The sequence below is a fragment of the Cervus canadensis genome, chromosome 9, assembly GCF_019320065.1.
Source record: "Cervus canadensis isolate Bull #8, Minnesota chromosome 9, ASM1932006v1, whole genome shotgun sequence".
NCBI classification, from domain to species: domain Eukaryota; kingdom Metazoa; phylum Chordata; class Mammalia; order Artiodactyla; family Cervidae; genus Cervus; species Cervus canadensis.
The window spans coordinates 80,528,223-80,598,250 of NC_057394.1; the positions used below are offsets into that span (position 1 = coordinate 80,528,223).

The window sequence follows — 70,028 nt, forward strand, 5'->3', positions numbered from 1 at the left end:
TAAAATTTTCTGGGAGAAAATATATGATCCGATGAACTGTAGCCTGGTGGCATGTTCCAAGTTCAGACCATGGTAATTCCCTGGTGGCTCAGTTGTAAAGAATCCACCTGCCAATGCAGGAGATGAGGGTTTGATCCCTGGGTCAGGAAGATCCCCTGGAGTAGGAAATGGCAACCTACTACTCCAGTATTCTTGCCTGGGAAATTCCAGGGACAGAGGATCCTGGCGGGCTACAGTCTGTGGAGTCGCAAAGAGTTGGACACGACTGACACACACACCATCTCTGCCTACGGGTCCTGCAGGGCAGGTTTTGTAATGAGAATCTCAATGGCCCATGGCTCTCCTTATGTGCTAGAGCCTTAGCCAGAGCAGAAGAAGGCCCACTTCTACTCTCGCTGTTTTGATTAGTAATTAAATCTTCATGTGCTACAGAATATGAAGTTTCAGAGATCTTGTTTGATCTATTCAAGCCATTGGTTCAGTTCGAATAGCTTTCTTTCTTATTTCCAATTCCATTGTTTTAATCCAATCTTCATTAAATGAAGAATGGGTTACATCCTGTTTGTAAGTGTTACATGGTCCATGCTCACCAGATGTTGGATAAATGTCACTGCTTCCCATTTTTTCAAAGTTTAAGCAGACTCTCTCCCATTTTTCTTGCGAAAATATGCAAAGTCATCTATGAAAACTTAGAATACAAATAGGTTACAATTCATGAGTATCCAAAGCATCAGTCAAAATTATTTCAATAAGATTCATTTTTATTTCTATTTTGAAAAAGGGATTACGTTTTATCATATGTTTTTATAAAAATTGTCCCACGTACAACTCCAGCCCTCAGTGTTTCTCGGGGCCAAGGTTGAGATTCTGCATCACAGCCTGGCTCATGGAAGTTTCCAGCTTCCTGTCTGGCTCATGGGAGTTTCCAGCTTCCTGTCTGCCCGGTAGAGGGGTCCCTAACCCCTGCTGTGAACACCATCCTGGCCAGCACACCTGGAGCCCGAGCTCAGACCACAGAGGAGCACGGAAATGGGCACCAGGCCTCCTCTCTGCAAGAATCGATTGCGTTTCTGCCAAGAGGAAGGACCTGACAAGTTAATGGATTTGTCCTTCTCTCATGTAGAAGCTTCCACAGTTCAAGCCCTGCCTGTGCTCTGGGGAAGCGCCCTTCCTTGGTGTCTGTGCAGCTCCTGTGAATCTGCAGTTTGGGGCTCCGGGCAGGTGAGTAGGGGGTCCTCCGTGGGGCCCGAGGAGCGTCTGGAGCCAGGGGAGCCCCGGGCCGGAGCGGTGACTGGTCATGAGCGAGAGGAGCCTGTGTTCTCTGAGGAGCTGCTTTTCTGGGTGTTCGGGCCATGGCAGGCACTCTCCCGCCCACAGCTCGGAATAGCGCTGTATCGGCTGGCTCCAGAGAAGAGCTGGGCGGAAGGGGCTTTCCAGGCCTTGGCATCCTTGTCTGCTGTGCAATTCCCAGAGATTGAGGCCTGGTCGTGGCGATGAGAGCACCAGATCCCAGCCACTAGACCAGTGGTCAGTGATGAGGGCCCTGGCCCTTTGGGCTTTGCAGAAAAAAATTCTCACAAAGATGAAAAGCAGTGAAACAAAGTATTTATTAAGAGGAAAAGAGTACGGTACATGTGGATGGCATGTGGGCAGACTCAGAGAAAGAGATAGTCGAGTCCCGCCCTCATGATGATTTGAATTACTTTTATGGCGTATTTCTTCCGGGTTTCCTTTGGCCACTTGTTTTGATTTGCCTGGTTCACCATCCATATTTGGTATATCTCAGGGTCCTCCTATGTGGGTGCATGCATCTCAGCCAAGATGGATCTTACCGCAAAGGCATCTAGGTAGAACACCCCTTGACATGACTCCCCTTTGGCCTCCAAGGAGCCTTTTCTGAGCACATGCGGTCTGGGAGGTCTCCTGACTTCAGAAATGAGAAATATGCGGTCTGGACAGGGCCCAGCCTCTTCCCTTAATTGTCCTGCTTGTCTCCTCTTGGGGTTTCAGTCCATAGGGAATGACTCTCCAATCACTTTACCCCGGGGAGGGGGGCAGGAGTCTGCCTCTGAGATACTCCACCGCTCTAGATTCCAAGCTTCCCTGTGACCTGGGGGACAGCAGGCAGTAGGCTGCACTGGCCTGACACGTGCTCTCCAGTGTGTGGGGGATGCAGAGATTACCCACAAACACTCTCCACCTTCAGGAAGGTGTGGTTAAAGGAAATTACATTCACTCTATTTGACTCCCGTGTCTGGTGGCCAGGCAGGCTCACAGAATTAAAACCATCTGTAATTAGGTTTCCCAGGTAGCTCAGCAGTGAAGAATCCACTTTCTGATGCAGGAGCCTGAGGAGACCTGGGTTCGATCCCTGAGTCGGGAAGATCCCCTGAAGGAGGAAATGGCAGCCCACTCCAGTATTCTTGCCTGGAGAATCCCATGGACAGAGGAGCCTGGAGGGCTTACAGTCCACGGGGTCACAAAGAGTCAGGCACACATGTAATTGGGTTCATTATTTATTTATTGCTTAGCTATTTACAGCCTTCCATAGCTCGTCTGCAGACACTGCTGGACTCTAGGGAGAAAGACAAGCGTAGAGTTATCAGTGTACCCCACAACCCTCCACCTGCCTGTGGAGCTTCTCCTGGGAAGTCCTGGGCTTGGTCGTGTTTGCGTTCACAGCTCCTCAGACACAGCGATGCTTCCTAGGAAATGTTGGCAGAGTACAGGGCCAGCAGCAAACACTGGCTTCTGGAAGAGCTACCCTATCAAACTCATTCCTACATTAGCAATGGTGGCTGCCACCATCACCGAGAGCTCACATTGCCCTCAGTCCTCACCAAAGCCTCAGCAGGCAGGCACGATTATACTCTGTCTTTCAGAGGAAGAAATGGCGGTTCAGGGAAGACCCGTAACTGGAGTCAGGCACAGCTGGTCAGTGTAGGAGCAGAATGGGAGTCCAGACTTCAAGATTCTGGATCCAGGGAAGATTGACTGGTTGTGGTGGTTGACGCTGTCCTGCCTTCACTGGAAGCCGCAGCCCAGGATAAGGTATTGCCCACAAGCTCCCCAGGTCCTGCCCTCCCCTGGCACCTCTGTGGGTTCTGACGACAGACCCCCTACTCCTAGGGGTCCTGCACTTGCTTAGCTTAGTCAGAGCCCCATCGATTGGGGGAACTGAGTTCTGTCCTTGTCCAGACTCCACCCTGCTCCAGACTCGTGCTCTGGACCCTGGCTGCTGTCCAGGGTGCTGCCTTCCTCTCTGCGCCAGCAACCCTGAGGGACCCCTGAGAGCACCCAGGTAGAACCCTTCTTTCCTCCCTTCACTGCCCCAGCTCTGCCCCCCCACCCCAAGTGGTCTTGAAATGGCAAAGACTGTGTGACAGACACACGGCCACCAGAGCTGGGTTCCCCAAAGAGAGGCCTGGAGCTTGGGCTCAGGAAGATGGAGATGCAGGTGCAAAATTCTCGGCTGTGGTTCCTCTGATGCTGTTTTAACTTTAGGTTTCCTTGGGGGGCCTGAGGCTGGGTTCGCATCTGGCCCCTGCAGCCTCCACTTGCTGGCACTCTGAGCCAAGAAGCTCAGAAGTCAAGAAGGGGCTTCTGGCCTGAGCCAAGAAGCCACCTAAATCCAGACAAGAGCAGCTGGCCTCAAGCCCTTCATGCACACAGGCGTCTTTGCACGCCCCAGACAGGAGGCTGTGTGCAGATTTGCAAGGTAAGAAGCGTGTCTATTCAGGCAGGAAGCTTCCGGTCTGCACGCTGATGTCATCCAGGTGACAATCTGTTAACCCTCGAATTGCCAGTTCTCCCTGGGGCCAGCATCTAACTTCCAGACTGGTGGGCAGACAGTGGGGAGACGGTTATACCTGTCTCTGTGGAGATGCCCACGCCTCGGGAAGGGATGTCCTTGGTCAGACAAGAGGCCCTTGCTCAGACCTCATGCCATCTGGCAATAAGCAGATCCACTCGCAGATTGAGGCTGAATCATATCCAGTTCAGGACAAATCTCCAAGCAGACTTTTAAAAGTTAAAAACTACTTTTATTAAATTACAATAAAACCCAGAGCCTAAATTAAGTTTTTTAAAAAGTCTTAATCTTTTTAATTTAATGAAAATATTTTTATTCTCTATATAGTTGGCAGATTAATCTGTTCCATTCTGAGGAATGGAAATGTTAACACCAGCAGCTGGAGTCCACCACTCTGACAGTGTGTGTGTGTGCACGCACGCGCACGTAGGCTTAGTTGCAAACTCGTGTCTGACTCTGTGACCCCATGAACTGTAATCCTCCCAGGCTCCTCTGTCCATGGGATTTCCCAGGCAAGAATACTGGAGTGGGTTGCCATTTCCTTCTCCAGGGGATCTTCCTGACCCAGGGATTGAACCTGCGTCTCCTACATTGGCAGGCGGGTTCTTTACCGCTGAGCCACCAGGGAAGCCCATCTGACAGTTTAGGGTGGGTGATTAGAACAGGTTGGTAGGTTACTGGAATAGCTGGATAGTCTGTTTCCTCCCCACGGATTCACTCACCACCCTTCTTCACTCCTCAGAGCCCAGGGCTGTGTCCACATGGACTGGCCCCTTGTCGTTCCACTACAGAGGCAGGAGGGCCAGCAGCCCCTCCTCCGGCTGCAGCCCTGAGGGTCTGAGAGCCCCTCCTCTGGTTTGATCAGGCCGAGGGTGGTGGTGGCTGCCCCCTCCCCTGGTCCTCAGTCCCAGAGGGTGCTTCGTCCTCCCTTGTTGCCTGACCTTGACCCTGTCTCCGCCTTCATAGAAAGTCCCTTGATCGCACGCTCCTGAAGACCCTGGCTGATTGAGCCATGTGTTTCCTGCTGGACCCCTGAATGACGCACGCAGTGAGCTGCTGGTGAATTATCTCAGTTATCTGCCAGCTGAGCCCACAGTGAGCCCCCTAGATCTATTCGGTCAGCAGATGTTTACTGAATGTCATGTCTGCCGGCTACCCTGTGAGGTTCCTCCAGGCAACTTAAGGATTCGTGTGGATATCAACTCAGTCTTGGACTGGGTGGTAGGCAAAGAGGGCTTCCTGGAGGAGGAAACATTGTCAGGAATCTGACAGAGAACAAAGGTACGTGCATTCTAAGTCAAAGAAACAGAAGGTGCAAAGGCCCACAGACCACAGGGAACATGGTGAGGACAAGGGAGGACAGTTTCTTCCATGTAGTTGTCAGCCAGGCAGCAAGTTGGTGGGGCCTGAGGGACCGCATCTGGAGGGCATTGTGAACCACGGGAGGGGATGTGACTTTGTACTAAAGGTATTGGCAGCGGCGGAGGGCTGTAAGCCCAGGTGGGTGGGAGGGGATTTGAACCCATGGGATCTTTCTACGGGCAGATGGGAAGGAGCGGGGAGGTGAGTTAGGAGCCCTTGAAGACCCTGGGGTCTGGATCCCAGACAGTGGCCATGGGCAGAGGGACGCACAGGTGTGGGGAAGGAGTGCGCCTGCCCACCCAGGCCTCGCTCAGATGTGGTGCCGATATTCCCGAGGCCCTCCTCCCCTGAGCTTCCCTGGGCCTCTGCTTCCAAGTCTGTCCCCCTCTTTACCAGTCTCCTGCCCGGCCCCCAGAGCTCCCCCTGAACCACGTCCCAGCACTGGCTCCTCCGAACTCCTGAAGCCACAACGGGGACAGCTGTGGCTTTCTGAGCAAGCCTGGAGAACGCTCTTATACATGTCACTGTGTGCCAGGATCGGGCCAGGGTCCGTAATGTGCTATCTTGTCCAGGTCTCATCGTCATGCTAGAAAATTATTATTATTCCCATTTTTGCCAACCAGAAACAGCAGGTCCAGCTTCCTGAACCAGGTGGCGTGGTGGCAGAGTGATGGCAGACAGGAGACAAGCATGTGTAAGTTCCCAAATCTCAACAGGATGCAAGATGTGCTGTATTAAATTTAACTCTGCTATTAAGAGACCGTATTGTAATGCTTGCAAATTTGGCATGCCTCGAGCAGAGACACCTTGTCTTGAATCTCAGGCAAGACACATTTGACATCTGCAGAGCCTCATAAAGGCGACTCCTTTTGTCAGAACAGGACACGTGGAGGTGAGACCATGAGCCTCATTCCTACCTCTTGTGTGGCCCTCGCCACCCAACCCCCCACTCCTTTATCCCATCAGCCATTACTGTTTGTTTCAAAACCAGTAGAAAACTGACACTTTACCACTTTGTTTTGTAATTTAGTGCCTGGCTGTTGGTTTCGCTGCTTTTTACCTCTCTGTCTAGCTCAAGACAAATGAAAATGTGGTTTGAAAAGGAACTTAACTGTTTTGGGCTTTTTTGGTTTGTTTTCTGTTTTTAAATTATTTATTTATTATTGGCTGCGCTGGGTCTCAGTTGTGGCACTCAGGTTTTTTGACCTTAGTTGCAACACGTGAGATCTTCAGTTGCAGCATACAAACTCTTAGTTGTGGCATACAGGATCTAGTTCCCTGAACCAGGAAGTGACCCTGGGCCCCCTGTATTGGGAGCTTGGAGTCTTAGCCACTAAACCACCAGGGAAGTCTCAAGTGTTTTTGAATTCTAGGAAAAAAAAAAGTAGACATTGACCATAAACCTGTGAGTTCTCTGTGGGCAGCAGCAGGGTACCCAGCTCTTAGCATAGGGTGCTTGGCAAATGCTTATTCAATGACATTAAACTGAAGGACTTTTCAAGGTCACCCAGCACACCCAGTCTGCACTCCATCCTCCAGGACTGCCTGAGACCCCTCGCTGAAGTCTCCCCGGACCCTGCAGCCAGTACTGCAGGGCCGTGGCCCTCCAACCCCCTATGAAAAGTTTACCATATTCCTGAGCTATCTTCCTGACCCAGTTTACCCCTAATTTGCTGCAGGGCCTCGCACCTTTGGACTCGCACATTTTTCTCTTCAGAGGTGAACTTTGTTATGGGCTAACTTTGTCCCCACAAAACTTTAGAGGTTGAAATCCTCACCCCCAGTACCACAGAGTGGGACCTTAATTGGAAATAGAGTCATTCATTAGACGTTCATTAGATGAGACATTCATTAGATGAGACACACTGGAGCGGGTGTGGCTGGTGTCTTTATGTGGTGGTTTAGTTGCTCAGTCGTGTCCGACTCTCTGCAACTCTATGGATTGTAGTCTGCCAGGCTTCTCTGTCCATGGGATTCTCCAGGTAAGAATACTAGACTGGGTTGCCATGCCCTCCTTCAGGGAATCTTCCTGACCCAGGGATCAAACCCACGTCTTTTATGTCTCTTGCATTGGGAGCCAGGTTCTTTACCATTAGCACCACCTGGGAAGCCCAAGGCAAGGTCATCAACACCATCCTCAGCCTTTCTCCCTGCTCAAGAGAATGAGGTGGGGCTAAAACTCCAAGCTTCTCATCACGGCTTGCTCTTTCCAATGACCAGCCCTCATCCAGGAGCCATCCAGGAGCCCACCCAGAGTTGTCTCATTAGAACAAAGGACACTCCTATTCCCCCAGGAAATTACAAGGGTTTTGGGAGCCCTGTGTCAGGAGCTGGTGCCTGAGACCAATGTTAGAACAAGAAATGCCCCTAGTGGGATTTTTTTTTAAGATTTCTTTTTTTCTTGATGTGGACAATCTTTAAAGTCTTTTTCAAGTGTGTTACAATATTACTTCTGTTTTATGTTTTTTTACATTTGGGTTTATATGTGAGGCAGTGGTATCTCAGTTCCTGGATCAGGAATCGAACCCACACCTCTTGCATTAGAAGGTGAAATCTTTTTTTTTCAATTTGTTTTTTTTTTCATTTATTTTTATTAGTTGGAGGCTAATTACTTTACAATATTGTAGTGGTTTTTGTCATACATTGACATGAATCAGCCATGGATTTATATGTATTCCCCATCCTGATCCCCCCTCCCACCTCCCTCTCCAATCGATTCCCCTGAATCTTAACCACTGGACCACCAGGGAAGTCGCTCCCCTAGTGTTCTTTTCAGGAATTATCAGGGCTTAAGGAACTCTGCTGAAACTCCAATACTTTGGCCATCTGATGCGAAGAGTTGACTCATCTGAAAAGACCCTGATGCTGGGAAAGATTGAGGGCAGGAGGAGGAGGGGACGACAGAGGATGAGATGGTTGGATGGCATCACCAACTCAAGGGACATGGGTTTGGGTGAATTCCGAGAGTTGGTGATGGACAGGGAGGCCTGGCGTGCTGTGGTTCATGGGATCAAAAAGAGTCAGACATGACTGAGCAACTGAACCGAAGGAACTCTGGGACAGGAACTGAGACAGAGACCTTCTATGATACTATTATCTTTCTAATAGAAACATATACTTTCTATTATCTCACACCCTCACTCAAAAGTAGCTATTAATGGGGAGGGGGAGGGATACATTAGGAGTCTGGCCTAGCAGATGCAAACTATTATGCATAGAATTGATAAACAATAAGATCCTACTTACATTGCAGGGAACAATATTCAGTATTCTGTAGTAAACCATAATGGAAAAGAATATGAAAAAGAATGTACATATATATATAACTGAATCACTTTACTGTATACCAGAAGCTAACACAACATTGTAAATCAACTAAAAAGAATAGCTGTGAGTAAGAGAAGCAAACTGCTTATTTGCCAAAGAAAATATGCAGGTGGTCTAAGTCTGAATGTCCCCCCACCCCCACCTCCTGTATTTCTGCGGCTTCAAGCATCCCTGTGATGATTAGAGCACAGATCTCAGGCTGGACCACAGGCCACAGGATAAAAGTTACTGCAGAGGGAGTGAGTGATGAATGATCAAGTCTCCTGTCTGATTATTATGTAAAGTGAGGTTTAGAGAAGAAAGTTTGTAAAGAGATAAGAGATCAAACCAGTCAATCCTAAAGGAAATCAACCCTGAATATTCATTGGAAGGACTGATGCTGAAGCTGAAACTCCAATACTTTGGCCACCTGATGTGAAGAGCCAATTCTTTGGAAAAGACCCTGATGCTGGGAAAGACTGAGGGCAGGAGGAGAAGGGGGCAACAGAGGATGAGATTGTTGGATGGCATCAGTGAGTCAATGGACATGAATTTGAGCAAACTCCAGGAGATAGTGAAGGACAGGGAAACCTGGCGTGCTGCAGTCCATGGGGTTGCAAAGAGTCGGACACGGCTGAGCGACTGAACAACAAAAAAGCAGAGAAACCCACAAAGAAAATTGACTATGTCCTGAAATGTTTAACCCAGCTGACACAGAGCTGGACGCCTGCAGAACTTCATCAGTGAGGAGGAGCCAGAGGCCGAGGTGCGCCTGGCGGCCTGTATCTGCCCAGCCAGACCCAGAGCCTGCTCCCCTGCAGGAAGAGAGACTGCTCTGACTGGAGGGGGTGGAAGGATACAAATCTTTTCCTAATAGAATACCAAAACACTGCATGTACTTTATAAGAAATGGAAACCCACAGCCTTAAGTATCTTCTTAATTATGTTTTTAAGGATACCCATTCATTAGTGAGTATAATATGATAAGCAAAAATTCTAGTCTCTTTGAAAAGTAAAGTTAGTAATCCATTATTTTTTTTTTGACCTGAAATTGGTGGCAGCTCTTCTGTTGAAAAGTGACATTTCATAAGATCCTGAGTATGAAAGCGTCACAGATGGTAAACAAATTTTCTCCCTGCTCCAACACATGACTATTCTAAAAGGAATTGTGGAGTTTAATACTGTATTTAAAGCCAATAATGAAGATGTAGTGTCAGTTCTGTCTCTACCATTATTTGATTTTTTTCCCTCCCTCTCAAATATACTCCTCTTTGTGAGTTTTTTGTTTTGTTTTGACACTTGTCAAACTTGCAGATGCAGATATAAAAATAGACAGGCAGTGTTCCTAGAACAAGGAATACAATGCTGTTCAAAGCATAGTCGTAACTGACAGGGTAGCTAGAAGCCCTGAGTGTCAGTAGACTGTGGTGGGTCCGAGCTTTGAGACTGGATGGTTACTAGCCACTGCCACCCTCAGTAAAGTCTCACCTGGGGATGGGGAAAAACAGCAGGCATCACCTGTTACACTGTGTTATCTGCGACACACAATAAACCCACTTGTGATGAGAAAAACAGGATGTCATTCCAGAAGACAGCTCAGCAGGGCCTCACTCAGGCCCCCCAGGAAAGGACTTGGTTTCCCTTTCAGATTCAAAAACTGGATTTTGTTCAGTCTTAGGGACAATCCCCACCAACCAAGCTTGGGTGCTCCTTGCAGCTGTGGCCTCCATGAGGCCCAGGAGCCCAGACTCCATACGATGTGTTTTGTTGCTCATCATGTGTCTGCCAGTCAGGATGCAGCTGCAGAAAACAGAAGCCACTCTGGCTCTTTTCTGCAGATTGCATGCAAAGATTCAGATTCTCATGACAGAGGACCCCGCCCGAGTTTGCCCAGTTACTGCCTTTCCCAGGGCATCTGTACGTCTTGTGTGCTTGGTCACTTAGTCGTGTCCGACTCTTTGCGACCCCATGAACTGTAGCCCGCCAGGCTCACTGTCCATATCATTCTCCAGGCAAGAATACTGGAGTGGGTAGCCATTGTCTTCTCCAGGGGATCTTCCCGACCCAGGGATCAAATCTGTGCCTCTGTATCTCCTGCACTGACAGGTGGATTCTTTACCACTGCACCACCTGGAAAGCCCCTCCTGGGGCCAGACAGGAGGAGAGAGTGGGGACAGGACCCTGCTGAGCCACCCACAATTAGCTGTGTTTGTCCTTGTACACCAAACCCCTTCCCGTGGGTTTGCTCTGTCCCAGGAGGGCCCTGGCTCTGTGGCATAAATAGGTTCCTGCAGCCCAAGCTATAAACGGCCACACATGCCCGGACTTGCCTGAAACTCCTGATAAACACAGGTGGTGTCAGGCAGACCCCCCTCACGCCCAGCCAAGGAGCCATGAGATGGGAGTTTGGTGGTGATCTCCCTGGGACCTAACTTGCTCTCTGAATTGTTGTGAGATGGAAAGAGAGACTTTTAGGAGGAGGCAGTACCTTCCAGGCCTAGCAGACCTTCTTCATGTCCTGCGTGGGGGTGGGAGGCAAGCTTCATCCCAGCCCGTGACCACCCAAGAACTTGCCAGAGCCCGTGGGAAGATGTGTGGGGAACACAGAACAAGGGGCTTAGGTCCCAGAGACCCTGCCTTGGGCTGTGCACGTCCTAAGATCTCTTCTGGGATGGGGGAAACAACACAAATCGGTACTAAATTCTGTGCAAAATTATGCTGCTGGTTTGGTGCATCAAGTGGGAAAGTTGCCATTGAAATTCACCAGGCCAAAGCCTTGCCTCACATACTCTTGTTTCCTGGTTGGGCTTGTTTTCTTCTTCTTGTTTTGTTTGTTTGTTTCACTTGTTTATTGGTTGTAATTCTCGATTATCTCCAAACTCTCTGAAACTTTAATAAAATGTTGCTGTTCCAGTGAGCCATCTATTCAGGCGTGCTCAGTTCCTCAGTCGTGTCAGACTCTCTGTGACCCCACGGACTTTAGCCCACCAGGCTCCTCTGTCCATGGGATTCTCCAGGCAAGAATCCTGGAGTGGGTTGCCATTTCCTCCTCCAGGGGATCTTCCCGACCCAGGGATCGAACCCGGGTCTCCTGCATTGCAGGCGCATGCTTTGCCACTGAGTCACCAGAGGGAGGTTGTTAAATGCAGGAATCTGAGCGACTGTCATATTTTAAGGTGACATGGATGGGAAAACGGGGCACTTAGTCTCAGCAGAGGAGTCAGGGGCAAGATGATGCTGACATCCATGCCTTCTGCCCAGGAAAACGTTGGGACCCAGAGGTGGGCACTGAGCTCACAGCAGTTGCGGGCAGGCAGAAATTTATTTAGTTTGGCTTCAAAAAGAAAAGGTGAACCCAGAAAACTCACATTCAGAACTTAAAAAAAAAAACCTACCCAATCATATAATCAGTGACATGAGCATACAGGCAGCCTTTGTCAAAGAGCTAGAAAACATGTGTCTGAAAATTTTGTTCCAGTCTTAAAAATTCAACCCTCCAGAATTTTTTGAAATAAATTATGTCAGCCACACTGGAGCTGGGAAAATAAAAAACAAATCAAAATACAGTAGGCATGAAAAGCACAGAAAATAGTCTAAAACCTAAGACCAGCCCAGAGCGCACCTTCTCTGGAGCAGAGCAGGTGAAAGGAGCAGGTCTGGGAGCTGATCCGGCCTCGTCTGTTGCAGGAAGACCAGGGCTTGCTCTCCAGGTGATGCCTGCGTCCTGTCTGCGCCTGTGCGCAGGGCTCCCCAGATGTTCGAAGGCGTTTGCAGATGATGGGAAATAGAGAATTTATGCTAAAGAAACCCAAGGGCTTATTGTCACCATCTGTTGGCATCAAAAGGGTGTTGTTTTTGTTGTCACTCGGTCGTCCAACTGTTTGCGACCCCATGGACTGCAGCACGCCAGGCTTGCCTGTCCTTCACCAGCTCCCGGAGCTTACTCACACTCATGTTCATTGAGTCGGTGATGCCATCCAACCATCTCATCCTCTGTCGACCCCTTCTCCTCCTGCCTTCAATCTTTCCCAGCATCAGGGTCTTTTCCAATGAGTCAGTTCTTCACATCAGGTGGCCAAAGTATTGGCGCTTCAACTTCAGCATCAGTCCTTCCAATGAATATTCAGGGTTGATTTCCTTTAGGGATTGACTGGTTGGATCTCCTTGCTGTCCAAGGGACTCTCAAGTGTCTTCTCCAACACCACAGCTCAAAAGCATTAATTCTTTGGCAGTCAGCCTTTTTTATGGTGAGGACACTGTTTATGTTCTCTTTTTAGTATAATTTTATTCATTCATTTATTTGGTTGCACCTGGTCTTAGTTGTGGCATTCAGGATCTTTAGCGGCATTATGTGGGACCTAGTTCCCTCACCCGGGATGGAACCCAGGCCCCCTGTATCGGGAACACAGTCTTAGCCACTGGACCACCAGGGAAGTCCCAGGACACTATTATAAACACTACGTATCCTGTGTCCTGAAAACCAGGAGCCTGCTGGCTGGGGACCAGGGGCCTGGAGCACAGCCTTCGCCAGAGCATGGTCTTGGGTTGGTCCACGTGCCGTGTCAATGCCATTTGCAGGATTAATCTGTCGCGGCATCCTCCTGAAAGCTGCGCACCCAAGCAGAATACATGCAGAACAGAAATTTCTTTTTTCTCTTAGATTATGAAAATGGTCTTATCCAGCCTCCAGGCAAGTTATTTGAATTGTAAAGTATCAGGAGACTGTGATGAGCCCCAGATATGATGGAATCAACTGCTAAGAGGTTTTGCTTAAACACTGAACTTGAATGGAGTTTGTTTGAAAAAACACACAAACTCTGACCTAAATTATCTCCAGAAATATATTTAAATTAAGCAGCAACCACGAGAGTTATTCTCCTTGGAAAAATCTAGGTTACAGCTAATAAGAAAGGCTGTCTCAATATAGGGCTGCATTAATCAAATTGATATGACGTTTCACCATTGACTTTATTTGTTCTTTTCATTATGATTAATGGGAAGAAGCATTATGACAGTCATCAAGGTATATGGCAAAATTAGAACATTGTTATAAAGGAGATTTCTAATGAAATATAAATAAAAAGGTCACTTTTTACCTAACTGATCATGTACACACTGGTAGGCAGAATGCCAGGCCAGCCTCTGATTCCAGGCTGCTCCCAAACCTCTGACCCCAAGGGAACCCCTGGCTCCATCCGAGCCCTGTGTCTCAGGCGCCCTTCTTATTCCCATGAGCTGGTTCATCTGACAGTCAGTAGATGTCTATTAAGTCCCTACTGTGTGCCAGGCATTCTTTTAGGTGCTAGGGAACTTGGCGGCAGTTGGACACAGCCCCTGCTCTCACTCAGCTTTAGGTCTAGTGGGGGTAGAAATAGAGAAATAAGGTGTCTTGAAAACTGATCCCGGGAGCTCAGTCAGGTCAGAGGATCTGAGACGGTTTCTGGACACTGAGGACCCAAGGATGAGCCGAACGTCTCCAGGCAGAGGGAACAGCATGAGCAAATGGCATGCGCGCGTGTGTGTGTGTGCGCGCGCGCGTGCATGCGTGTGTTAGTCGCTCAGTTGTGTCTGACTCTTTGCGAGCCCATGGAGTGTAGCCCGTAAGGCTCCTCTGTCCATGGAATTCTCCAGGCAAGAATACTGGAGTGGGTTGCTATTTCCTTCTCCAGGGGATCTTCTTGAACCAGGGATCAAATCCAGGTCCCCCACATACCGGCAGATCCTTTACCATCTGAGCCATGAGGAAAGCCCGAGCAAACGGCCTACTACCCAGCAAACATCTGCCCCACGAATGTGTGGATTCAAACCTCTTGTGGAGTCTCTGGGTAACGGGTCAGTTAATAAGTTCTATTGAAACCCTTTTAAAGAACCATCCAGAAAGCGGTGACCTTTCCAAACAAAATGGATTGAACTGAATTGAGATAAACCCTTAAGTTAAATAAACATGTTTTCACAGAAGCAGAGCTGGTAGCTTCCAAAACTTCTGTGTGCCTCTCTCCTGAGTCTGCGGCTGCGTTGTGACTTGGCAGGGACAGGAGCTGAGCTGGGGCAGTCCCGGGGAAGGTGCAGGAAGACTTGTTCCCCAGAGGGGAGCAGACTCAGGGTCTGGAGACTGTAGACGGTCCACTCCAGTGCGTGGACCCTCCCTAACCTCGTTATCACGAACCCTTTCAAACCATTACATTCAATTACAGGAATGAGGCCGGGAGGTTAATACAAGCACACGGATTGCTGAACAGTTAATGAAATCACAATAAAAGAATTCAATGGCCACAATCAATTATGAATGTTAAATCTGATTAGATGATGGAGAATAATATCACTGTGTTCTTCCCTTCCCGGTTGATGTATGACTCTCTCCCTTCAAGTAGCATTTATTGAGTGCTTATTATTTGCCGCACACGAGAGGCTGAACACTGGGGACAGAAAGATAAATAGGGACACAGTCCTGGACTTCGACGGATAAGGCAGAAATTATTGCGAAGAGCTGGGGGAGAAAAGAATACCTTTTGGCCGTGTGCCCCGTTTCCTTCCCTTTTTAAATTTTAATTGAAGAATGGTTTACTTACAGTGTTGTGTTAATTTCTGCTGTGCAGGAAAGTGGATTGGTCATGCATGTATACAATTTTTAATATTCTTTGCCATTAGGGTTTACCTCGGGATATTGAATATATTTCCCTGCGCCCCCTCCTACACTGTGGGTGGGAATGTAAGCTGGTGCAGCCTCCGTGCAGAATAGTATGGAGGTGCCTTCCCTTCTGATGGCACTTTCCCTGTGTCCTCTGTTCTGTCTGTTCCTGTTTCTATGCCAAGAAACCTTCCCTCGTCGTCATACAATTTTATGACCTTCCAGGTCCTTAAGGGAATCTCAGAGCCCTTTTGTTTTCAGCCTGCCTGGATCCTAAGTCTTTCGGCAGTGCCTTTGGGTCATCTGTTGACAAGTCCCCTTGCTCCTCAGTTCATAAAGACCTGCTTGTTCTAGCCACAGCATCAGGCATTGAAGATCTCTGTGCATGTGTGCATGCTAAGTTGCTTCAGTTGTGTCTGACTCTGTGAGCCCAGAGACTGTAGCCCTCCAGGCTCCTCTGTCCGTGGGATTTCCCAGGCAAGAAAACTGAAGCAGGTTGCCATTCCCTGCTTCAGGGGATCTTCCTGACCCAGGGATCGAACCAGCGTCTCCTGCATTGCAGGCAGATTCTTTACCACCTGAGCCACCAGGGAAGCCTTACTGAAAGATATGGCCCTGAGCAGAAAGGCGGAGGTCCCAGCACTGCTGGGAGCTCCCTGGCCACATGGTGTTTAATGTCTCTGTGAAAGGACATCCATGAAATCATGTCACAAATACAAATGTCTAACCACGAGACCCAGGCACAGAGGAGAGATGCACCTCCCAGGAGAGCATTGAGTGAACGTGGAATCTGACCAGCCAGGAGGTGCTGGAAAGGCTGCCTGGGGGAGCGGGGGTTGGTGGAGGCCTGAGGATGAGCTGACTTAGTGGGAAGGAGTGGGTGTTTTTGGGAGGTGGTGTGTGCAGAAGGCTCAAGATGGCGGAGATCTGGGGGTTTCCAAGAGAAAGGAAGGAAGTCACAGGATGGAGCTCAGAGAGTGAGGTGGATGGTGGAGTAAGCGAAACCCCGAATGCAGCCCTGTGAACACATGGTGGGTCTGGGGCTTTGCGCTCTGAGCCACGTGAGCCACTGATGAGGGTTTTCCTGGAAAGGGGCACAGATTGGTGGGCTGATCACCCCTGAACTGGAAAACTCTCTGGCTACAGCGAGGGAAGGCATTGCGGGCGTGTGAGTATCAGGCCGGCAAGGGACTTGCTAGAAGTGTTTCAGGCCGCATGCGATGCTACAGAACTCGAGCAGGTGGTGGAGGAGCCGGGGTAACAGGCATACACTGTCCCCCACTCCCAGGGCCACAAGATACTCTTTTCTCTTTTTCTAAATTCACCCCGGATTTAGCTCCAGAAGACCATTCACCATTGGAAGCAAGTGACAGCTGAGAGCTGGGATTTTGTCTGATTGTCATGGCTTCCACCCTGTTTGTGCGCTTGGGCTCACGCCAGTGCTTACGCGGGCAAGGTGAGAGGCAGCTCTCACAGTCTTCTCACCGCTTCCAACCCACTTCCATCTAGAGGGGCTTAGATTGAACTCTGTGGCCTGACTCTAAAATGAATTTGGATCTGCATGACCAAAATACCAGCCATCTGTCCTTGTCTAAAAGGCAACCATAGCAAGGGGTACTGCTACCTGGAGACATATATGGAGATGCTATTTGATGGGAACAGGCTTCCCAGGTGGCACTAGTGGTGAAGAACCTGCCTGCCAATGCAGGAGACATAAGAGACGCAGGTTCAATCCCTAGGTCGGGAAGACCCCGGAGGAGGGCACGGCAACCCACTCCAGTATTCTTGCCTGGAGAATCCCATGGACAGAGGAGCTTGGCAGGCTGCAGTCCATGGGGTCACACAGAGTTGCACATGACTTAGCACACACACATGCATTTGATGGGAACAGGTTTCAGCTTTGCAAGATGAAAAGATCCTGAAGATGGATGGTGGTAATGGTTGCAAAACCACATGGATGGTCATAATGCCACTGAAGTGCACACTTGAGTAGTGTTTAAGTGATACATTGTATATATATTTTTTACCGCAGTGAAAAAGAGAATCACTAGCATTTAACAAAGATAGCTCTTGCTTTATAGAAAAGCTTTCTGCTTTAAGTACTAACATGAGCCCAAAAAACTTGAACAAGGCAGTCACATAAACCTAAAAGGCAAGAGAAACAAACAGAATCAGTAACCTCCACTAAGAAAATCTTCAGTACAGCCTTGCACAATTTGTTTCTGTGTGTGAACATTTTCAATTTGCAGCAGCCGTGACTCTGAAAAGGGGGAGCAAAGTGAATCTCAGCTTAAAGAAAACTAGGACACAGGCTCATTTATAGAAACAGGTGCAACGGGTCTTATTTGGAATGTTTTCTCAACTATCTTCATGATAAATAAAAGCAGACACCATGTCACATGAACCAGGAAACTTTGCTCACAGCTGCTGGCAAATTGCTGAATTCCATGAAAATCAAATTCACCTCTGATGCCCGAGCACCCGGACTTCCCAGCCCCGTGGACACATCTGGCTCCAGCATCTGCATCCGCGCTCAGTCAGATTGAGGCAGAGTACCATAGTGCACCAGTCTCCGCGGGGCCCAAGGCCATTGTCATGCCCTTTTCACCTTCTGGAGCTCTGACTCTGAACCTTGGCCATGCCCAGAATCATCTGGAAGATTTTTAAAATCCCAGTGCTCAGCCCACACCCTAGTCCAAAAAAAATTAGAATCTGTGGGGCAGAGTCCCACAGTTGAAACCACTGGTTTATGTCCCAGTGAAAGTGAGAGTTAGTTGCTCAGTCATGTCTGACTCTGTGTCCCCATGGGCTGCAGCACATCAGGCTCCTCTGTCCATGAGGTTTCCAAGGCAAGAATACTGGAGTGGGTTGCCATTCCCATCTCCAGGGATCAAACCTGTTTCTCCTGCATTGCAGGTGGATTCTTTACCATCTGAGTCACCAGGGGAGCCCTTTATTTCCCTATAAATGTGACATTTATGGTCCCCAAAGCGACCATAATTTTGAAAATTCAGTATAGTTTTTGAAATAAGAATTCTTCTTTCTGACCAAAATGTTTAAAAATCTCTTACATGTTAAACATCTAAAAGCTGAGACCACTGTTCTAAATTAACTCTATAATCCTTTACATGGGATCTTGAAGAGCAATAACAATTATATACATTTTCCCTCAAAAATATATTATCTATTTCTGTCCTCTTTTATGCTCCTTCCTTTAGAAATCTCACCAGTAATCCTTTGAGAATTTCACATCCACTTCCAACCTGCCTCACATCTTAAAATAATCAGTTGAATTATGAACTAATAATGGGCTTCCAGTGAATAAATATTTATTAAGACCTACTATTCAGGACACTGTGGTGGACAAGACAACTTGCCAGTCCTCCTGGGATATCAGCTTCTAGAGGAGGCAGGCAGACGCCTTGGGGCCAAAAGCTTCCAGCTAGAGAACTCACATCTGGGTCCTCTTAGTGTGCTGTCTTGTCCGGAGCAGCCTGCCTCCAGTGAGTGGTCCATGAAGAGTGGACATGGTCTCCTTGCCTCCATTTGGGGGAATCCAGGCCGTTCCAGAGCACCCCATGGGATCGGCAGAGGCTTCTATTACCATCAACCTTCTGTCCCACCCTGCCTGCCTGTCTGCTTTCCAGCGATTGATCCCAATAACCTTCCTGCATGCAAACCCTCATCTTAGACAGTTTCTCAGGGGGCTCTCCCCAAGGCTGCGATGGACACTAGGGTGGCAATTGTGGAGGTGGGCCAGGAGGAGAGGTTGAAGATGTTGGAGGTAGAGGTATGAGACTTGGTGATGGATTAAACGTGAGTGGGAAGAAAAGGCAGGGAGTCAAGGATCCTCTTGGGTTTGGAGCCAGAGGAACTGGGCAGGTGATGCTGACAATCTTCTGAGACTCTTTGAGAGAAACACTTGCTGTCAAAATTTTGCTGTGTGCCAAAAATAAGGGCTTCCAACTACAGTTTGTAAATTATTAAACACTTCCCTCATAATACCTGTTAGTTTTTTGTGTTCTAAGCAGTTTAGATACATTAGGTATTTTAATTCATTTAATTCTCACAGCATCGGCGGAGTGTGGGTTTTATTTTCCTCTTCCTGAAATCCCTCAGATCCTTGTGTGGCACCCTTCTCTCCCTCTGGCTCTGATCAACAGGCTGCACTGACCTTCTCTCCCTTCTTTGCAGCAAATATTCTGTGACCTCAGGCCCTTTGCACATGCTGCTCTCCGCCTGGAATGCCCTTCCTCCCCCTCCCCCACCCTTCTGGCTATGACCTTCTTCAGGTATTACTTCCTTAGTGCAGCTTCTCTTGTCCTCTGAGATTATGAAGCTGGATTGTCCTGATTTCATGGTACCCTAACACATTCCTTTATTGATTAACTCTATGGTTTCCCTTTTTTTAAATAGCCCTATGATATTTAATGGGGCTTCCCTGCTGGCTCAGTTGATAAAGAATCTGCCTACAATACAGGAGATGTAGGTTCAATCCCTGGGTCAGGAAGAGCCCTTAGAGTAGGAAATGGCACCCCACTCCAGTATTCTTGCCTGGGAAATCCCATGGATAGAGAAGCCTGGCGGGCTACAGTCCATGGGATCGCAAGCATTGGACACAACTTGGTGACTAAACCACCACCATCACCATGATATTTAATATTTCTTTCTGGTTAACCCAGTAGTATCTCTTTGATGATTCAGTACAATTATAGTTAAATGACCATTTGTATGAGGAATCTCTTCCCTGGTATATTTAAGCACCAGGAGAGCAGGTATTCCTTGCTCCAGTTTTGACCCCAGCATGGTGCTTGGCACATAATAGGTTCTCAAGAAATACTTGCTGAATGAGGCTAACGAGATTCTGGTACGTCCCAAGAGCTCAGGTCATTTTGTTGTAGAGCTGAGGGTGTGAACTCAGGACTGTTTGACTCCAGAGGTCAAAATATGTCATCATTTGCTGACTGAAGTCAGGTGGGCTGCGCCATCCAACTGGTCAGTAATATCTGGACCAATCCAATTAGAACTCAGGAAATCTTTCCGGGAACTGGATTAAAACTCGGTTTCCTGCAGAACGGCAGGGGAGTGATAATGTTCCCTTTACCTGGACAATTTTAAAGCAGGTTCTAGTTGACATGTTGTCCAACGTGGGGCTAAAGAACAGGGGTGGGATGGGGGAGACAGGAGGCAATAAAAACGTATAGTCTCCCGATGTTGTTGTTTATTTAGTCGCTGAGTCGTGTCCGACTCTTTACGACCTCATGGACTGTAGCCCACCAGGCTCCTCTGTTTGTGGGATTCCCCAGGCAAGAATACTGGAGTAGGTTGCCATTTCCTTCTCCTGGGGATCTTCCTGACCCAGGGCTCAAACCAGTGTCTCCTGGATTACCAGGCAAATTCTTTAGCACTGAGCCACCAGGGAAGTCCGAGACTGAGATGGGCTGGCTTTAATTGATGAGGTGTTTTCTCATGGATGAAATATTTACTAGAAGACCCTGTTTATTTCAACCCTGATGGCAAATCTTTCTAAAATGGATTAGTCCACTTTCCTGCAATAATAAATACTAGTTACTAAATGAGATCTCATCTTTTAGTGATGAGAGAATCCCTTGTGGTCACTGAGGCAATTTCTCTGACCAACAGTGAGATGGAGAGAGCCAGGTCCACAGAAAAGAACGCTCTGGGTCAGTGAGCTGAGGACGAGCCCAGCCTCTCCCTAACAGGCAGCTAGGGAGCAGGAGCAGGGAGATTAATCCGCGTGGATCTGTGCGTCTTCATCTGAAAACTGATGGTGATGGACCACGTCAGTGTCCATCACGTGGTTTGACTGCATCCCACAGTTGAGATGGTTGTTATGTGGAGCATTCACACACACACGTACATATGTGCACTTAGACAGACTTAAAACAAAGTTTAATGAAAAACACCTACTCTTTTGAGATACATTTAAGATTTTTATTCTATTTTATTTACTAAGAAATTTTGCTCAGTGACTTCAGGAACTTGATAAGGCATGCTGCAGTCCATGGGATCACAAAGGGTTTGACATGACTGAGCGACTGAACTGTACTGAAGGAATTGCAAGGACAGTTTGAAAACCACCATCCCAAACCCAGATTTATGATTCTCAACAATGAACTGGCTGAGTCAAGGTAAATCTTGAACATACACTGGGGCGTATTTGTCGTTGTGTTGTTTTAAATAGTTTTATCTGTTTGTTTGTTTATTTTTGGCTGTGCTGGGTCTCCATCGCAGGCTTCTCATTGTGGTGGTTTCTTCCCGGGCTCTAGAGCACAGGCTCAGAGGCTGTGGTGCACGGGCTTAGTTGCCCCACGGCACGTGGGGGTCTTCCTGGACCAGGAATCAAACCTGTGTTTCCTACAGTGGCAGGCAGATTCTTTACCACTGAGCCACTAGGAAAGCCCTGTATTTGCTGTTTTGAATATTAAATGTCATCTTATTTTTGTCATTTGGCTCATTCTTATCAAAATTCAATGGAAAAAAAAAAACCAAAATGCTTTCTGAGTAAGAGAGAATTCTGGCATGCTGCTAATTCTGGTTGATTGAAATTAATTTAAGACTCACTGAGGCCCCATAGGGGGGCTTCCTGGGTAGCTCAGCGGTAAAGAATCCACCTACAATGCAGGAGACTCAGAAGACATGGGTTTGATCGCTGGGTGGGGAAGATCCCCCAGAGGAGGACATGACAACCCATTCCAGTATTCTTGCCTGGAGAATCCCACGGACAGCTACAGTCCGTGGGGTCGCAAAGAGTTGGACACAACTGAGCAACTAACATTTTCACTTCCACCTTCAAATGAGGGACAAGAATCTGGGTCTTCTGGTTTGTGCCTGGCCCAGCCCTCTGGTACTTCATCCTCATGTCTGGACAAAGGAGCCTTACAGGCATGATGACAACATCTTAGTATTGAGCACATCTTGAGCATCTGCTGTGTACCTGCGCCAAGGGCTTCACGTGCGTTCATTAGCTTCATTTCAGAAAACAAATCCTATGAAACTGGTACCCTTTTATCCCTGTTTCCAGCTAAATTGATTAAAAATAGCAAGAGGTGGCAGGGGGCATGTCTTCACTTACTCCAGGCCCAGAGGGGCCTTCAAATTCCAAATTAGAGAGCCTGGAACTGGATGCATCTCACTGAAGGAAACCAAGACGGCCTTTGCCCAGACTCCTTCGAGTCATGGATAAATATATTCCAGAAGGAAATGAATTCAATTGAGCTAATTCAGATTTCATGCCATTTAATTTTAATAGGACGAATATTAGCCCATCAATAACACTTTTAAATGGCTGGACTATGAATATGTGCAATTCCATGTTGAACTGGGGATATTATTTCAACATCATTTAATCTGGTTCATCTCAGCGAAAACGAAGAAGGCGTTTTTAGTGGTCACAGAGGTGGCTGATTGAAAGTCTAATAAACGTGGGGACGGATAAATAAAACACTGTCCGGAAACCAACAACCAGAACTTAAGCATCTCTGAAGCGTCTAGAGGCTCAGCCCAAGGCAGGCACATGACCCCTTCTCTTTTGCATCATTAACATCCCCAGGGCCAGACAGAGCATGTATGATGGGGTTCTTGCCATAGGTCACCTCGCTGCTATTACAGCTCGCTCTGCTTTCTCCCTCACTACCCCCATGATCCCTGTGAGGGCAAAAGTCCGTTCCCACATCCTCTGGGGTCTTGTAGCCTCTCGTCCAGTGCCTTTGGATGAATTATTAATGCTGATGGCCAGTATTGCCACGTGCAGCCCCTGCTTCTGCCCTCACACACATTCCTCTACCAGATTCTCCATCAACCTGCAGGTCCACCCAGACCTCACCCGCAATCCCCGTGCCCCAAGCAACAATCATGCATAAACCAATTACGTGCACACCCAGCTTTCACCAGCCTGACACAGCATTTCCAAATAAATTCTGGGAAGTGTTCTAGGGCATTCCAAGGCGGTTAAGAAAGTTTGTGAAGTCCTGGGTTAAATTCAGTGAAATGTTTCTTTAGGAAAGACTTCTAGGAGCCTCTAACATGCTATCAAGTACTGTAATTTCCCTAGAAGGACTTATGGCATTCAGCTTTTCTGTCCCAGTTTGGGTTCCCCAGAAACAGACCAAGATTTTCTGAGACAAAGATTTGGTAATTCATTCTGGATGTGATCCCAGGGAACACTGGTGGGGATAGAGAAGTCAAGATAGGAGAGAGGGGAAGGCAGTGAAAATAGGACTTCCCTGGTGGGAACTTCCCTGGGGGTCCAGTGGTTAAGGGTTCGCTTCCAATGCAGGATCCCCTGGAGGAGGGCATGGCAACCCACTCCAGTATTCTTGCCTGGAGAATCCCATGAACAGAGGAGCCTAGCAGGCTACAGTCCATGGGGTTGCAAAGAGTTGGACAGGACTGAAGCTACTTAGCACTCACGCGGGGGACATGGGTTTGATCCCTGGTTGGGGAACTAATATTCCACATGCCGCAGCAATGAAAGCTCCTGCATACTGCAACTAAGACCTGACACAACTAAAGAAATAAATAAAGTCAAATTAATTCTAAAATAACAAAATAAAGCAAGTTACCTGAAATGGACTGAATGTCTGTATCCCCCAATGTATTTTTTGAAGCCCTAGGCCCTGTGTGGCTGAGTTAGGAGATAGGACCTTTACGGAAGTAATTAAGGTTAAATGAGGTCACAGTGGTGGGGTCCTGATCCAGTAGAATTAGTATCCTTATAACAAGAGACATATAGAAGACCTGAACAGACATCTCTCCAAAGAAGACAGACAGATGAACAGAAAGCACGTGAAAAGATACTCACCATCACTAATTATCAAAAAATGCAAATCAAAACTACAATTAGGTATCACCTTTCACACCGGTCAAAATGGCCATCATCAAAAAGTCTAAATAATAAATGCTGGAGGAGGTATGGAGAAAAGGGAACCCTTCTGCACTGTTGGTGGGAATGTAAATTGGTGCGACCACTGTCGAGAACAGTGTTTAAAACAAAAATAAAGGAGAGACAGCAGAGAGCCTGCTTGCGCTTTCTGCTTGCACAGGTGTACCCAGTGAGGTAAGCCATGCGGGGTTTAGTGATGTCATACAAGCCAGAAAGAGGGTCCCCACCAGAAACTGAGCTCTGCCAGAACCTTGATCTTCCAGCCTCCAGAACTGTGGTAAGAAGAGATAGCATTTTGCAGTTTCAGCCCCTGGTCCGTGGTCACCTGCTGCTGCTGCTAAGTCGCTTCAGTCGTGTCCGACTCTGTGCAACCCCATGGATTGCAGCCTACCAGGCTCCTCCGTCCATGGGATTTTCCAGGCAAGAGTACTGGAGTGGGGTGCCATTGCCTTCTCCACATGGTCACCTGAGCTAATAGTATTACATTCCCACTGAGAGTACTGAGCTTAAATCTGCTGAGAGTCAGAGACAGACACACACGAAAGACTTGGGAAAACCACAAGGAGACTGCTGAGTTTGTCATCTCTGAACAATAATAGGATATAAAGCCAGCTTCGCGTGCCTTAGGACTCGGCATGCCTGGAACTGAGTGGCGGCTTGGCCAGAGCAATGCCCACCTTCTCCTGGCTGTCACATGGCTTTTCCTCTTGCTGTGTGAGTCTGTGCCCTAATCTCCTCTTCTTATAAGGACACTAGCTGTATTGGGTTAGAGTCCACCCTAATAACCTCATTTGTTGTTAATGATTTATTTACTTTTGGATGCGCTGGGTCTTTGCCACTACTCGTTGGCTCTCTCTGGTTCCAGGGAGCAGGGGCTGCTCTCTGGTGTGGTGATCGGGCTTTTCTTGCTGCAAAGCACAGGTTCTAGGTGCAGGGGCTCAGTAGTTGTGACTCACTGGCTTAGCTGCCGCGAGACATATGGGATCTTCCCCAGCTAGGGATCAAACCCGTGTCTCCTGCATTGGCAGGTGGGCTCCTCACCACCAAGACCATCAGGGCAGCATGAGAGCATCCTTCTTTTCAGCACTGATGGTACTCCATGATCTGGATAGACCACAGTTTACTTTTCCATTCACACATGGTAGGGGATCTTGGCTACTTCCAAGTTTGGGCAGTTATGGATTCTGGGTGTATTTCGATGGGAGAGTCAACAGAATTTCCTGACAGTCTGGGTGTTTGTGAGTGATGGCCCCAAATAGGATGCCGAGGCACTTGGCCAATCCAGCTGCGAGAACAGGATTCCCGTGGAACCCCATTCACAAAGGGCATCAGGGAGACGATGGAAAACAGTGGCCACAACTGTTAGTAACGGTAGCTGTCACTGACAGACCATAGTTTTCTGCCAGGCTGGGATAAGCATACCTGCAGTTTACACCAGCCCTAGCAATAGATGCCGGAGAAGGCAATGGCACCCCACTCCAGTACTCTTGCCTGGAAAATCCCATGGACAGAGGAGCCTGGTAGGCTGCAGTCCATGGGGTCGCTAAGAGTCAGACATGACTGAGCGACTTCACTTTCACTTTTCACTTTTATGCATTGGAGAAGGAAATGGCAACCCACTCCAGTCTTCTTGCCTGGAGAATCCCAGGGATGGGTTCGCACAGAGTTGGACACGACTGAAGTGACTTAGCAGTAGCAGTAGCAGGAATAGACGCTGTTAACACCCTCACTTTTACAAATAGGGAACAAAGGCAAGTTGTTTACTGCTCCAGGGTGAAGAAGTCTGCTCACACCTGGCTTCTGAGACTATAAATATTTATTATATGATAGCTGGCCTTTTGACTCAAATGTATCAGCCTGGTTAATATGTACATGCGTGCTAAATTGCTTCAGTCATGTCCAATTTTTTGCAACCCCATGGACTATAGCCCACCGGGCTCCTTTATCCATGGGATTCTCCAGGCAAGAGTGGGTTGCCATGCCCTTCTCCAGGGGATCTTCTGACCCAGGGATCGAACCTGTGTCTCCTGTAGCTCCTCCATTGCAGGCAGATTCTTTACCGCTGAGCCACTGGGGAAGCCCCCTGGTTAATATAAATCTCCCCAAACCAGGATGCATCTGCAGAGGAGTGACTGTCACTCTGTGAGGATTCATGGCTGGCTGGTCATTTCTCCTGAAGACAAGCTCCAACATGCTGGCAGCAGGGTGCTCTACTTCCTGTGAAAGCTTGTGGTTCAGAGCCCGGCACAGAGTGGGTGTTCCATAAGCACAGGCCATCAGCTTGGAGAGGAGAGTAACAAAGCTTGGTAACCTGGGTGTCTAAACGAAAACTTGTACCGTCTGAAATTTGACCTGTACATTTCCCTACTGAGTTGACGAAAAGTATTCAATCTCTTCCAGGCTCCCTTTGAGTGGATACCAAATCATCGCATCCATCAGTGGTTCTCAAGAGTTATCCTCAGGGGACTTCCTTGGTGGTCCAGTGGCTAAGACTCTGCACTCCCAATGCAGGGGGCCTGGGTTTGATTCCTGGTGAGGGAATTAGATCCCACATGCTGCAACTGAATTCGCATGCCACAACTAAAAGATTTTGCATGCTGCAAGGAAGATCAAAGATCCCACGCCCGCAGTGAAGACCCAGCATAGCCAAATAAATAAATAAGTGTTTTTTAAAAAGAGTCATCTTCCAACCAAATCTGTGCTCTGGCAGTTTCCACCCAGCTGATGGAAATGAGAAAAGTTAGAACACTGTCGTGAGTTTTCATAAAACAAGATGTATTTCATGTAAAGCACAATCCTTGAAAAAAAAAAAGAACTACCCTTTTGTTTGAGATATGCCCTTTTTTGAATGCCTAAAACTGTCTCTCTTTCCTTTTGAAATAATAATGAAAGGGAGGGGGGATCGGGATGGGGAACACATGTAACTCCATGGCTGATTCATGTCAATGTATGACAAAACCCACTGCAATGCTGTGAAGTAATTAGCCTCCAACTAATAAAAATAAATGAAAAAAAAAAAGACATAAAAAAAAATAATGAAAGTAGTTAGCAGTGTGCTTGCCTAAATGAACTTATGGAACAAAATAAAAGTCCCCAGGTCAGTCACTCCTTTTTGTTGTTGCTTCAGTCGGTGGGGAAACTTACCAATCCATGAAATTCCAGTTTCTGGGTATCACTGATTTTATGTAATCGACGTAAACTCGGTTGACTATAAAGCAATCAGAAACGCAAGCCTTAGATAATCAAGGGTTAGGACAGGTCAAGACTACTGCCAAGCAAAGTAAGCATTGATTACCTGCCCGTATATGCCCGTGGGTTAGGCAGGCATCTTCCAGGGACGAAAACACAGAATCAGTCCTCCTCCTTCACTGTTAGCAAGACCACTGCCAGAGCACTTCCAGCCACACATTGTCACATCCTGGGTACACACCTTGCAGGATTTGGGGTGTAAATTGAGCATCTCCCATCTCTCTGACTTGCTGAAGGAGTCCAAGAGAGGCAAGATGCTTTACCTCCTACACAATCTCTTGCCAAAATTATAGGGAAAAAAAAAATGACCACGAAGATAAGGAACGAGAAGAAAATAAACGTCACACACTGAGGGTGTCTGCTCCAGTGTCCCGTAACGGGGGTGAGGCGAACCGAGAACATAGCCTTGTGCGTAACTGAAGCCCGGCCCAGAGTTCTGTGTGGCAATTTCTCTTGCCAGCTGGGAAGACGGTCTGAGTGTGCCAGCCCGTGGCTGCCTGAGGCCACGTCCATGGCTGCGTGGGAGATGCTTGTCTAGGAAAGGACAGTTCGATGCTGGCAGAGACGGGCTGACAAAGGGCCTCGGCACACAGGACGGATCCTGTTCCTGGAGCTTCTCCTCCACCCTGAGTCTCTTCAGGACCTTCCCCAGCAGTGCCAGACAGCAGCATCCATTTTAAATCAAGATGGCCTGAATTGCATGTCTGCCCCCTGGCAACAGAAGTCCTGACAAATACACCGATAAACACAGAAATCTGGAGTCATGTTTAAATTCTTCTTTCTGTTACAAGCAGCCTTTCAAGGGGAAGGAGTAACAGCAGGACGATGAATGCACGGCTGACCTTGGCCATTGGAGGAGCTGCCCTGGCCCCTGGCGCCCAGGTTTCACCATTGAGCTGTATCCAAGCCCCACATGAGTTTTCTCAGTTTCTTCCTTTAACGCTTTCCAGGTCTCAAAACTGCATAAACCTGCACATCTCTGCCATCCATCTATTACCCTTTCTCTTCTCAATCTTTCATTCTTTATTTTTTTTAATTTATTTAAAAAAATGTTTATCTTTTACTTTTTTTTGCTGCACCACATGGCATCCTGGGTCCTAGTTCCCCACCCCCCAGGGACCGAACCCACATCCGCTGGGTTGGAAGCGTGGAGTCTTAACCACTGGACCGCCAGGCAAGTCCTTCAAGCCTCCATTCTTTTTTCTTATTTCCTAAACACATTAAAGAGGGCGTGAAATCCCACGGCTGTAAGCCCTGTAGGTCAGGGCCTGACTCTGTTATTGATGAGAACAGTGGCTGGCTGGTGCTGTCACTCACTCTCCCTAAACTGTTCTGCTGAAGCGAGGCTCCTAAAATATTGGCAGGTGGTTTGAACTGTGTCATACTGAAACAGCTATCTGTATGTTTAAATGACTGTCTTTCCTCGCCTTATTCTAAAAACGCTTTGATTCACCGCCTAACAGTTGAGAGGAAGATGCATATCCCTACAATACCACATTTGCTGCCTGGTATTACTTCTGCTTTTTATGTGTCCGTCACCACCAGACTGTACCTGCCTGTGAGCAGAGACCACGGCTTACTGGATTTGCATGCCCAGCCCTCAGCGTGCTTCTCCATGAGGTACAAGCTATTCTTAAAATGCCATAGTACCTTGCTTCTTGGTCCGTGGGCCAGCAGCATCCGGATCACTGGGAAAGAGGACTGCCAATGCAGAATCTGGGCTCCACCCCAGAACCACTGGTTTGCAGTTGAGACCTGGGGTGCAGAGAGAGCCGGGGTGATTCTTGCAGAGGCAGGGGCTGATTGACAGGAGAGGGGAGCGGGGGGAAGGAGGGGGAATCCTGGTGGGTGAGCCTGAAGGGCAGGAGTGAGGAATGACAGTGAGTTCAGAGGGGAGATGGGGTGGCAGGAGGAGGATGCGTCTGCAGGAACGAATTTAGTTCTAGGGTCCTATGCCCTGCAGACCCCCTTTATTCACACAGAAACTATTCCCCCCGCCTCAGGGTGGAGAAAGGTAGCTGGGAAAACCTTCACTGCTGATGGGGAATGACCAGAGTATCATGCCTTTTCCTTCTCCCATCTTGAAAGAGAGAACATCTTTAAAATTAGGATCTCCCAGGTCCTCTGCATTTTGCATCCAGAGGAGACAGTCTCATAAAAGCAGACAGCCATCAGGTTCTCAATCTTAGAAACTGTTGAATGTGTTCAAATGAAAAGATAAACTAACACTGCCACTTCAGTGCATCAATGAATTGGGTTTTGGCCGGCATCTGCTTCTGCAGGAAGTCTGTAAATGATTTCCATTGGAAAACACAGCTCGGGGAACACTTAATAAGTGCAATTTGATGATAATAATGATGATTCACGTAGCAGCACCCTATATCCAGTGAAGCAAATATTCCCAGGGAATAGTGATTAAAAAAAAAAAAAAAGAAAGCTAGGTCCAGGACGCATCTAAGGAAGGGGGGTCCCTTGGGGATCAGGACTGCAGTGTGGTCAACTGCAATTCCGAAAACAGCTGGCTGGATCAAAGACCCTGTTTCCCTAAACCTGCTCACCCCCGCCCCACCTGACCATCCTGAGTACCACCCTAGGCAGTTCTTTTGAGCGTGAAGGTAGCAGTTTAGGGAAAGGCGTGGAGAAGCGGGCCCTGGAGACCGGGACGCCCCAGGGGGACCTCGGGCAAGAAATGGGTCACGGGGCTCCGGGGCGGCGCTGTCCCGCCCTTGCACCGTGCGAGCCCGGGTGGGATGCGGGGCGGCGGCGGCCACCGTGACGCTGCAGTTCCCGGCGTCCGGCTCCTCTCGCTCGCACCCGGCGGTGGGGGGCTCTCCCCGCCCGCGCGCCCAGCGCAGCCCCGACCCGTGGGGCGCGCGCCGGCCTCCCGGGGCTCCGGCGGCTGCGCGCGCGGGGGCGGCGGCGCGCGCGGGCGGGGAGAGCGAGCGGCCGGGCGGGCAGAGCCGGGCGCGCGAGCCGAGCCCGCCGCTCACCTGCCGCCGCCGCTCACCTGGCGCGGAGCGCGCCCCCGCCCTCCCGGTCAGGCCCCGCGCGCGGCCGCCGCCCCTTGCCCCGCGGGTCCGGCGCCGACATGCGACCCGGGTAGCGCTTCGGGAGCAGCGGAGGAGCCCCCCCCACCCCGGCCTGGGCGCGCCAAGGTGACCCCCGCGATGTACCCGCGCCCTGTGGGTCCCCTCGCGTCCCCTCGCGTCCGCCGCGGTGCCTGGGCATCCGTCTGTCCGTCCGTGTCCACACCTCCATCGCGTGAACCCCCCTTTCGTGGCTCTGCGGCGACTGCCCGGTGCGCACGGGGCGGCGGGGCGGGGTGGGGGGGGGGAGCGGCCGGGACCCCCTTTGTTCTGGCTGGGGTGTGAGTGTGCGCGCGCCGGGCGCCTGGCGGGTGGGAGTTTTGAACGTTCCAGCGAGGATGGCAGCCCGGCCCGGCTGGAGAGCTGTCGCCGCGGCTCGGTACCCCCCGCCCCACGGCAGCCCCGGTGCCAGGCGGCCGCTCGTTGGTGGCACGTGAGACACATTTTCACGTGTGTCCCCAGCACTTGAGCAAACAGACCGCTGCGGTCCCGCGTGTGCCTGCCCCGCTCGCGCGCCTGTGTGCAAGTCCCATCCCGGGTGTCCCCCAGCGCCAAAACGGCATTTTTGTTGCTGTTGTGGGTTTTAAGCCACGGAGACTTTGGCTTTTGTCGTGTTTCTTACGAGATTGTGATTTGGAAAGCTTGTGGCATTTGGGGGCAGTGTCTGAGTAGGGCTGGTTCTCTGTTGGTGTGGTTTTTGCGTGATGTGGGATTGTCGCCCTGCCATATCTCAGCACTAAACAGCCTGTCTTTTCGTTGAAGAGGACAGGGGTTAAAATGAATGAAGACCCGAAGGTCAATGTAAGCGGGCTGCCTCTGGAGTTTGTAGATGCCAGTGCCTCCGGGAACATCTCCGCCGAGGTCTCCTCCCAGGTCCCTGTCCTGCAGCCGGAGCCGGACCTGGTGGTTAACCCCTGGGACATTGTCTTATGTACCTCGGGAACCCTCATCTCCTGCGAAAATGCCATCGTGGTCCTTATCATCTTCCACAACCCCAGCCTGCGGGCACCCATGTTTCTGCTGATAGGCAGCCTGGCGCTTGCAGACCTGCTGGCTGGCATCGGACTCATCGTCAATTTCGTGTTTGCCTACCTGCTTCAGTCAGAGGCCACCAAGCTGATCACCATCGGACTCATCGTGGCCTCTTTCTCTGCCTCCGTCTGCAGCTTGCTGGCCATCACGGTTGACCGCTACCTCTCCTTGTATTACGCCCTGACCTACCACTCAGAGAGGACGGTCACGTTTACCTACGTCATGCTCTTCATGCTCTGGGGGACCTCCATCTGCCTGGGCCTGCTGCCGGTCCTGGGCTGGAACTGCCTGCGGGACGAGTCCACTTGCAGCGTGGTCAGGCCCCTCACCAAGAACAACGCCGCCATCCTGTCCGTCTCCTTCCTCTTCACCTTCGCACTCATGCTGCAGCTCTACATCCAGATCTGTAAGATTGTCATGCGACACGCCCATCAGATCGCCCTGCAGCACCACTTCCTGGCCACCTCGCACTACGTGACCACCCGGAAGGGGGTCTCCACCCTGGCCATCATCCTGGGGACCTTCGCTGCTTGCTGGATGCCTTTCACCCTCTACTCCTTGATCGCTGATTACACCTACCCCTCCATCTACACCTATGCCACCCTCCTGCCCGCCACCTACAACTCCATCATCAACCCCGTCATATATGCATTCAGAAACCAGGAGATCCAGAAGGCCCTCTGCCTCGTGTGCTGCGGCTGCGTCCCGCCTGGCCTGTCCCAGAGAGCGCGGTCACCCAGCGACGTGTAGCAGGCTCTCCACCTAGGAGGAGCCTGCGGGAATTTACCAAGCACTCCCACTGCCTGGCCAGACCGTTGAGATGCACTCCTTCCATCCTTTCTGCTGGAGTCTCTCCCGAGCCACAGGAGCACTTTGAAGCATTCACTTAGATGAGTTAAGTGCTTGAAGTGAAAATAATGTCACCAGTGTTTTCACCTTTTTAAAAGCAATTGAGTTCTTTGCTCAATATTATTTTGTTTTGTTTGGGATGGGGTTTTTTTTTTTTTTTAAGTATTTTATTTGAAGGCGGGGCTTATGCTTTTTTGTTGTTTGGAGGATTGATATTGTCAGGGGAAAGGAAGGGGTGTAACATGGCCATGAAATTATGAAAGGTAAACTGGTCCCAGAGTTTTTACCTGGACTTTAAAATAAAACTGAATTATTGAGGAAATTGGAGAAAGTACTTTTTCCAGACCTTCTTTTTTAAAATGTCAAGGTAGATTTTTTTTAATGCTGCATGGATCTAACAGAATACAATCACTCTGAAGCCAATAGTCTATGTGATTATGTCATGGATTTTCTTAACACGAACTGATTTTATTCGTGTGAACTCAGTTGTGAGTTACCAACACTGAAACCATAAACTCATTTTTATTCATTCTTTCTTTACTTTCAGCAGTTGCTGTTGACAAGAGTTATTTTGGCATTTCTATGACTGTTGTTAACTCTTTCTGCATGGCTGCCTGTGTCAGCTAGACCACTAGTTTCAAATGTTGCCATGTAAATCCAGAACCAGATGAGTCACTCTTTAATACAGTTTTTCAATATGACCTTCTAAAATGAAATATGAAATGTGTTGTGATTTACGTACAAAGTAGGACTGATTAGGTATAACACAGTAGTTTCCTAAGCTACAGTATGTGTTCAGGAAACAAAAGAAAAAAATCAGAAACATGTTCAAATTAGATTAAATTGATTTTAGTATACTCTGAAAAAAATGAATCGATGTGAAGCTATCACAAAATATAAAAAGCATCACTTTTCCTATCTAAGAATGTATTAATGGTTGAACCAAATAGAATGAAATACTGTAGACCAAGTATTTCTGATTCATACACTGTCTGTGGTGTCAGTGCATTTGAAACAGGTGGTCTTCTATTTTACCAGTTAAGCTTGTGAATAAATAACATACATATCTGATTGTGATGTATATCGGCTATATTCTGTACGTTTACAAGCAGAATGACCATGTGGATGTTTATGAAAAGTTGAATTTGAATTCCTTTTCTTTTCACCAAAAAACAACTTAAATTCAATAAAAACTATATTGCCTGTTTTCAGAGAGCCAGGATTTAGTCCAGGAAATGACACAGAAAGATTCATTTTAAATATATCGTAAAACTGCTGTGTTTGACTGTCTTCTGTTAGCACAGAGGATTCTTTGGACACAGAAAACCTTGCCTCCAGTTGCATTGTGTTTATAGCCGTGGCTGTACAGCCTGTGGGAGAATTTCTGGACAGCCCATCCATGTAGCCCATTCAGACGGTGGAAGACCTGTATTTCAGGGTCCCTGGGGAATCATTTGTAGTAAATTAACCTCTTTGGTCTGTCCCAAACCTTATGTTCACAGTGGCCTGAGGCCCTTCTGGCAGCCTGCAGGGCTGATACCATCTCTCCAGGGCCCCTTCTAATGCAGCCCAGGTGTGGATCAATCCTGCCTGAGTCCATGTAGAGGAGAGGGGTGGAGACATTGCAGGAATGGGAAAGGATTTTCAATACACATCACTGGATGACCCATCTTAGCCTTTAAAAATTCGTCAACACGTGACAGAGTTGGCAGGTTGAATGTGATTAGTCTGATTTTCGTCACTTGAAAGTTAATCGCATCTCCATGGGAGAAGTGACTGAGGTAAGTTGGTTTCGACGTGGGCTGGGAAATATCCATAAAGAGGTTTGAAAGCAAAAAATGGTGTTTTTGTAGAAATAGTGTTTGCCATTTTCATATCTCTAAGAGTAACTATAATGATCATAATAAGTACTTTTTCTCACCACATTAAAATGTGTCGGGTCTCATGCTGGGTGCTTTACCTGCTCTGCTATCTTCACAAAAACACACATTTACAGTTAAGAAAATAGAGGCTCAGAGAGGTGAAGAAATTTGTCCAAGGCCACAGAGCTTCAAGGGTAAAGCTGGGATCTGAACCCAGGTTTTCCAGAGTCCGTGCCTGTCTCCCTTCTGCACGGGGCCGCCCTGATGCTGCCCTGAATACGAGGGAAATGATTTACAACAAGTGTTACCGTTTAGTTGCTCAGTTGTGTCTAACTCTTTGCAACCCCATGGACTGTAGCCTGCCAGGCTGCTCTGTCCATGGGGATTCTCCAGGCAAGAACACTGGAGTGAGTTGTCATGCCCTTCCTCAGGGGATCTTCCTGTCCCAGGGATCGAACCTGGGTCTCCTGCATTGCAGCTGGATTCTTTACTGTCTGCGCCACCAGGGAAGCCACCTATGTTACTGTCACTAAAGTTTTAGTTCTATAGTTAAGACATAAAGCTTCCCTTTTAAAATTACATGGGATGGACTATCAATTTAGTCCTACCTAGGTGAAAGAGGCCTGTTTTTCTTTAGGTCTCTTCTTCCCGGAGCTTTTTTCCCATTTAGGGCCCCATTAGGGCCAAGGTCCCCCCTGCCCCCAGTCCTACCCCTTGCCCAGAGGCACAGTGCAAAGTTTTAATGCAAAGAGATGAGGGTACTCTTATTATTCAAAGATTTCCCCTTCATTTACTATTTAAATCCTCCTATTATACCCTTACATCAGTATGTAATGGTCTTCTAAATACTAGTTAAGTGGCTGCTTTTGCCTCCTGTTTTTTAAACACCTGATTTCAGCTGAGATTTTTTTTTTTTCAATCAACTAACATGTTCTTACGGTTTATTTTCAATTGTGAAGATTTCTGGATGTTTATGTGGCGGGGGCAGGGGGGGGAGCGTCTTCCCTCTTGGTACCTGGAGGCAGGGGGTGGGGTGATGGGGAGAGCACCTTTTCCAGAAACCTAAATGGAACAGGATTCACGAAGGGAAAATTCCTCTGCTGACTTAGCAGGCAGGATTGATCTTGGAGTCCTACAAAATTTAAAGCGGGATTTAAACACATTTAAAAGAGAAAATGTCCCTCATAGCTCAGTTGGTAAAGAATCTGCCTGCAATACAGGAGACCCTTGTTCAATCCCTGGGTTGGGAAGATCTGCTGGAGAAGGGATAGGCTACCCACTCCAGTATTCTTAGGCTTCCCCTGTGGCTCAGTGAGTAAAGAATCTGCCTGCAATATGGGCCGACCTGGTTTCAATCCCTGAGTTGGGAAGATCCCCTGGAGAAGAGAAAGGCTACCCACTCCAGTATTCTGGCCTGGAGAATTCTGCAGAGTTGGGCATAACTTTCAGTGCCAATAAAAATATTTTGGTGCCTTAGTAAACTTTTTGTTTTTAGAGAATTACTCTATTCATTATTAAAATAGTGATTGATTTTATTTCTTGATACCATATAGATCATTTATTAGGACGACTTACCATTTCAAATTTAAAATACATATTAAGTGGCTATGATGGTATTGTATTGAACATTTATGTTTCCACTTTGATCAAACCCAGTGTAATAAAGGAACAGATGGCCTTCTTGTCCCTTTTGAAGAATGGGATGATTATCAGATGGTTTTGCTATCTGATTGGAATCTTAAAATCTGATTAGAACTTTTAGAATCATCAAATTTAGTTTATATACATCAAGAAAGTAAAAACATAGTTTGAATTAGCAGACAGATATACTGTCCTCTGGCAGACAATGCAGAGAAAATCCTGATAATTTTGACTAGGGTGGCGCTAGTGGTAAAGAAGCCGCCTACCAAGGCAGGGGACATAAGAGACGTGGGTTCAATCCCTGAGTAAGGGGGGTGCCTTGGAGGAGGGCATGGCAACCCACTCCAGTATTCTTGCCTGGAGAATCCCATGGACAGAGGAGCCTGGAGGGCTATGACCCATAGGGTCACAAAGAGTTGGACACTACTGAAGCGAATTAGCACGCTTGCAATTTTGACTAGGGATCTCTGAAATTTAAATGTTTGAAAGACATACAAATTACCTGAGACTTGTTAAAATGCAACTTCTCCTTCAATAGGTCTGGGTCATCACCCAGTTTCCAGCAAGTTCCCAGGTGATACTATGGTGATGCTGGCGGCCTGCAGTCAATGCTTTGAGTCACAAGGATAACTGTCCATCTCTAGCATCCTTTCAGAAAGTCTATAAACTTCTGATAAGAATGAATGCTTTGAAACATACATACTTTAATATATATACTTTATAGAAATGTATATAACAAAATATAAATATATTAAATATAAATACATATTTTTAAATAATATTGTCAGAAGTTAATAATTAAGTAGTCAGTGTTTAATGCATATGAACTTTGAACTTTTTCTAGAATTTCTCAGTTCCTAGTAAAGATCTATAAGTATTTTTTCCATGCTAATATTCTCACTTTTTAAAATTCAGATTATCATTACCTTAAGGTAATTCTTTCACAATCCTTATATAACAATGCAATGTGTGTGTGTACATATATGTGTGTACACATATATACAGACACACATATATATATATATATATATGATTATATACAGCAGCGACCAAGGTTTTCACTGCCATTTATTCAAGGACAGCTTTTCCCATGATGCATGTGATTTGTGTTTAGGGGACTATGGGTGCTTGCATGATTTCATTTGGAAATAACTGAGATGAAAACTTTTGTTCTCTGGGTTCTAAAATTCAACCAAACTCATCCTAAGGTGTCCTTTTTCCAGCCGAGATAAATCGGAGAAATTGAAAAATATCTCACCGTGATTTTTGACATTTATCTGTAATCTTTTGTATCAAAAATGGTATTAATGTTAATAGTGACAATTGTTCTTATATCCACTGTGCTACTTGTGCATTTCTGTCCAAGGAGGTAAGAACATTTTTTTTTAATCCAACAGAAGTATGTTAAAGTACAAAGTTGAAGTGGAATTTAATATATAACTTAAATATCTCCATTGTATTAAATATTTACAGAAGAAACCTAGGAATTTTTTACTCATTAAAGTTCAAATAATAGATCCTTTTGTAGTTCATGAGCATGATGATTGGGTGTTCACGCTGCTGCGTGACATGTGCCTCCTTCCAAACCTTGTTACGACATCGGCACATTACCTGTCTGACGTAAAAAAAAAAAAAAAAAAAGTTCAAATAATAGCATCAAAGCACCAGTGAACAAACTTTCCATTGAAAGTAAATTTGGAGCAGAAATGAAAACACTAGGCACAGAGTCCCTGGTAATTGACTGTCTGAACAGACAACTACATGGAGTGTATTTTAAAAGGAAAAAGAACATCTTAACAGCATCCTCTGAAAGGTAACAGAAGTCAAGGTTACTGACTTGGGAAACTGAAGGGAAAAAACCTAAGGGAAAATTGGTTTGTTCCAACTACATCCTTACTCCTTGCAGAATCCTTTTGAAACAGGAACAAATTTATTCTTGGGTACTATAGAGTCTAACAGCTGGAAGGAAATTTACAGAGTGGAATTTTCTATATGGAATCGAAGCCATCTAAGTCAAGGTAGCTTTGGAAACTGAAGTCCCACACTTTTCCCTCAAAGCTTGGTGTGTTTTAGTATTCCTAATCACAAGCTGCCTTATGATGCTGTAATTCTGTTTACCATGGCCCAGCCCTGGAGACGCAGAGAACGCCTTCGTCACAGTCAACATTTTTATATTGAAAATATTGATTAAACAGTATTCTCTTCTTCAAATGATCTTATCCCAAAGAATTAAATCATTTTTCCTGGTTGATTTTATTTTATACCCTTTTGATCATTTTCCTGATCCTTTCCCCCACATCATCTACCATTTCTCTGCAGCCTCTTCGAGTCATCAAAACTGGGCTCCAGTGTCCCACTAAATGTGGAACTTCCTGGGGCAGAGTGATTAATTACCCTCTGCGTCTGCTGGCCATGTAGCTGTGGGCTTTCAAGCAAAGACCCCAACCAGCAGCCTCAGCGTCTCCTGGAAACTTGTTAAGAGTGCAGTCTCAGGCCTCACTCCAGACCTGCTGACTCAGACACTTGGGCCATGAGACCCTGCAGTCGGACCTTTAACAAGCCCACCTCCCCGCCCCCACCTGATGCAGGTGACTAGAGTTAACTGAAAGCTCTAGTCTTGCAGTCCGGGTGCTACGCTAGGAACCCAGGGGCCTCCCTCCCTCTGGATGTCCTCCCCCACCCATCCCTCCCCCTGCAGCCCCCAGCAAACAGCCTTGGAAACAGGCACCACGCATGCTTGGTGCATGCATGACAAGTTGCTTCAGTCACGTCTGACTCTGTGACCCCATGGACTGTAGCCTGCCAGGCTCCTCTGTCCATGGGATTCTCCAGGCACGAATACTGGAGTGGGTTGCCATTTCCTTCTCCAGGGGGGTCTTCCCGACCCAGGGATTGAACCTGGGTCTCCTGCTTTGCAGGTGGATTCTTTATCAGTGAAACACTTGGGAAGACCAAAGGAACTATACTCCTTTGGTTAAGTTTAAAAAGAAAAAAGAAAAGAAACTGCCACTCCTCATTAGGTAATTGCTTTCGTTCTGGAACAAGTGACAAACGCTGAGGAATCTCCTCACACAGTACAGAAATAAGCTTCAGGAAAGCTTATTTCACTGTACCCAGCCTTTCTGTTTGTGTGAAGATGGTTTCTTCCATCTCTCAGACTAGGTTTCTCCTCTAGTTACCAGCAGGCGCCTACTGATTTCCTCCAGGAAGCCCCCCTGGGTTGCAGAGGTTTGGGAAAGAAAACCTACCACTCAGGGCGCCCGCCTCTACCTGCAGACCTGCCAGAGTGACAGGGCTTGAGTCAGCAACGTTGATCATAGATGTCATTTCTATTGGAGTAAAAATAGGTTTATGATTGTAAGAGGGAAAGATGTCAATCAATGGTTATGTAGTCTTCCTGAATAAAATGATTGGGAACACGGGCTCTGAACACACGCCACCTAGGTTCACGTCACTTCCAATTACTGGCTTTGGGATGTATTGCTTAACCTCCCCGAACCTCCATGTCCTGGTTTTATGAAACGAGCATGACCCAAGGACCCCCCACGCAGCGCTGCAGGAGATGGGACACTGGAAGGATCTAGCATACAGCGCTTTGCACAGACCTACTTGGGTGTTATTTTGCCCTAGTGTTTTTATTAGTGCTGCTGCTAATACATGTTCTGACTCACTCATTTTTCATCCCTTGAAGGTAGTATTTGAAAACTAGCCTTAAAGTGGGGGTGGGGGGTGCTGTTTGCACCGGCAGATTCAGAGCCAGTCCTACAAGCCTCCTTCTTCTGTGGCCCCCGGTGCTCTGCTCTGCACGTCTGGGAGTTCAACACACTTCTGAGCTCAAATTGTCTGATGATTTACTGGCTTAATAAGCAACATTGCATTTCAGAAGTCATTGCATTTTCAACACAGGTTATATGATGTTTGCATGCCCCAGAGGTGAGGTCAAAACAACTGGGCAATCTGATGCTTTGTCACAGCAGGGCTGGCAAGCTCAGTAGAAGGATTTGCAAATTGGAAATTGCAGAAATACAGGTAAACTGAAGAAACCTTCAAAATAAGCTAGCCAATAAAAACGGGATTTTTTTAAAAAACTGGGACAGCTGCTTTCTTAGTTCTCCTGAGGGAGAAATGCGCAGACTGGCCATTTTCCAGTCTGCGAAGTTTACAGGCTTTCTAAGAAGATGGTCTATATATTGGATAAGAGATTTCACTGAAAATGATGGATTTGGCAGTTCATTTCAGGATAGCAATCAGCTGCCTCACAGAACTTGAGACCCAAGAATAATAATCTTTGCCTCAACCAACATTGGGCTTCCTGGTGGCTCAGGGGTAAATAATCTGCCTGCAACGCAAGAGATGTAGGAAATAGTCACTGGGTCGGGAAGATCCCCTGGAGGAGGAAATGGCAACCCACTCCAGTATTTTTCCCGGGATAATCCCATGGACAGAGGATCCTGACGGGCTACAGTCCATAGAGACACAAAGAATCGGACTCAACTGAGCAAGTGAGCACACCACAGCAAGCAACAACCAGTAAAAATATATTCAGTGGAATGTGTGTTTGTGCGTTAGGAAGGACTGTAACCTATGTATTCTCATTTTAGGTTTTGAAACAGTTTGAAAAACAGTTGAGGATATATAAAATCAAGCTTGATTTTTCTGCATGAAGTATGAAATAAAATGGGATAGGACAAAGTTGAAGCCTTCCACACATACTCAGTTTTTCCAAATCTGTTTTTTATATACTTTTAAAAGCATACAATTCAGTCATTAGTGAGTTATTCTTAATGACAATGTTTAATGTCAGTGGCACGTATTTTGGATTGTATGAGTTTGGTAAATATTTTGTATGGAACTATCAAATCTAAACAGTTACTATTAAAAGCTGTGTCAATGGTTACTTAAGAAAAGTAAAATAAAATAACCACCAGCTCTACTTGTGTTTATTTCTATGTATATCTATTTTGATAGAAAACTCTGGAGCAGGGCTGTCTGAGGGAACTTTCTATGATGATGGGAAGGTTGTGTGTGTTCTATTATTCGATACAGGAACTTGCAGCCTTGTGTGGCAACTGAGATTCGAAATGTGGCTAGTGAGACTGCGGAACTGATTTTTTTTTTTCATTTCATTTCATGTCAATTTGATTTAGATTTTAAAAGCCATTTATTGCTGCTAGCTGCTGCAGGGCGCAGCACATGTCTAGGTATGCACTGCTTCTGTCATGGAGCTACTGCTGCTGCTAAGTCACTTCAGTCGTGTCCGACTCTGTGCGACCCCATAGACAGCAGCCGACGGGGCTCCCCCATCCCTGGGATTCCCCAGGCAAGAACACTGGAGTGGGTTGCCATGGAGACAACTACAATAAAGACTGGCTCCTGTAGGTCTGTGTGATTAAGGACTCAGTCAGGGTTTGAGATGCCCTGGGTCCCAGGATGGAAGAGGAGAAGTGTCACCTGGAAAGCTTCCTAGAGCAGTGGGTGTCAGGGGCATGGGGTCGGCTTTACTGAGAACCATTTCCTATGGGTCAGTCCCAAGGAGACTGATCACAACTCATGGAGCTCAGACACACACCCCACACCCCCAGAGCACAAGCCAGCCCCCAGCTTCCCGCCCCGTGTGATCCAGCTGCTGTACACGGCAGCAGTGCAGACCTTGCCTGCAGGGCCATCCTCCCGCCTCACCCCTTTGCAGGTGTGGACACTGGGGCCTGGGTCAGAACCGAGCCCCGAGGTTTGCCGGCTGCCACCCCATCTCGGGCCACAGCCCAGGTCCACCACCCGACCCCATCCTCAGCTCTCTCTTTAGACCATGGTGGTGTATGTCAGGACCTTGAGCTGGTTGCTGGAAACACCACCTGGGCCAGGGGTCCTGTACGAAGGTGGAGGGCTGGTGATGCAGTTGGGGACACGTGTCTGCATCCTGGGGCTCCCACCTCGAGTGAGGCACTTCACTTCTCTAAGCCCAAATGTCCTCTGTGAGAAGCTGCCCATGAGATCATGGGTATAGAGCCGTGTCCCTACGGACTCGCAAGGGGAGCTGTCTTTATTATTCTGCATGAAAATCCTGCTGAGCGTCTGCATAAGCAAGTACCCTCTAACCTAATAAAAGTCAGATATTATTTCCCAAACAGGTAAACCAAGTCTAGCGAGGGGAGGGGAGGGGTCCCTGATCACAGGACATGGAGCGGGCTGGTCCAGTCCCGCTCTATTTTCCTCCATTATTCATGAACGCTTGTCTGAGGCCTGGCTCATATTGCTAACGGTGATGGTTGCCAACACTTACAGAGCCAGCACGGTGCTGAGAGCTTCGCCTGCATTCTGCCTGACACCATGAATTTTTAATGTGCTCTTGTGTCACTTCACGTATGGCCAACACATGTCGTCAGGCAGGGCCTGGTCTATGACCATGTACATACTCTTTAATGACTGTAGGATTCTATCAGATGAAAATACAGTTGTTATTTAACCAGTCTTCTTTATACTGATTATCTGGCCAATTTCCAATTTTGTTACTGGAAATGTGCTTCAAGGATTAGCCCTGAACACACGTTTGCCCACACCTATGATTTTTTCTCTAAAAATCCTACAAGATAGGTGTTCCCTCCTGGGCCAGTGGTTAGGACTTGGTGGTTTCACTACCATGACCTGGGTTCAATCCCTGGATGGGAAGCTGAGATCCCACAGCCACATGGCATGGGCAGAAATAAATAAATGAATAAAAATAACGACTACCTAACTTAGTATTGTTTTCCTTTCATTTGTATAAAATATAGTATGATGCTATTTGCAGCCTTAAATTAAAAATAAAAACTCCAGAAGAGGAATTACTGCATCAAAGTTCCACACTGCCCTCCAGGTGAAAGTGTTAGTTGTTTAGTCTTGTCTGACTCTTTGCGACCCCACAGATTGTAGCCCACCAGGCTCCTCTGTCCATGGGACCCTCCAGGCAAGAATACTGGAGTGGATAGCCATTCTCTTCTTCAGAGGACCTTCCTAACCCAGGGATCGAATCCAGGTCTCCTTGATTGCAGGCAGATTCTTTACTGTCTGAGCCATCAGGGGCCCTCAGGAGTGATTCGAAATCCAACCAGCATTGCATGCAAACATCCTCAGTAGACTCGGTTCTATCCTAGGTGTGTCTGCACAGAAGAGGGAAGGCAGGATGACCGGATGATTCTGCCCCGTGAGTGACGGCCTTGCAGGTGTACCCTGATGTCACAGTGGGCTCCATCTCAACCCAGAGGCACAGAGAGGAGAGACGTGAGGGGCCCGGCTCCACGGGGAAGGAGGGCTGGGACCACCTCCTCTCCCTTCTGTGCTGGTTGCACTTCTGTTAGTCCGTGCGCCCATCTGGGGACATCGTATTTGGAAATGGTTATAGATACATTGAAACAAATTCAGTTTACACTGTGATTAAAAGGGTCAGGAAATGGAGTCAATGAGGGAAGAAGAAAAGCACTGGATTCTTTGTCCTGGAGGAAAGGAGGCCAGTTCATGACTTAATTACTACCTTGAGGTTATAAAGAACTTGAAAGAGAGTGTTTTGGTTGCTTTTTTTTTTTTTCAGTATTGGTGGAGTATTGAATAAGGAGAGTAGATCACATGAATAAGGAGAATAGATCACATTAAAGTGGGATATTTTCCAGTTGGTATAACGGAAATGCTGTCCATGCATCATCTCACTGAATCTGATGATGACCTTTTGCTGAGGGCAAGTCTCTGCAGGTATCATTGGTACCTCAAATCTACATCAAGGCGGTTGAAGAAATCAGTTAACTTGCTAAAGGCCCACAGGTGCTCTTCCACCCTCTGGTGGATGCCCAAGCCCCTAGCACTATGCCTGGAAAAGGGTCTCTAATTATTGACCGTTGACTTGAGTACTTGAACGCACTCCTGCTGGATTCCACAGCCCTTGTCTGTAACCACTGGGATACAAGGTCCCCGATGCACAGTCAACAGGTGATGCTCTCTAAAGCATCACTGTAGCCCAGATATCTTGATCCTGTCATCAGCTCTCTTCTAAGCATTCGGTTTCCCCATCATAAAGAGTGTCGTCTCACCACCAAGTCCCCCTTGGGCAGACCTCTTCTCCAAACCTAACCTCTGTCCGCCCCTGTCCCAACAGAGGGGGCTTCCCCGGCCCCTCCCTGCAGCCGGCAATCAGCCCAGACTGCCTGCCCTCATCCTCTGTCTTGGCAGCTCTCAGCTCTGCCAGCGTGTCTCTCTCACAGGCAGTAGCTGGCCCACAGGCCCAGGAGCCCGGTCTGTATCCCAAATCCTGATGAGCTTAAGGAAACTTCCACCCTCCCACATGCAGGTCTCAGGCAGGGTAAAGTCTTGTAGTAACTGCTGAGACAATGATGTTTACTCCAAGTTGTGTTATTTAATCACAGGTACTACTTGGTATGAGGCTTCCCAGATGGCGCTAATGGTAAGGAACCCGCCTGGCAATGCAGGAGACGTAACAGACACAGGCTCGATCCCTGGTTTGGGAAGATCCCCTGGAGGAGGGCATGGCAACCCACTCCGATATTCTGGCCTGGAAAATCCCATGGACAGAGGAGCCTGGCGGGCTACAGTTGATGGGGTCCCAGAGTCTGACACGGCTAAAGTGACTTAGCATGCACGCATACACCTGGTATGAAGGTACAAGAACATTTCCTTCCCATGAGCCCACACCAACCTCCTGGCAAAGCTTCTCTGGCCTCCCACAGCTGCGGGGACCCCAGCTCCACACCCCCACCCAGCACAGCTCTCACCACTGGCCCAGCACTGGCCAGTAGGCGCCCTGGACCTCTGGCCTCTGACGATCAGCCAGTTTGTCTAAGAAGCATACAAGGCTGCCTGCCTGGAGTTGGGAGACCTTCCAAGCTCAGGAACCACCTCCTTGGCTACAAACAGGCCAACGAGCTACAAACAGTTGTGGGAGGAAGCGAAGGACTGGTGGGCAAGCAGCTGTCACACCACAACGTGCCTCTTCATCAACGAGGATCAATTTTCTAAGGCATCCACTTTGGCTGAAATTCAGGTGAGGCTGCGGGCTAGAACGTGGGCACACAGACGTGCACGTGGGTGAGTAGCACACGGCACGTCCCTCCTACAGCGTCCAGGCCCAGCTGCCCTCGCATCTCCCGGTGGAGGTCTCCCTTGGGAGGACACATGTTCGGGTAGTTCCCTGCCACCAAATCACACAGGCCATGGGTGCACAGGCCCCCAGAGGCTCTCAGCCCACACTTGTTACTGCTTTTCCTTTCCTTAACTTCTCTGGCAAAACCAAGGCTGCCTGGGCCGAGGAGTCATAATTTCTATGGTTTCTAAGAAGTGCCGTATGAGAGTGTCTTGAGATAAAGAAGAAATGGATTTCGGGGTGGCTGGTACTTGGGGTAGGACGCACTCCGGAGCCCCGCCACCCACAGGGAGGCTGCGACTCCTTCTGTGTCCATGTCACTCCAGGAAACACACCAGGATGCAAAGGAGGACGACAGCCACCCTGGAGATAACCTTGACTCTGTTTTAAAAGGGTTTGAAAGAGTAAATAATTCCAGCTGTAGCTCTTTCTTGTCAGTAACACTTGGACTGAGAACACATGATGGGATGTTATGCTGTGACTAAGGATGTCTGAAAGATTCTTGGCTACTCAGAGGGACAGAATCCACAGGTCAGTGGGAACAAGGCCATTTCAGGATGAAACGTGGGTGGGTGAGAGATAGGCTGAGGACAGAGGGGCGGGACCTGCGGGTCAGACCCAGAGGTGGAAAAGCGAGCAGAGTTTCAGGAAAGGTGTGGGCTCATCGTGGTGGGTGTCGACCCCTGAGCTGTCTCAAGCCCCACGTCCAGGAGGATGGGAGATGACGCTTTGCACTGAGGCGCTGTGGGTGAGACCCTGTGCACGCAAAAGTAAAACTGCTTGGGATGCTGTGACAAGATTTATCCTCCGGTATCAGTTTTCTCCTTCTCTTAGTATTACACCCAAATTTTGTCTGCAATGCAAGCCTACCCAGAAGAAAAACTATTCTTATGTTCCTTGCACCTGTGGCGGCCCCTGGGATAGAAGCAGGATTGGGGTCCACAACTACCTAGAAATGTCCTGAAAAGTAAGAAATACACCTTCCCCACCTTCTCTCTGCTAGCCAGCTGAATGCATATGCAATGGCTGGAGCCACAGCAGTTATCTTAGCCAAAATAGGAAATCCTTATGCTGAGGATCAAGGTGGAAGGATCTGGATCCTCAACACGTGACATCCTATTCCAGTCTGTGCCAACTATACCCATTATACAGATTCCCCAGATTACTGAAAAAACCGCCCTCTGTTGATGGAGGAGGTGCTCAGGGGCAAGGCGATACACCAAGCCAGATATTCGGAGATGACTTGCAAATAGGAGGTGCTCAATATGGTGCTGCATTATGTGATTTGGGGGAGAAAAGAAAACTGCATAGAATGAGCATTTGGGAAAGAGCAAATATCCCTGACTCTTAGAGAGATGAAAATAAAAGCACAGGGCTGTGCAGGCAGACCAACTGCAGCCAAGGTAGGCTGGATGCTCTACTTAGGGGAAAATAAAGCAGAGTCAAAAATAGTCTCTTTCATCAGCAGGTCCCTGGCAGCGCAATCAGCCACCCACCCTTCCTTGACGGTCAGCTCCCAATAGCCCCAGGCGAGTGGTCCCTTGTTCCATCCTGATCGCTTACTGTCCCCTGGAGCTGGGACTGCTTTGAGGTTTGTCTTTTCACAACAGGGAGCAGCCGCTGCCCTGCATGTGCCCCCTGGGGAAACACTCTGCAGCGCCTTCACTCTGCTAGCCAGCCTTGCTTGGGGGCCAATAGCCAGTCCCTGGAGCCTTCTGAAGCCCAACGAGGGGCCCTGGCGGGGGCTGTGCGGTCAGCGCACAGTCTGGAGGTGCGCAGAGCCCTCAAACAGCTGAAGGGACCAAAGCCAGTGGGTGCCTCCCAGGCAGGCCTTCCCAGTGGCTCAGCCAAGGCGGCTGGCCTGGCCAGGTAAACTGAGGCAGAAGCTGGTGTGGCCGGGGGGGCATGGGGAGGGACCACGCTCCAGAGCCCCCTTTTGACCACTCAGGAGTGAGGATGCTCCTCTGGCCTTTTAGACTCCCAGGACCCTGTCAGACTGCATCCCTCCTGCCAGCTGGATTTGGTATGAAGACTGACCTCTCTAAAGCACTTGGGTCTGGAGTGTAGCCGCAGACTAGTGACCCTCATGGGCACATCGTGGTCTCAGGCTTTAGTAAAGACTGCAAGGCCCATGGCCTGGCTCCAGGACTTGGTCCATTTCACCTGCATTTTCAAATGTATTGGTGTAATTGCTTATTACCTTTTTGATGATTGGTGGGACTTTTAGCAAAAATCCCCTTTATACATCCTGACGTTGATTTTGTTACTTCCCTTTTTCTTTAAACTGGGGTTGTAATATTTGTCTTCTCAAAGAACCAGTCTTTGGCTTTCTCAATCCTGTTTTGTGTGCTTATTTTTCTAAGTCTTTTTCTTGACTTCTATCTTTATTATAAATGAAACTTTCTTTGGCTTTATTTTCCTGTTCGTTTTCAAACTTGTTGAGATAGACTCTTAGTGCTTTAATTTTTAGCATTTATTTTTGTCTAATAAACTCATTTGGGCTTCCCAGGTATCTCAGTGGTAAAGAATCTGCCTGCCAACTAGGAGATGGGGGTTCAATCCCTGAGTCAGGAAGATCCCCTGGAGGAGGAAGTGGCAACCCACTCCAGTATTCTTGCTGGAGAATCCCATGGACAGAGGAGCCTGGAGGGCTACAGTCCATGGGGTCCCAAAGAGTTGGACACGGCTGAGGGACTAAACTGCAGCAACAGCAATAGATTCATTTAAGGCCATAAATTTTTCTTCAGCCATGGCTTTGGCTGCATCCCAAACATTTTGATATGTAGTGTTTAAGAATAATTAAATTTAAAAATATTTTCGAATTTTTATAATGATTTCTTCTTTGTCCCATATAGTTCTTTAGAAAAAAATACTGCTTAATTACCCATCAAATACACTTATCTTTTTGTTATTGATTTTTAACCTAGTTGCATTGAAGTGAAAAAATATTCCCCTCTTCCTTATATTTTAGATGTGTCTCTTGTCAACGGCGTATCACTGGGCTGTGTTTATCCCATCTGGCAAACTTTGTATTAATTAGAACATTTATCATGTTTACAATTAATGATGTGTATTATAGATTACTTTTATTATTTCATTCTATTATCTCATTATACAGGTTTTCATATTCTAGTGGTTACCATGGAGATTACAAACAACACTCCAGACATGTCAAAGTCCAATACGAATTGGTTGTCTGCTTCCTTCTGCTGTATCCTGCTTTCTGTCCCTTCTTCTGCTTTGGATTGTTGGACGCATTTGTAACATTAATTTTCATTAGAGTACAGTTGCTTGATAATGCTGTGTCAGTTTCTTCTGTATGGCAAAGTGAATCAGCTCTACGTGTACACATAACGCCTTTTTATGGATTTCCTTCCCATTTAGGCTGCACTGCGCAGAGTTCCCTGTGCTCCATGTCGGTCCTCAATAGTTAGCTATTTCATACGTACTATCAATAGTGTATATATGTCCGTCTCAATCTCCCAACCCATCCCACCGCTCCTTCCCCCTTGGCGTCCACATGTTTGTTCTCTACGTCTGTACCGGTGTCCCGGCTGGGCCAGAGCTCAGGTTCAAAACACAGACTCCACTTGTCCAGCAAGTGGAGTCTGTGTTTCCTCAAGACTGTCTTTGTTAACAAGGACACCCGGATGTCTGCAGGCCCATGTGACATGCATGGTGGGGGGTGGTAGGTGGAGGTCAGGGTTCACTGAGTGATATCAAGCCTCCGGAGAGGAAATGCACCCAGGGGAGGAGGAGATGGGGCAGAACACAGAGCCCCGCTCCAGGTCAGGCCTCCATAGGGAGCTGGCACTTAGACTCCCCCCCCACCCCCGGCAAGACACCCGGTCACACACATGGCCCCATCTGGGTTGCAGGCTGAAATGCTGGACTACTGGACTTTGGGATGGGGGTCCCCTCCCCGAGGTGCCACCAGGGTGGTGGGGTCTCTTCTCTTTGGGTGTCACTGACTGGGGGGAAATTGCAGGGCCTGACATGCAGACAGAAGAGAGTCTGACCCACCGGGGGGAACACTGCCAGTGCTCCACAGAAGGCGGGCAGCCCCCGGCCTCCTGTGTGAGATACTAGAATTGCCCAGGGCTGCCGCCCGAGGCCTGGAGTCAGCGTTAGTGTGATCGCTTTCCTACTTCCCAGCAGAGACATCAGATCCCTGGGCAGTTTGTTAAAAAAAAAAAAAAAAAAGATCACCATCTAAACTAAAAGAAAAACCCATGTGGGGAGAGTTCGTCCTCTGAGTTTGCAAGATAAGGGCTTGGAAACCAAGAAGTCTAAGCTCCTCCACTTGATGCCACAGACATGCAGTGAGGTTCCAGCCAGACCGTCTGGGGAATCTGATCACAACCACACTGAACCCCCTTTGGTCATTTTTCTGAAAGTCTCTGCCTCTTGCTCAGCTGTGACGGCTCTCAACGTGCCCATGTCACGGCTGCCTGGTGAAGCCCATTTCTGGAGAAGGTCCCCCTATACCGCCGCTAGGTCATCCGCTCCCAGACTCCCCCACAGCTGTCCTCAGAATCTCAGAGGGACCTGGGGACCCAGGGCATGAGTCTGCGGCACCTCAGAGATGCCAGCTCCTCCCAGAGGCCACACCAGCCTGGGGTGAGGCGACGAGAAGCCTGTGGGTCCGAGCCCAGGTGCTGGGAGGAGAGACCTTCCCCCCGGGAGAGGGGGTGGACAGACCCCAGGGGTGGGGGTCGCAGGCTGACCTGGGGCCTCCCCCAGGCCTCTGTCCAGGGCCGTCTAACCTCTGCTGCCTCTAGACCTTCAGACCACAGGACCCTCGGCCTGGCCCCCTCCCTGATTACCAGGCAAACCCCCCCACTCACCAGCCCCCGCAATCTCAGGACACTGGCAGGCCTGCTTGCGAAGCCTGCCCTCTCTTCCCAGGACGCCGGCTCGTGTGCCTGAAGAACCTTCCACACTCCCTTGGCGTGTGGGCCCATCGCAGACACTTGAGCTGAGCTTCAGACAAGAGGCGCCCGGCAGCTCGTGATTGTTACCTAAATGAAACACAGCTGCAGCGGGCGCGGAGCGGGGGGCGCAGGGAGGCCCTCATGGAGCATGCATCCCCCGCTCCACGGAGTGAAAGAGCTTGCAGCCAGGCCACCCCATGCTCTACAGGGCGTCCATCCTCATCTCTGAGTAGGTCTGACAGGAAGGCCTGCCCTCGGCACTCCCCGGCTCTGCTGGGCACCAGGGGCTCCAGGACGAGAGGGGACCCGCCAGGACCCTCCAAGGAAGCTGCCAGTCTGCAGACTTCTCCACTGCATCTGACCCGGCTTTAGGGAACAGCACAGCGGAACCCCAGCTCTGGTCCTGCACGCCTGGCAACTCGGGGCTGGTGGGACCCTAAGGACCTAGAACCCTCCTCCTGCATCTCAGCACCAACGAGAGCGAGGCTTCTGCAGGCTTCTGAACACGACTATGGTAGGAAACGTGACACGCCACCACCCTCCACACGCTAGTTATTCCATTTCTTTTTGCCAGGGCTGTTTATGACCCAGCAAATTGATTTCATGTCTTCTAATCGATTTCCAACGCACATTTTGAAAAGACTAGCTTAAGGAACCCATACATCAGGAACCTGTTCATTCTTTCAGTGAATAATTTTGAGTCCCTCCCCGGTGGCGAGCGGGCTGGACACCTAATACGTAGTGCTGAGCTAAGGAGATAATGCCTGGCCTGGGGAAGTACACATGTTACCAGACTATGGGTGCTCAGTAAACAAGTACATTTGTAACTTTTGAATCGTATCATGGGCTGTGAGAGGGAAAAGCAGGGGACGGAATGACTTGGACGAAGTGGGCAGTGAGAGTGCTCTCCAGGCAGAGGGAGCTCTGTGCACAAAGGCCCTAAGAGAGATCTCCAGGGGCTCAAGGATGAAAACCAAACTGCCAGTGGGCCCGAGGGCAGGGAGCCTGGCAGACACTGCAGGTGACCAGTGGCCACAGGCTGCAGGGGCGCCCCGCCCAGTGAGGGAGCCGCAGTCACGGGTGCCCTTGAGCACTGAAGCATGTACTGAGATGTGTCCCACCTGGAAAATATACTAGGATTTCTAAGACTTAGGGGATAATAACCATGTCAACCATCTCAGCAACTTTTTATATTAATTTCATGTTGAAATGATATTATGTTGACTATTCTGTATTGGGTTAACTAAAACAAATTATTCCTGGAGAAGGGAAAAGCTACCGACTCCAGTATTCTTGCCCGGAGAATCCCCATGGACAGAGGAGCTTGGCAGACTACAGTCCATGGGGTCGCAAAGAGTCGGACACCACTGAGCGACTAAGCACAAAATATATTATTAAAATTAATTTCAGTTTTTCAAAATTTGCAGTATGGCTACGAGAAACAGAAAGTTGTACCTGTGGTTCACATCTGTGGTTTGCATTAGAATCTGCTGGAAGGTGCTGCAAATCACAGAGGTTTAATCAGGGCAGTTAGGAAGTCCTTGGCTGCTCTGCAAGAGGCAGATTCAGGGCTCAGGGTGACAAGGAAAGATCGTGGGAAGGGGCTGTCTCACCCGACAAAGAGGGAGGGAGAGCGTTGACCTGGATAAGGGGGGTGGTCCTGAGGATGGGCAGATGGGGATGATGTCAGATGCGTTCGCAGGGCCCCGCACTGACCCACATACTCCTAAGCATCAAGAAAGAAGCCTTGGCCATTTCCTTCATCTTATGTGAAAATAGAGTGAAAGAGTTAGTCCCTCAGGTGTACCCGACTCTTTGTGACCCCATGGACTGAAGCCTGCCAGGCTCCTCTGTCAATGGGATTCTCCAGGCAAGGATACTGGAGTGGGTTGTCATGCCCTCCTCCAGGGGATCTTCCCGACCCAGGGATGGAACCCATGTCTCCTGCATTGCAGGCAGATTCTTCACCATCTAAGCCACCGTGTGTGTTGCACATAAGTATTTGCCTACACCCCTTAGTGGCATTATTAGCAGCTTTATTGTGTGTGTGTTTAGTCACTTAGTTATGTCCAATTTTTTGCAAACCCATGAACTCTGACCCCCCAGGCTCCTCTGTCCATGGGATTCTCCAGGCAAGAATACTGGAGTGGATTACCATTTCCTCCTCCAAGGGGATCTGCCCAACCCAGGGATTGAACCTAAGGTCAAACCACCTTTACTGCAGGCGGATTCTTTACCCCACTGAGCCATAGGGTAAGCCCAGCATTATTAGTAGTAGTATTTGTGTGCATGTGTGTGTGATTAAAAGGCTACTTTATTTTCTTTCCCATCACCTCTTTGTGACTTATTTGCTGAACATGAACTTCCTGCCCTTGATAAAAACATGGAAGGCCCATGACTTTTTTGCAAGTACACAGCTGAAATCAAAAGCTGCCACTAATATTATAAGAGGAATACTGTACCAATTTCATTATTTTTTAAAAAAAAAGATTTAAAAATCCAGTAAAACATTTTAAAGGGGTCCTTAAGGGCTTCCCTTGTGGCTCAGCTGGTAAAGAATCTGCCTGTAATCTGGGAGACCTGGGTTCAATCCCTGGGTTGGGAAGATCCCCTGGAGAAGGGAAAGGCTACCCACTCCAGTATTCTGGCCTGGAGAATTCCATGGACTGTATAGCCCGTGGGGTCACAAAGAGTCAGACATGACTGAGCGACTTTCACTAACTGTCCACAAGTTGGTATCATATTAGCAATATGAAGTGGTTTAACACTAGGACAGCAAAAGACGTAATTCACCGCACTGATAGAATATGGAGAAAAATGAATGATCAATTGAACACATGCAGAAAAAGCACTTTTAAGAATTCAGTATTCATTCTTGACAAAACATTTAGGAAATAGGACTACAGGGGATCGTCCTAATCTCACAGGATTTCCTAGCAGCAGTTTTAGAGGCATCTTTGCCATGTCTCCTTTGGCCCCCGTGACAACTAGAGCCAGTGCCTGTAAGATGTGGGCAAATCCCTCATTCTAGTGTTTATATCAATAATGGGAACATTTATATTTTGAGCCTGAGGGCCAAGGAATCTAATATCCGATATCTTGATCATTCCTTCCAGAGTTGAGTTCATTGCACATGATCAATATCTAACATAACTGTCGGTTATTAAAGCTCTGCTTCTTTAAAAGCAACAATTGACCCTCTCCTGCAATGGACTCATGACACCGGGGACCTGGGAACCTGGGATGCTGGTCATTCTCTGACAATGATGGATTCCCTTCCCCTGCAAATATATTCTTCTCTCTATAAAATTGCACTTGATTGGGACACATGGATGATGTTTCAAAAAATGACCAAAGCTCAGCTTTCACAAGAGAGTAAGATCTCAGTATAGCCAGTCTTTGTAAAGAAGAGACACAAGACAGTGATGTGGCTCAAAAGAACACCAGGTTTTAGGGCCAAGGAGGGGCCAGGGCTCCGCGAAGAAGAGTCTTATTCCACTGACAGTACTGTTGAGGGGGCCACCTTTTCACATGACCCCAGGAGTCACAACACTGAGGTTCTCATCCACCTCCCACCCTGTGACACAGGCAGGCGAACTCAGGCCTCAAAACAACGTCCTCTGCCCGTGCTACAGATGGGAAAACCAAGTCACTAAGAAGTGAACACACGCAGAGAACTTAGAAGATGGTTCCACATGCAGAGAGTCCAGTATAAACAGTAATTATTCGAAAGCTGGCAGCTGTCTAAGGGTAATTGAAATTAATTGGGCTCACTTCTGAAACCATCAGCAACGGTAGCAGGATACAAGGTTAACAGACAAAGTCAACCACTTTCCTATTTACCAGCACAACCTGGACACTGGGACTTTCAAAACTGCCTCCAGATGGCTCTTCCATTCAGCCAGTGTTGGGAACCCCGGCCCCAGGCCACTGAGGCACCCCCAAGCCACCGACCGAGGCCTGATGAGCAGGCGGCTTAAAGTGATCATAATATCAACTTTGCATGTTGCTAAGAACAGTCAGCTCCCTTGCCATGTTGCCATCCTAATCATCATAAAATTGTAGTGCATTGGCATAATTTGGAATCTTAATGAGAACTGCTTTCTTCATCTTAATTGGATTCCAAGTTACATTAATTCTTTATAAATATCTCTCAATATATTATGCTTAGTAAGTCAGAAATATTTTGTTAGCACTGCATTTTAAACATGAGAGAGAGAAAGGGGGGGAAAAAAAAGAACAGAACAGATAGCTCATTTTAAAACACTCTAAAAGGCGAAAGCAATTCTTGCACACACCAGCACTGCAGACGCGAATGCAGCCCCAGCTCGTGTTGTATAACAGAAGCGAGACTTCTAACTGCAGGACACAGACCACAGCCACCCAGGAAGCAGCGTGACTTGGGCCATGACCTGCCCCATCAGGAGACATGCCCCTGCCGTGGCCACCTCCACCCTTTGAGACTGTTCTTGGATTTGAAAGAGAACCTGCCACTCTCACTACCTGTGTGTGGCGAGGAACTGGGTCAGGTGCCTGTGCTTGCAAGCTGATGAGATAAATGATGAGACTTTCTTAACTCAGGCAAAACAGAGACCCAAGCACATGCGTTGTCCAAAATTACACAACCAGGAGAGGCAGAGACAGGATTCAAAAAACTGGGTACCTTTGAGTCCAAAGTCTTCTTTTTTTTTAATGTATAGAAACACACAATATTTGGGCTTCCCAGGTGATGCTTAGTAAGCAGTGGTAAAGAACCCATCTGTCAATGCAGAAGACAGGTTCGATCCCTGGGTCGGGAAGATCCCCTGGAGGAGGGCACGGCAACCCACTCCAGTATTCTTGCCTGGAGAATCCCATGGACAGAGGAGCCTGGCGGGCTAGAGTCCGTGGGGTTGCAAAAGAGTTGGACATGACTGAGTGACTGAAAACACACGCACAAGCTAATGTAAGCAAAAAAAAAAAAAAACACAATTGCATTATCTAGCAATATAAAACTCTAGGAATGAAAGAAATGTAGAAACAGACTATATTTGTTTTATTGAATAATCATAAAGATGAGATAAAATAACAGTAAAATTTTCAAGTATATAATACACTTCATAGGCACAAAGTCTTTCTGTCTATGCCACTCTGGTCTATTAACTCTGACTGAGATAAAAAGCCAGTTTAGACTTGAAGGCATCATGCCAATTGAAATAGACCTGCCCATAGATTCCGCTGATGTGAGGCTCAGGAAGATTATGGTGAATGAAGAGGCTTCTTAGACCTAAATCCATAACACGCCGGGGTGGGAACCACTTTCTTATTTCACTTGAACTGTCTTGGGCCACTCAACAGCAGGAGTCTAGGAGACCCCAGGGGTGCCCTGCTGAGGGTGCCCTCTCTTCCACAGTGTAACCTATCCTGTGCCCCTTCCAGCTCTCTCTCCCTTCCGGCTCCCAGGAGGGCCTTCAGAGTCAGAGCACAGACACAGGGAAGTGATTTCCATCTCTTGCACCCAGCCTTCATCCCAGCCCGGTCCATGAGCCAAGGCAGCCTCAGCCAGCCTGGTCCAGTCTCCTCTGGCCTTGGATTCTCTGTTACAACAGCCTGGCAGCTCCAAATATGGAACTTACTGTACTTTTTGCAACTTCTTTTTCTGAGTCAGTGGCTCTCCCCCAGCTCCCTGGAGCAGAGAGGATGCTGAGGAGAAAGCTTCCAGGCCAGAGAGGTGCTCCCCCCAACCCCCGCCCCAGCTGTCTGGTTTGATGTGACAGCCACCTCCACTTACCACACAGCTAGGCCCACACCCCACTCCCCCCCAGGTCCCTGAAGGGTCCTTCACGCCCATCAGAGAGCAGACAGGGCCACCTCGTGACTCAGCATCCCGCCTCCGGGGATCCGCCCACGTCCAGGACTGTCCGAGGGGACAGCTTAACCCCTGCTTCTTCCAGCAGGAGGGAAGACCCGGGCAGGACGCCCACACCACCCTCCTCTCCCCGGCTCCATCCAGGGCACGTCCCACGTGGAAGGAAAAGCCCCTTTCCAGGCAGAAATAGCCTGGGGAAGCACACGTTTTAGACCGGTCACCCTGACTACCTGCTCTTAGAAGCTGGGCTGAGGGGCGGGGAAGCCCTGGGCTCTGGGTCCGGGGGACCAGCTCTGAAGCAGTGCCCTCCTGGACTGGGCAGCGGGTCACCTGAGGGCAGGGGGTGACCAGGCAGGTGGGAGGACTCACCCCCGGGGCTGCCAAGGGACGCGGCGCCCGGTGACGCCTCATCCCGGTCCCGGAGCCGAGGCAGCACTGCCCCCGTGTGGACGGTCCCTGCACCGCAGCCACCTGGCCGCCCAAGGCCCGCCCGGCAGCCGCCTCGGACCGCCCGGCGTAGTAGCTGGATTCAGGTCCGCTGATGCCCCCACCATTCTCACCACGTTCCGGGTGAGGAACCCAACACTCAGAAGCCGCCCGCGACCTACCCCGGGCCGTGCAGCCCGTGACGGGCCGACAGGGGGCTGGGAGCCCGGTGCCCTGCAGGCCTGCTCCTCCCCGGCGCCACACCGGACTGACCGCCGCAGCTCCACAGCGAGTCTCAAGCAGGATCCTCCAGCCTCTGACTCTGCTCCCTGCTTCAGCAGTGTGCGGGCGGCCGTCCCTCGCCTCTCAGACCGCCTCTCTGGCCACTGGCCCATCCACACCCTCCCCCAGACCAGCCCCACCGCTGCCCCAGACTCGGCCAGGCCAGGCCCCCAGCCGCGTCCTCCCGGAGCAGTGGTCGCTGTGCAGGCCAGCGCCCGCGCACACTCTGGGGAGGTTTGGTTTTGGTTTTCTTCTGTTTCGGGTTAGTCCGCGGGGGCGGCCCTGGGGGAGGGGTCCCTGTCCTAGACCTGCTCCTTCCCTGCCCCCTCTCGCCCACCAGATGCAGAGGCTGTTCTTTCAATGCACCTCCCTCCACATTCCCTGGGGTCCTCTGAACCTCTGCTAGGAGCTAACCACCTTGTCTTGTTCTACTTGGTAATTCTTTATATCAAAATGCCCTTGTTCAGGGGAAGGCGGGGTCAGTTGAGACAGTAGCACTGACGTATATACACTACCATGTGTAAAAACGCCAGCTTCTGGGAAGCTGATATATAACACAGGAGCCCAGGCCGGTGCTCTGTGATGACCTGGAGGGGTGGGGTGTGTGGGGAGGGGAGGGAGGCTCAAGAGGGAGCCCGTGTATGTATAATTATTTGTTATAATCACTGATTTGTGTTGTTCTACAGCAGAAACCAATACAACATAGTAAAATATGTAAACACAATACAACCAATACAACATAGTAAAAAATAAACAATAAAAAAGAAAGCATTAGTCGCTCAGTCATGTCTGACTCTTTGCAACCCCAAAGACTGTAGCCCGCCAGGCTCCTCTGTTCATGGGATTCTGCAGGCAAGAATACTGGAGTGGGTTGCCATTTCCTCCTCCAGGGGATCTTCCCGAATCAGGGATCACCCAGGTCTCCTGCTTTGCAGGCAGATTCTTTGCTGCCTGAGCCACCAAATATCCCTGTTCAAATAACCAGTGTAGTTACTGTTTCCAATCAAACCCTGACAGCCTGCTGGCAGAGCTCAAGACTGGCAAAAGGGGGCAGATCTCTGGCAGACCCTCCCCACCCCAGGGCATAAAGGGGAGAGGGAGCAGGGGGCCGTGGTTGGGGGATGCTTGTGAAGATAAGAGTCAATCACTCAACAACTGAACCAAGGGTGAAATACAGATAATTTCAGATGAAAATAATGAGTTTTTCCATCAGCAAACCCTCACTGAAGAACATTTTTAAATAACGTACTTCAGGAAAGAATGAAGTGATCCCAAATGGAAGGTCTGAAATACAGGAAGAAAGGAGGAGCAAAAATAATGATGAATTTTGGGGTAGATCTAAAAGGACATGAAACAATGCTATCTTACGAGGTTGAAAAAGGAAACCATAAGTCAGATCGGGGTGCTATGGACTAAATTTTGTCTCCAAAATTCACACAGCAAAGCCCTAATCCCACTGTGATGGTGTTCGGATGTGATTAAGTTATAAGAGGGGACCTTCTGGATGGGATGGGCGTGCTTATAAGAAGAGACCCTGGAGAGTTCTCCTCCACCCTGCCCCATGAGGGCACAGCAGGAAGGCAGCCGTCTGCAAGCCAGGAGGAGGTGCCTCCCCCCTCCGCCAGAATCCAGACATACTGGTACCCTGATGTTGGACTTCCAGCCTTTAGAACCATGAGAAAATACATTTCTGCTATCTAAGCCACCCAGGCTGCGGTACTTCGTTATGGCAGCTGAGCTAAACCAGGGAAGGTGATCTACACTCGAGATGTGGCAAAGCCTTCATCTTGTCCCAAAGGAGTGAGCAGACAGGGCTGGCAGCCAGCCCAATTGAACTTGTACATCTTCCCGAGTGGACTGGCCACTAGGGCTGATTGGCCCGTGTGTGTCATAAAACAAATAAGTTCATTACCTCTGGGGAAATTATTGACCATCTTTAGACTTTGATAAATTAAGCTTTCATATTATAATGCTGAGAGTAATGACCCATTAAAAATTTTCCAATTAAAACACAAAAACTGTCAGGAGGAGGAAAAAAAAATCCAAATATTTGCTAACAAGAGGCATATCCAAAACATAAGAATACACAAGATTGAAAGTAAAAGGACAGAAAAAGATACATCAAGAAGATGTTAATTTTAAAAAATGCTACTGGAACATTATAAATATTAGAACAGATTTAAGGTAAAGACAATCATCAGAAAGAAGTTCGTGTCATGACAACAAAAGCTCATTCACTAGAACGATGTAAGATCTGGTTAAAAGAACAGATTCCATTGTCTGTTGCTTCGTTTGCTATTATTTTCTCCCATTCTGAGGGCTGTCTTTTCAATAATAGCAAACGAAGCAACAGACAAAGGATTAATCTCAAAAATATACAAGCAACTCCTACAGCTCAATTCCAGAAAAATAAATGACCCAATCAAAAAATGGGCCAAAGAACTAAACAGACATTTCTCCAAAGAAGACATACAGATGGCTAACAAACACATGAAAAGATGCTCAACATCACTCATTATCAGAGAAATGCAAATCAAAACCACAATGAGGTACCATTACACGCCAGTCAGGATGGCTGCTATCCAAAAGTCTACAAGCAATAAATGCTGGAGAGGGTGTGGAGAAAAGGGAACCCTCTTACACTGTTTGGTGGGAAGCAAACTAGTAACAGCCGCTTGGAGAACAGTGTGGAGATTTCTTAAAAAAACTGGAAAATAGAACTGCCATTGACCCAGCAATCCACTCCTGGGCAAATACATACACACGCAACTGCAGGAAACTCAGATCTGAAAGGAGTACACGTGCACCTCAATTTCATCGCAGCACAACTGTTTATAATAGCCAGGACATGGAAGCAACTAGATGCCCATCAGCAGACGAATGGATAAGGAAGCTGTGGTACATATACACCATGGAATATTACTCAGCCATTAAAAAGAATTCATTTGAATCAGTTCTAATGAGATGGATGAAACTGGAGCCCATTTATACAGAGTGAAGTAAGCCCAAAAGATAAATACCAAGACAGTATACTAACACATATATATGGAATTTAGAAAGATGGTAACAATAACCCTACATGCAAAACAGAAAGAAGAAGACACAGATGTACGAACAACTTTTGGACCTCTGTGGAGAAAGGTGAGGGTGGGATGTTCTGAGAGAATGAAGTGAAACAAGTATACTACAAGGGTGAAACAGATCAGCAGCCAGGTTGGATCATGAGCCAAGTGCCTCAGGGCTGGGTGCAGCTGGGAAGACCCAGAGGGATGGGATTGGGAGGGAGGCGGGAGGGGGGATCGGGATGGGGAACACATGTAAATCCATGGCTGATTCATGTCAATGTATGGCAAAAACCACTACAATATTGTAAAGTAATTAGCCTTCTACTAATAAAAATAAATGGAAAAAAAAAAAAAGAACAGATTCCAGGGACAGTCTGTTCAAATCCCAGCACGGCTACTTACTATATGTGGAGTCCACAGCAAATTACTTAGTCTCTGTATTTTTCAGTTTCCATACGTAAGTGGCCTACTAATAGTAACTACCTCATAAGACAGTTGGGCTTCTCTGGTGGCTCAGTGCTATAAAGAATCTGCCTAACAATGCAGGAGACTTGGGTTCTACCCCTGGGTCAGGAAGATCCTTGGAGAAGGAAATGGCACCCCATTCAATATTCTTGCCTGGGAAATCCCATGGACAGAGGAGCCTGGCAGGGTGCAGTCCATGGGGTCACTGAGTCAGATGCAACTTAGTGGCTAAACAACATAGAATAGTTAAGAGGAAAAACAAGTTAGCATATATTTAAAGCAATTAGAACAATGCCTGGCATGTATGTATATAGTAGGCATTCCAGCCATAGGACTTGAAATTACAAACCCTAATAACATGAATCAACATATGTGAAAATAAGTTTCCTAGAACTACAAAATATAAGAGACACCAGCCCAGGCCCGTGCGCGGAGTCCATGTGGGCGCCGGCGCAGCCGGGAACCGCGCACGCGCCGCCTGCTGTGAGGAAAGCCATGCGTCCATGCAGCAAGTCCATTGAGCGCTGCCATGCACTGCTGGCTCAAGCCCAGGCCCTGGTGACCAGCAAGTTGGAGAAGTTCCAGGACCGCCTGGCCCGGTGCACTATGTATTGCAATGACAAGGCCAGAGATTCGATAGATGCAGGGAGTAAGGAGCTTCAGGTGAAGTGGCAGCTGGAGACCTGCGTGACCAAGTGTGTGGATGACCACATGAACCTCATCCCAACCATGACCAGGAAGATGAAGGAGTCGCTCTCATCCATGGGGAAATAGCTGTCTGCTAGTGGCCATCAGGGCTGAGGGCAGGAATCGATTTAAAAGGAGGAATGGGGATTTGGGTCTTTTAAGGAGAGTTAAGGAATGAGGAAATTAAGGATGGCAGCAAGTCTAAGGCCTTTGTTTCTTTCCTCTGGACGCTGGTTCCTTTGTGTTTCAATCCTAGAAAGTGAAATGGAAAAAAAATGGTGCTAAAATTTGGGTCACAGATAGCACAGGAGGTTTGTTGTGAGCCTGAATTTCATGTGGCAAGTACTTCTCCTGCCAATAGGGAGTCTCCCTTGTCCCAAACCAGGGCCCTCCAAGGTACCAGATTCTCCTACTGCACAGATACCAAGAGGCCGGCAGGTTCATGTAACCTGCTTATGGTCTAGTGGAGTATGAAAAGAGGTGTTTCTATTTGTTGCCCACCTGCTGTTCACCAGAAGGATCACTACAACATTTTCCACAAACTAATAAAATTCATGCAGTCACTAATGTCGAAAGGGGCAGGGGGCTTTAGGGGGTTTGTTTTGCTTGTTTTTCTTTTATAGACAAGGGCATGACGTTAAGATGTAAAGCTGGGAGAGCCAGTTTGGATAAAAACTTTGAAAGGTTAAAAAAAAAAAAAGAGAGACACCAGCCCAGATTCTCAGTGATTTAAAAAATTCTAGATACATCCTCTCAGTGATTTAAAAAATTCAGTAACAATATGGAAAAGTTGACAGTACAAAAACCTTAAATCAATGAACACATACAAAACACTGCATCCAATAACCTCCTATGAATTATTTTCCAAAATTTGACATATACTGCGTCATAAAGTAAATGTCAGCAAATTTCAAACAAAGCCTGCATGAAATCATGAAAAACATATTCTAGAACTAGACGCAACAAAGCTAGAAATAAAAAACCAAAAAACCCTAGAAGTCCCCTTATGTTTGGAAATTAACATGTCTAAATATTGGATTGACCAAAAGCTATTTGAATAACTTACCCAAGGTCACGGGGCAGAGGCAGGATTGGAATTCCAGAAGCCCAATTCTAGGGCCCCATTCTTTTCTGTTTGCCTTACTTGTAGAAAAATAAGGTGAGTTTTATGATGAACAGGAGTCTTTCATCTCTATATCACACGTGCAGCATATCAAAAGGACTTTATACATTTTAAAATAATTGGTCAATGTTTTCTAGGCTGGTGAACATTTGTTGTTGTACAGTTGGCAAGTTGTGTCCAGCTCTTTTGCAACCCCATCCATGGACTGCGTAGCCCACCAGCCTCCTCTGTCCATGGGATTTCCCAGGCAAGAATACTGGAGTGGGTTGCCATTTCTTTCTCCAGGGGGTCTTCCTGACCCAGGGATTGAACCCGCTGCTCCTGTTTGGCAGGTGGATTCCTTACCACTGAACCACCAGGGAGGCCCCCAGGTGAACATTTTCTTGGCTATAAAAGTGACAGGTATGAAAAGGGAAGCAGGCGAGATCCCTCTCCCCCACCCCGAGACATGTGTACGCTCCTGAGGTGTACTACTGACACTGTCTTGTGGATCCTTTCAGAAATATTTTATGCACCTAGAAATAAAGACATGCTTTTTTCTTTTTTATTTAACGAATGGCATATATGCACATTTTTCCAACCTTTGTTTTTTCACTTTAACAATTTATCTTGAGAATCATATTAATTCATTTAAAACACTCTTGTAGTTTGTACAGTGGCAGACTATTCCATTGTGTATACATTAAATTCTATAATTTGTATTCTGTCGATAGAACAGGAGGCTGTCTCCAATGTTCTGTTATTTCAAACCATGCTGTGGGGAAGATGTCATTTTGCAGTGTGCAAATAAGCTGGAAACACCTCTCTGTGCCAGCGACTGGAGTATGTCTCAGTTCCTAAAGGTGTGTAACAAATTACCCCAAATCTGAGTAACCTAAGGGGACATTTATTTTTGCTTACAAATCTGCAGTTTCAGCTGGCAGAACTCAGTGGGAATGGATGTCATTGCCCCAGCAATGGTGGGCTGTGGGGCCCCCAGTCCTCAGCAGGGGTCTCTCCCACTCCCCAGGCTGGCAGGCAATGCTGGGTGCCAGCTAGGACCAGACCTTAATGTGGCCCCTCTAGTGGGCTTCCTTGCAACATGGAGGCTGACCCCAGAGGTGGGTTCTGAGCCAGGCTTTCTTGTCTTTGTGACCTCGGCTTGGAAGTCTGGCCTGCAGAGAAGCAGCCCCTAAAACCCCACCCGGCTCCGGGGCTGGGGGGGTGGGGGGTGGGGAATAGAATCCGCTCCTGACACTGGAGGGGAACGTGGGCCCAGAAATACTGCTTCTGGAAAAGTCCTGCACAGAGATGGACTTGCTCGATCACAGGCATGTGCAGTCTTGATAGGTGTTTGCTAATCGCCCTTGGGGGGAATATGTCCCAGTTCCCTCCCAACGGTGGTGAACGAGAAACTCACACCTGTTTGATGGAGGAATGAGAGATGGAAGCAAAGAAGGGGTGCGGGGAGGGACCGCAGGAGCGCTGCTGTCCCACCAACGGCCGCTGGGGGGCGGCGCTTCCCCAGAGAAGCTCAGGGCGGTGCCCTCCGAGGCCCGCTGGGCCCTGGGGACCACAACGCGCTTGAAGAGCGAGGCCAGACGCTCTCTGCATCTGGTCGGCTCTGCGGGCTCACACCGCGTGGGTGCCTCGGTGGACGGAAGAGGAGAGGTGGGTCAGAGCCGTCCGTCTCTCGAGCTCTTCAGTAGAGCGCTGTCTGGTCTCCCTGGAGAGTCCATCCAGGGACTCCGCCCCCACCATCCTCCACAGGACTCTGGGGTGATGCAGTTCCATTTAAGGCAGGTTTCCAGAGGGCCTCAGGGTTAAGTGCCAACGCCTGGCTCGCTCAGTCCCCAGGGGAACAGGAGATGATGCTGGGGGTCAGAGGTTGTGCCGATGCTGAGCCCAAGCTGCGCTCCTGTCCAGATGACTCCAGGGGTGATTGTCTCTGATTCCACCTTGCTGAAACCTCGGTCACTTCCAGGGACCCTAAGACCAGAGCCCCTGGGACCGAGCCTCCTCCGCAGCACTGTGAGGCCCCGGGTGTGGCATTGGGGTGCTGGTAGAGGCTCAGCAACCCTCTGTGCCCGAGGTCTGAGATGCAGGCCTGCCTTGGGGTCATCATTCACACAGACCCACACCCGCCTCCAGCGCCCCTGAGTCTGCCCTCAAAATGCCCACCTTCCCATCTCCCTGCCCGGCCTAGAGCACCGAGCGGGGTGTCCACCGGCCGTGAGTGTCTCTCACCAGCTGAAGGCCACCCACGGGAGGGAGGGGTCAGGCCAGGCACCCACACCAATCCCCAGGGAGGTCCAGGCCAGCTCCCTGCCTACACACCGCTCCTCAGACGTCAGTGGGGCCCAAAGCAGGATGTCTTGACCATGAAGCTTTGATGCCAGGATGGTTCCATTGTGCATAAACCTTCCAAAAACCAGTGAAATGGGTGCATGGACCCCCCTATTCATCACCCTCCCCTGCCCGCACCATGTCCCTCTCCACCAGGGCTCTGGGGCTGGTGGAGTCGATTTGCTTGTAGTCCAAGCAGGCAACCAGCAGGTGGAGGAGCAGGGCTTCCCAGGTGGCGTTAGTAAAAATCTGCCTGACAATGCAGGAGATGCAAGAGACGTGGGTTCAATCCCTGGGTCAGGAAGATCCCCTGGAGAAGGGCATGGCAACCCACTCCAGGATCATCACCTGGACAGTCCCATGGACAGAGGAGCCTGGTGGGCCACAGTCCACGGGGTCGCAAAGAGTTGGACACGACTGAGTGACTAGGCAACAACAAGGGCCAGGCCTTTTGCCCAGGCCTGCTGTGCACCATGAAGAGGCCGTGTTATCACTTTGCCTGGGTGGACTCATCTACCTCTGGGGTGCATTGGGGCCCCGACTCTCTCACTTCCCACCTTGCAGTCCCGCGTCAGCTTCCTGGCAGAGCAGCGGCAGCAGTGGGGTCTACCAGCTGCCCACCAAGTCCTCCTACAAATTCCTGCCAGTTCGCCTGGCCAGGAGAGCGGAGTCTCACTGGGAGGCCTGGTTTGAACCTCGGTCCTGGGATCCCCGGGGGAAACAGGCGGCCTCACTTTTCTCACCTGTGAAATGGCTGCATCCCACTGCAGAGAGTCGCTGTGTTCAACCCAACGGCTCACTCAGCCATCCTAGCGTGGGGCCGGGCATGGGGCAGCCGGGGGTCCGGGGGGGGCCTGTTCCCATCACCCTGGCCCTGTCCCACTCTTACAGCTCCCGGCCCAGTGCCTTCATCCCAGCGGGAGAGGCAGGTGTTCTGGTCACAGAGCGGAGAGGGGTCAGGTTTAGACTCAGGCCACGCGGACAGGGGGTCACGGGTGTCCCTCCAGCCACCCCCTCCACATGGTTTCTCCAGCTGAAGTGGACGGGCCCTCGGGGACACTCGATTGCTTCCCCTGTATCACCCTGCAGGGGGGGCAGGGTGGCAGTCTGCGTGCCAGGCCCCGAGTGCCTGCCCCCCTGGGCCCCGACCCGCCAGACTCTCTGCTGGACTATAGGGGACGCTTGACCTCGTCCCAACCCCCGTGCTGGTGGCCCCAGGACATGGTGTGAGGGGGCATCCTCTTTTTCACGCCCTAGTGGGCCTCTCACTGCCCTCTATTAGCATCCACTAAGGAGCCAGAACACAGGAAGCCCCGCCTCCAGTCTCCCTGCTCTGAGGAGGCCTCTGTCCAACCTGCTTTTAGGATGGCTTCCTAGCCGTGGCCTTAGGATAGACGGTGCTGCTCCCTCCTTCCGGGCGAGACTGGAATGAGTTCCGCGGGCAGGGCCGGGCAGGGGTGGGCGGGCTCCAGCTGGCTCATCCCCAGGCTCCCTGGGCCCCCAGGCTGAACACAGGCGCCCAGTATTCCTGATGCGCTGGAGGGCCCACCAGTATGTAGATGAGTCTCTTTGGCCACTCATCTTAGCAGAGGGCTGATAACCATGTTACCAGGTATGGGATCCAGCCGAGAATCTTTACTGTTTCCCATCTAAAGTGTTAGTTGCTCACTCGTCTGACACTCTGCAACCCCATGGACTGTGTACTCCACCAGGCTCCTCTTGTCTATGAGATTCTCCAAGCAAGAATACTGGAGTGGGTAGCCATTCCCTTCTCCAGGGGATCTTCCCGACCCAAGGATTGAACCCGGGTCTCCTGCACTGCAGGCAGATTTTTACCATTGCAGCCACCAGGGAAGCTCTTTCCCATTTAAAGTCAGTTACCAAATGGGAAGGGACGCCCTAGGGCACCCTCCATCCTGGGACCAGCTAGGGGACCCACCTGCTTGGGTCAGTCCTGCACCTGCAGACCGACTGTACTTAGGGAGACGAAGCCACTTTCCCCACTTCCCACCCCGTGTGACAGACCTCCACCAGCCCCCACAGAAGCATATTTTTGTAAAACACGTGACTCTAGAAAACCAAGGCAGTGCTTGGCTTCCATTCCTGTTGCCGTTCCCCCAGGGCCGGGGGTTAGGGCCCCTTGCCTCTCATCATAAACTTGCCTCACATGCCAGTCCTAAGGGCCATAAAGAGGGGTGGGGGAACTTTTAAAAAATATATATATTTTTAATACACCTTTATCTTTTGTCTCCACCGTGCAGGGTCTTAGTTCCCTGACCACGGTTTGAACCCATGCCCCCTGCAGTGGAAGTGTGGCGTTCTAACCACTGGACCACCAGGGAAGTCCCAAGAGAACTTTTAAGAGCAGGGTGCTCACACCTCCAGGAGAGAAGTCCTGGGAGCTTGGGGCCAATCCACACCCCTGAGCGTATCACACCGGCCCTGTCCCCACCCCAAGGACCCCACAGTGGTAGAAACGGAGCAGAGAATCAGACTCATCTCCCAGTCTAGCCAGGGCAGGACAAAGCCCTGTCCAGTGAATGGTGTCAATGGGGACAGCCCCCAGACAAAAGTCAGGCCCTGGGATTTTGTCTTCCCAGGTACTGAAGCCAAGAGTTCAGAGGGGCTCCTAAATTACCTGCTCTGCCCAGAACCATAAACTCTCCCAGGCGCTGCGTGCAGCCAAGACCCATCGGTACAAACAAGTGAGGAGCTTAGGGGTGGGGGGTGATCAGCAGGCAGGTTTGGAGCTGAGGGGACAGCCGTCCTGCAGGAACATGGGGCTGGGCCAGCGGATGTGAAGTAGCATGGCCACTCTGCACCCCAGCCCTGGGGTCCAAGATGAAGTTGCTTGGCGGGGGACTCTGCCCCCTCATGCACACCAGGACGGCATACTTCCCTCCACCGGGCACTAGTGGCAGACAGCCCTGGACTGGGGGGGTCTGAGCCCCACCTCGAGTCCACCTGGTGCCTTGGTGGGCTGGCCTGGGTCACTGTCAGAATCTTTGGGTTCTGATCTGTCCTGTAAGGTCCTGTAAGAGCTCGTGTTTCTTGAACTCTAATGTCCCCAAGAATCACTTGCCTGGTGGGGTGAACTGCAATTCCAGGGTCTCCTGCTGGAGGTTTGGGATGGAGCCCGGAAACCTGCATTTTTAACACGCATCCCCCGGTAACTGCGGTGCGGGTGGGGTGGGAACAATGCTGGGAGAAAACTCAGACTCTTGGCTGGTGAGACCCTGGAGGGGGATGTGACCGCCGGGCTCCTCCGGCAGCATCCAGTCAGACGCACTGACTCCTCTATTAACTGCCCTGGGCCTCAGCGCCCCCAGTATTGCCTCAAGACCCAGTGGTGTGGCAGGGTCTGGACCCAGAGGGGAGGAGAGCAGAGAGCCGCGAGCTGGCCACTGGGGGTGGGGGCCGTGCTCTGGAGGAATCCAGGGACTCAGTAGTGACTCATTGCTCAGCTCGGCCTCAACGTAGCTGCCACTGAAAGTCTCTAACTTGCGAGTCAAATGAATGCCTAGGTTCTTGAAATGGTCAAAGACATTTCAAAGCAGATGAGAGGTAACACCCTAACTTAATTATCAAGATCGCAGTCTTGATTCCAAGAGGGTCCATTTTGAGCCACCATCACCTGCGCCCACAAAAGGCAACGTGTGATCCACATAAATGCTGAGTTACAACTCTCATCTGCAGGACGGGAAGGCTGCATCCTCTCAAATTGCTTGACTTCGATTTAAACCGGTTTGGGGCCAGAACTGCCAGAACGCACCCTAGAATACTAAATGCTTTGAAATGTCACTTCATGGAAAGTACCACCACTTGGTAGGTTTTAAATTACTCTCAGGGGGCCTGTTTTCTTCATGGTGAATCATCCACCAGTTCACCACCTCTAATCACGGTGCTGTGTTTGAAGCTAATTACTCAGATCACAAGCAGGCAGATGAATGTAGAGGGGGCCTTAGAAAGATGACATATGCAAATATTCACCACAGGGCTGCTGTGTTTTGGCACATACATGTCCAGCAGGTGTCAGCTCTGTGAAGAAAGTGTACTTTGAAAGCAAATCTTTCTCATCTAAGTCCTTGTCAAGACACCACCACCAGTTACTCCCACCTGCAAATACGTAAGTCTTCTCAGGCTTTGATGAATCTCTGTGTTAGCACTGCCTTTGCTGAATATACGAGAGCGCAGTACAAAGTGGGTTAACAGTGTGAAACCTTCGTGGTCTAAAGGTAAGAAAATCAGAGAGTGATGATGTCACGCAGTGGTTCTCCAGCTTCTAAGTAGAAAAACCAGTGTTTCAAATGAACCCCTAATAATAGAATTTCATTTCTAACAGTGAAAATATTAAAGTGCTTTGGGGAGCATAAAATTTGAGACTGGGGTTAGGACTGGCAATTTATTAAAGCAATCTCAATTTCCACATTATTTATGTGCTGTGTTTTGCTTACAGCTTAGAGACTATCCTGATTCATAGACATAAGGAAATGCAAACAGCGAGTGTTTCAGGGCACATTGTTCCTTAGTCACAGCCATGTCTGACTCTTTGTGACCCCATGGATTGTAGCCCGCCAGGCTCCTCTGTCCATGGGATTCTCCAGGCAAGAATACTGGAGTGGGTTGCCATTTCCATCTCCTGGGGATCTTCCCTACCCAGGGAGCAAACTTGCGTCTTCTGCATTGGAAGGTGGATTCTTTACCGCTGAGCCATCAGGGAAGCACATCATGCATGCAATTCTTCTTTACCATGTACATATAAAGAGATCGCAAGTCTCACTGCAGCGTCCTTGCAAAAACAAGTTTGCCTGGTAGAAAAATTGAACCACTGGTCTTCTGTTATATTTTTGGTATTTAAAAGTGGTCTGCGTTTTTAAAAATTACATTTAAAAATATTTAAAAAATAAACATTGCATCAGATATTTACAGAATGAGGCTCCTGGGAATGGAGGATGAATCTGTGCCAGACCAATTCTTTACAGAAAACAATTATAAGCTGGACAAACTACAGCACACAACTATTCCAGGCACTGGAGAGCAGTCAGAAAGACACTAGAGACACAAGCTGGTGCTTGAAAGGAAAGAAGTTTGGTGCATTTCCTGTTTTTTAACTGCCTTTTTTTTCCTTTTTTTGCATGAGGACAGGCTTCATCCTATCAGGAAGGGCAACTAAATTTGAATAGAAACCCTGCAGGGACTTTCCTGGCGGTTCAGTGGCTAAGATTCCATGATACTCTCAATGCAGGGGGACTGGTTTGATCCCTGGTCAGGGAACTATATCCCACATGCCTCAACCAAGATCTGACAAAGCCAAATTAAAAAAAAAGAAAAAAAAAAAAGGAACCCTGCAGCCTTGCTGGCTCACTCCAAAGTCTACTGGCTTAAAGAATAAGAGAACCAAATTCAGAGTGACCAGAGTAGACAGAAAGTGATGGGGGGGAATCCAAGAAAGGAGAGCTGGAGACGGGGCCTAAACATTGTGTAAAACTGCACATCTGTGGTTGAGCCTGCAACCAGGCATGTACCAGGAAAACTCCAGGCAGCCTGGCTAGGCTGAAAGAACTGAAAAGATTTCTGCTGTTACCCATTGCAAGGGGGAGTGGGGAAGCATTGGCAGTTTAATTCTTGCCATGTGAACTCTCTTTAAAAAATTAGCACTTTTCAGAGCACATAACAGAATCCAGAGTCTCTAAAATGTGTTATTAACCAAGTTTATGATACAATCCAAAACTACTAGGCATCATGCATTCATCAATATCAATAGAGACTGATCCTGGAAATATCCTGATGTTGGGGATTAGCAGGCAAGGGTTTTTTAAGAGGTAGTATAACTACGTACAAAGATATAAAGGAAAATGAGCTTTTAGTAAATGAACAAGTAGGAAATCTCAGGAAAGAAACTATTAAAAAAGAGAACAGCAAATTCCAGAATGGAAAAAAAATGAATAAAAGATTAGATGAGCTTAAGAGCAAATTGTGGATGACCGATAGACTCAGTGAAACTGAAGATGGATACAT

The 70,028-nt window shown here is 48.6% G+C and overlaps 1 protein-coding gene and 1 non-coding gene across 4 annotated transcripts; both read left to right on the forward strand.

The window, feature by feature from the left end:
• Positions 1-30,199: 30,199 nt before the first annotated feature.
• On the forward strand, positions 30,200-33,501 carry GPR12 (G protein-coupled receptor 12). 3 transcript variants are annotated; one of them, XM_043477972.1, is made up of 2 exons: positions 30,200-30,416; positions 31,110-33,501. In XM_043477972.1, the coding sequence occupies exon 2, from the start codon at positions 31,125-31,127 to the stop codon at positions 32,127-32,129; it is 1,005 nt and encodes a 334-aa protein (XP_043333907.1). In that variant the 5' UTR covers positions 30,200-30,416; positions 31,110-31,124; the 3' UTR covers positions 32,130-33,501. The 3 variants fall into 3 exon arrangements, with proteins under 3 accessions (XP_043333907.1, XP_043333906.1, XP_043333908.1); XM_043477971.1 differs by having other exon boundaries at positions 30,221-30,559; positions 31,112-33,501; XM_043477973.1 differs by having other exon boundaries at positions 30,221-30,416; positions 31,117-33,501.
• A 3,746-nt stretch (positions 33,502-37,247) lies between these two features.
• LOC122447697 lies at positions 37,248-37,352 on the forward strand. The gene has a single exon (XR_006271354.1). It is a non-coding gene; the product is annotated as a small nucleolar RNA U13 (small nucleolar RNA).
• The last annotated feature ends 32,676 nt before the right edge of the window (positions 37,353-70,028 follow it).

Coding starts and splice junctions, on each gene's coding strand:
- GPR12 (XM_043477971.1), top strand. CDS start 30,429: ATGTACCCGCGCCCTGTGGGTCCCCTCGCGTCCCCTCGCGTCCGCCGC. Junction 30,560..31,111: donor GGCTCTGCGGCGACTGCCCG/GTGCGCACGGGG, acceptor TTCGTTGAAGAG/GACAGGGGTTAAAATGAATG.